The sequence below is a fragment of the Nicotiana sylvestris genome, chromosome 11, assembly GCF_000393655.2.
Source record: "Nicotiana sylvestris chromosome 11, ASM39365v2, whole genome shotgun sequence".
Taxonomy (NCBI): Eukaryota; Viridiplantae; Streptophyta; class Magnoliopsida; order Solanales; family Solanaceae; genus Nicotiana; species Nicotiana sylvestris.
The window spans coordinates 148,278,983-148,351,071 of NC_091067.1; the positions used below are offsets into that span (position 1 = coordinate 148,278,983).

At 38.7% G+C, this 72,089-nt stretch overlaps 2 protein-coding genes and 1 pseudogene across 10 annotated transcripts; 2 read left to right on the forward strand and 1 right to left on the reverse strand.

Annotated features, from left to right (window-relative positions):
* Positions 1-30,783: 30,783 nt before the first annotated feature.
* Positions 30,784-42,375, reverse strand: LOC104242287 (inner membrane protein PPF-1, chloroplastic). Of its 9 annotated transcripts, none has more exons than XR_714956.2 (13): positions 41,845-42,375; positions 40,931-41,041; positions 40,613-40,687; positions 40,089-40,149; positions 38,339-38,412; positions 38,150-38,254; positions 37,828-37,935; positions 37,631-37,734; positions 36,975-37,124; positions 36,779-36,905; positions 35,283-35,394; positions 31,712-31,877; positions 30,784-31,109 (listed from the first exon to the last, which is right to left on the reverse strand). XR_714956.2 is itself a non-coding variant. In XM_009797321.2 (12 exons), exons 1-11 carry the CDS (start codon positions 42,160-42,162, stop codon positions 35,287-35,289), a joined length of 1,341 nt encoding a protein of 446 aa, XP_009795623.1. In that variant the 5' UTR covers positions 42,163-42,375; the 3' UTR covers positions 30,784-31,114; positions 35,283-35,286. The 9 variants fall into 9 exon arrangements, 7 of the variants coding, with proteins under 7 accessions (XP_009795623.1, XP_009795624.1, XP_070018427.1 ...); XR_714955.2 differs by having other exon boundaries at positions 30,784-31,114; XM_009797321.2 differs by lacking the exon at positions 31,712-31,877 and having other exon boundaries at positions 30,784-31,114.
* A 3,298-nt stretch (positions 42,376-45,673) lies between these two features.
* LOC104242290 (heat shock cognate 70 kDa protein-like) lies at positions 45,674-52,330 on the forward strand (annotated as a pseudogene).
* A 1,444-nt stretch (positions 52,331-53,774) lies between these two features.
* LOC138881823 (uncharacterized) lies at positions 53,775-55,130 on the forward strand. The gene is made up of 2 exons (XM_070162105.1): positions 53,775-54,632; positions 54,753-55,130. Exons 1-2 carry the CDS (start codon positions 53,775-53,777, stop codon positions 55,128-55,130), a joined length of 1,236 nt encoding a protein of 411 aa, XP_070018206.1.
* Positions 55,131-72,089: the final 16,959 nt, after the last annotated feature.

A 72,089-nucleotide genomic window follows, 5' to 3' on the forward strand; every position in this document is an offset into this window, starting at 1 on the left:
TAGTGACACTACCTAGGTGGCTAATTGACGGGTAGATGTTACTAAGGTTCGATTGACATAATTGGGGCTTATGCTATAACCGTTGCACAATTTTACCCACTCTCACACCTCTCGGTAGAGAAAATGACTTTGCCCAATTGACTCTCTCGAGACCAAATGGGTAGGCAAATTAGACCAAGCAACTAGGGTTCAAGTAGGGTAATAACTCTCGAGGTTTAACCTATTAATTGGGATTATCATTTCTCATGAGTCCATCCCAATTCCTTGTTGGGTCAATTTTGGGATTGTAGACTCTCTTTCTCAAGATGAGTTAAACCCACAAAGCTTGAATCAGTGTTTGCAACCGCCAATTCTAGATTAAAACATAAAATCAACCCAAATAGAAAACACCCATAGTCAATCTAACACTAGATGGTAACACCCATCAATTACCCACACTAGGGTTGAGCCACAACCCTAGCTAATGGGTTTAGCTACTCATGCTAGATAAAGACATTGAAGAAATAGATGAAGAACTAAGCATATTAATTAACTTCTAAAATTAAATTGCAAGAATTTATCGTAAATGTAAAGCAAAAGTGCCAAAAATGGCTATAAAATACGTTCTCACGAGCGCAGCTCTCTACTGAGGTCAGTGCGGGCCACATTAAATGGACCGCGGCTGCACTGGGCTTACTTCTGCTTCTCTGAACTTGGACTCCGCAGACCACGGCCGCGGAGGGAGCTGGCGCGGTCCGCGCAACCACGACCGCGGACCGCATGGCACTGGCTTTGCAAACTTCATCTCTCTGAATCTCATGATCGCGGACCGCACAAAAGAGTAGTGCGGCCGCGGAGCCTTCACCGTGGACCGCGAGATGTGTACCGCGGCCGCGCTTCTTCTAGCCTGATTCACCAACTCTCTGAACCACCTAGTGCGGCCGCATTCCACTTTGCGCGGTCCGCACAAGGCTTTCTTTTCTTAAATTTCTTGGTCTTTGATACTTGAGCAGGTTTCACTCTTTTTTTAGCCGATCTTTGATATTTCGTCACTTTGTCGATCAAACCTGCGATCAAGCACAACTTGTAAGTCTTTTAGGACTATTTTGTAACAATATATGATCAAAGCATAGGCAAGTAGGGGCATAAAACATGTTAAAATCCTAACTTATCATGTCATAAGGTGGGTTTTGAACCATAAAGAATCTGGCCAAGTAATAGAATATGTTAGCTAGCCTATTTAACCCCAATAATATTTTGTTCATAAATTTGACATCACAACGATCTCAAAGATTAGAAAAATAGTTAAATGTGCTAGTTGCTTTAGGCGCGTTATAGTAAATCATCATAACTACGGTTCCCGTGACGTAGTTGTGATACGTAATCCCCAAATCTGGGTGCACATTTAATGTGACCCGACCACAACTTCGAATCATTAATAAAATAAACATGTTGTAGATCACGGGTACGATTCCCGTGATGCGGTTTACAATGTGTACCAAAATGACAAATGTACGACAATCGTAACTTGTTCCATAATAATTCCATAAATAATTAAAAGCGGTCAAAAAGCTAAAAATGCACAATAGGTGTAAATTATGTAATTAATCAGATAATCAGGCAAATATTAATAGTTGAGCGACCGTGTTAAAACCATGGAATTCGGGAATGCCTAACACCTTCTCCTGGGTTAACAGATTCCTTACCCAGTGTTCTGTGTTCGCGGTCCAAAAAATAGATTCAAACTTCCTCGATTTGGGATTTAAAATAAATTGGTGACTTGGGATATCATATAATTATCCCAAGTGGTGACTCTGAATAAAATAAATAATCCTATTTCGATATTGTCACTTTAATTGGAAAAACTCCATTATATTCCCCTTCGGGTGTAAAAAAGAGGTGTGACAATACCTCATGTCACCTTCGATGACATGGAATCTAGTGTCTTGTATGGTCCCGACTACATTTGCTGGCAAGATAATCTCTCCATTTGTTGTTTCACTTACCATGTTGAAGCTATTTAGGACCCCGGGATGCAGGTACAATCTGATCTTGTAGGTCGAGTTGTTCCACGACCCTCGATCTGATTATGTTTGCTGAGCTACCTGGATTCACTAAAACACGTTTAACTTGAATTTTATTTAAAAGGATAGAGATTACCAGGGTGTCGTTGTGAGGCTGAGATATGCCTTCTACTTCCTCGACATAGAATGATAAGACGTCCTCTGGCACATAGCTCCGAGCCCATTTTTCTCTGGTAATTAATACTTTGGCGTGCTTGAATACAGGCCGTTGAGGGACATCGACTCTTCCAATAATCATATGGTTACATGTTGTGTTCTTCTTGCTTAATTTTCCTTGCATCTCTCTCCCTGAAGTGATTCTTAGCCCGATCACTTAGGAATTCTTGAAGGTGGCCCTCGTTGAACAACCGAGCCACTTCTTCCCATAGCTGCCTGCAGTCTTCTATTCTTTGACCATGCGTGCCATGATACTTACACATTAAGTTCGGGTTTCTTTGAGAAGGATCGTCTGTATAGGCCTGGGCCACTTGGTGTCTTTGATTCTCCCAATAGCTGAGACTATCCCCGATGCATCTATGTTGAAGTTGTACTTTTATAATCGAGGAGCCTCGGCGGGGTCGGTATGTTTATCGAACCCGCTCTTCCTCATAACTCTCCAAGAACATTGGCCTCGAATGTTCCTCTGATCGTTCTGAGGAGCGTTACGACTTAGACCATTATTTTTACGATCAATGTATGGCTGATACCGTTCTTTGTTGAATCTCGATTCCTGGTCTACGTCCCTCAAGGGATTGGCTGCGAATCTGTTAGGATGAAATGAACCCGAGGGGGCTCCCAACTGGTCGTCCTCGACCTTGATCATTGACTAGTAACGATTGTGCACATCTAACCATGTCACAACTAGATATTCGATCAAGTTTTGTTTTAACTATCGAGATGCAATCGAGCTCCTTTCATTCAAACCCTGCATAAAGGCATGTACTGCCTAGTCATCATAGACCGACGGTAATTCCATTCTTTTCATTTGAAATCTGGACACGAATTCCCTTAGCATCTCGTCGTTCCTTTATTTTATTTTGAAGACGTCCGATTTTCTCGTGGCCACCTTTATGGCCCCGGTGTGTGCTTTCACGAAGGCATCTGCTAACATAGCAAACGAGTCAATAGAGTTGAGAGCTAAGTTGTGATACCAAATCATAGATCCTTTCGACAACATTTCTCCAATTTTTTTAACAAGACTGATTCAATCTCATCGTCATTCTAATCATTTTCTTTGATTCCGCAAGTGTATGAAGTAATATGCTCGTTGGGGTCGGTTGTTCCGTTATATTTAGGTATATCGGGCATGCAAAATTTTTTGGGAATGGACATCGGAACCGTGTTATGAGGGAATAGTTTTTGTATGAACTTTTTGGCGTCTAAACCTTTCAAAATTGGAGGTGCTCCCGGTATTTGATCAACACGGGAGTTTTGAGTTTCCACCTTTTTTTCATTGCCTTCGATTTTCTTTTCTCCAGACTCAATCCTCTTATTGAGCTCTTCGAGTATTCTCATAATTGTGGGGTCAGCACCCGAGTCACTTTCATCTAGCCTTTCTAACGCCGGTTCAGTACGTCAAGAGTTTACTAGTTTGGCTGTATTTGGAGTCTTTTTCAAACTCTGAAGTTGAGCGATGTCCACTTGCTGAGCTTGCAACATCTCAAATATCACTTGGAGGCTAATCCCATATCTCTCATTCTTTGCGTTCCTTGGCCACCGGACTGGGCTTCCCTACGTATATTTCCTTCGGGGTCCGTGCCTAGATCTGCATCTAAAGCTATGTGCGAACTAACATCAACTGGTTCCACGTTTGGCACTTCCCCTAGGTTTATCGGTGGTGCACCGACCCCTGCATTGTTGTTTTCTCAAAGAACTTTATTGTCACGAACATGTGCGTTTTGTGTGCTAGACATGTTTCAACCTGAGAATCAAAAAATCTTGACAAGAAAAAGTGTAAAAACAACGTGTGTAATGAGAATCAGTAAGGAAATAATCACTATTATCATTATCCCCATAGTGGACACCAAATTGTTTACCTCGAAAATACGAGTAACAATTAAATTTGATTTGTGGTTTTAAAAATATGTGATTTAGTTCAATACCAATTAGTAATCAAGAAATATGAAGTAGAAATGAAAAAGACAAGTGAATCAAACCAATGTTACCCAAAAGCGATGACCTAGTGACCTCGAGGTGGGCTTAGAACAATAAAAACAATTAAGCAAGAAAACTAAAATAAGAACAGTAGAGCTAAAGGATAATTATGATGAACAATAGGTAAAAAGTAGAGAGTATATTCTTTGCTCAATAATTAGATAATGTTACAAATGATTGGGGTCCCCTTTATATAATAAGGGAATCCTAAATAAGGTAATTTCTATTTACAATAAGGAATATTCTTGGTACAGCTGTCTAACTGCCTAGTACGGAATCGTAGAATCCTATTCCGGGATTTGCGCCATGATCTCGGGGACGTGGCAGGAATCTAGCTCATTCTGTTACAAATCCATAACGGTACTATTTCGGGGTCGAGCATACTTGGCACCGGCATTCCTCATACTCCTATCTCCGGGCATTGCACTCTATCTTCGAGCTCGAGTCTGGCCCATCGGTCTCGAACTCGACCTCGCCCGAAATCGGGCCTAGGACAGACCCTCGAGCCTATAAATCGGAGGCGTATGATTTTGACCGTATACACATAGCATTAGTGGATTCACTCAAAAGTTTATATATATTTGCATTTTATTATGAGTATTCATTTCTTTTCCTTAGGTTTTCATATGGTTTGTATCTACTAATTCAGATTCGCATTGCATAAGATCCGTTAAATAAAAGTGGTTTGGTTTTTGGTTTATGATTGTGGATAGTATATGCCTATCTTCAATATAAATTTTGTTATGTAACAAAAGTAATCATGCAACTAAAATTGTTATATGATGATTGTTTAATCTAAGGAATTCTTTTTAGCTACTCTCATCGAAATACTCCTTATACACATATTTTGTCCATACACTATCTTATTAAATATTACAAAGATTTTTGCCTAATTTATGTAGGTGTTACTATTGCGGCGTATAAGAATTAATTAAATACAAATTCAAATTATGAGGTGATTATTTGTCTTGTATGATCAACTAACTATTATTCTATGTTAATAAAACCACGCGACCTATGTATTCAAGCATACATATAAAAGTATTGACTCTAAATCTAGAATCCAAGACTAAATTAAAGCATGAATTTTGTTTTCTTTATTTATTTAGATGACAAAAGCTAGCAAACGATGAAGGTGCAGTGTTTAACAAAAAAATGTGTATTGATCAAAGCCTATTTTTAGAAGAACTCGGGTTACTGATAACCAACAAATTTTGCACTTTATCAATTATAGAAAAAGACAAAAATAAGTAAAGAAATAATTGATTGCAAAGTCAAGATAGCAGAAAAGTAAAGTAAATATATTCCAATATTGTCTCAGATGATCCTTACAAATGAAATTTTCTTCCCTTTTATAGGGGTTTACAAATATAACGTTTCCTCCCTTTTATGGCCGAATCATTATGAAATTAATGATACTAATGAACCGTTATAATTGACAATCTTAACTGTTTGTGGAGATTCTGTAACCGCTCCAATTCTTTTTCCTCGTTAATTAGAGGTTCGTGAATCTTCCCCTTCTTACTGTCTTGATTCATTCCGCCCATATTTACTAAATGATTTAGACTCGAGCAACTGCATCCCTTCATCTCGTGAGTGATTTACCCGTGCCTCTTGTATCTCGTGCATCTTCTAATGCAGCATTCCAATTGTCACCTTCTTAGTGATCCATGTATCATGCCTTGCCAGCCACACATAATTTTATGTGTCATATTTATTTTCTACTAATACAGATAGCCACTCCCCCACTTGCCGAATATTCTACAATTGAAGATTTGGGAAGTGGTATGTATTTATGGCGGGAATTTTTGCTGCCTTTTCCCATGTATCATTATGTCTTCTTCAGAACCAATGCATCGTATGTCACTTTCATTTAATGCATGTGACACGTGGCCTCCGCTGATTGGGTATGCGACTCTTCAGCAATTTTAGGGCTTTCTTGTGGCTGCGTCAGTCACGAAGTGACTACTTCATTATGATGTTTCCATCATAACTTACTTTACATGACAGTTGCTCCTTCTTATAAATACCCATGTGACTTTAGTTTCACGAAAACCTTCAATCTACAATATCCTTCTTCTCTAATTGTTCGTATTCTTCAGTACACATTACTTTCTTGCATCCATGTCTTCACCAAATCCCAATCCTCGCAGAACAATCATTGTAGATGAACTTCCTCCTTCAAGTACTCCTGCTAGGAGTAGAAAAGGCGGTAGGTTACGCAGCTTAGGGTCTTTATCTGTCCGTGGTTCTACTTCTCAACCCAACATTGTTACCCCTTCTTTATCTAGGACTAGGGCTTCTTCAACCCATAGATCTTCTGCCAAAACTAGGGAATCAGGTGATCCCCTTCGAGAACCAATAGTTAATGAAATTATCCAAGTAAAATTTTCTTTCTCCACTGATCGTGAATCAATTAGAAACCAAGTTACTTCTATGACTTCCCATTATCGTGCCGATGTCTATCCTTCTTAGATTACTGATGGTTTAATTTCTCTTGTGCGAAGAGAATGCTACTGGAAACCTGATTTTCCAATTTTAATTCCTGGTCCAAACCAAAGGATAATTTTTTACCTGGATGGTTACTCTTTCATTTACACATATCCTTTCACTTTAGGTTTCAGACCCCCTATTGACCTAGTTATCATAGAATTTTGTCGCTTCTTCAATGTTTGCTTAGGACAGAATGGTCCTATTGTATGAAGAGATATTGCATGTTTACGATACCTATCTAATTTTGCCTTTTTACCCTTCACCTCTCAACGCTTGCTTCATCTGTATTCCCCTAAGTTATTCCGCTCAGGGGTTTTCACCCTCGCTGCCAAGAGCAAAAGGGTTTTGGTTAGCCCTGAAGATAATAAGGACCATGGCTGGTATGCCCATTTCATTGTTGCTCCCACAAGTGGTTTAATGGGTGAAGAGAACATGCATTTTCCAGAGAAGTGAAATTTTGCACGTAAGTTTTTTTTATATCTTTCTTCTTTTATGAGGGAGGAAAAAACCGACGATCTCATGGATTTTTTCTCTTTTCAGCAACCATGGAAGTTTTTGATGAAATACCAAACTTTCGTGCTTGGGTAGAGAAGATGTTATCGGTTGCTCCCATTGAAAGAAGATCTTGGAAATACCTTTCTCATAGGTTTGGCTGGAAAGTCAAAACTCATGGTATCTTTTCCTTTAATTTTCTTCCTTTTTTCGTATTTACTTGGGGATTTTTAACTTTTTCCTTTGTTAGGATTTCCTATTCGAGGTGTCAGTGCCGCGTCTATTTCTTTATCTAGGCTTTATTTGTCTCTTGCTCAAGAAATGATTTTGAATTCCTCATGGAAGAAAAAAGTTAAGAGAGCTCATGGCTCTGAAGGTGAAGAGGAACGGGAAGAAGGTTCCTTAGTGCGCAGGCGTCGGTCTAGGAGTCCTGTTATTTCAGATGATGAAGTCACCCCTCCTCCCAGTGTAGTTCTTGTGAATGAACCTGAAAGTAACGTTTTAACGAGCTATGATGAAGAGATGAATGGTGCACCTCGTGACTGTACTGATCAATTATTTTCCCGTGGGTTTGATAATGAATATTTTGACCTTGTTTCTGATGAAGCACATCTCACCTCCTTTCCAGTGTCTGCTCCTATTGTTTCTCAATTTTTGTTCCTGTCGTTGCTGCTATTGCTCCTCTCATTGTTGTTTTCACTTCCTCAATTGTCCCTACTGCTACCACTTTACGTGTTGAAGTTGGTTCTTCAAGTAGTAGTAGGATGATGAAAAAAGTTACCATTGAAGTCCCTGAGGATGGTAATCTTTTGAAAAAGTCTGACCAAGCCGATATATGGCTAAACCCTTTAATTGGTCCAGTTGAGAAGTCTAAGCTGGAAAGCCATAGTTCTTTAACATGGATGAATGATATTGTTCATTCATCTTTGAAGGTATAAGCCTTAGCTTTTTTTTACTTCCCTCGTGATTTTTATCTTTGTTTGATAATCACTTCTTTCCTTTCTTGTGAAGATCAATCTGATAGGCACGAAGCTTATGAAGAGAATTGTCAATACTGAGCAGCTAGTCAACGATTATCGTACGGAGGCAGATAACTGGAGGGAACAGTACGAGAGTCTTCAATTGGAAAAAGAAGTTTTGGATAAGGATAAGTGTGCTTTGGAACAATAAATACAAGTGATGGAATCCGAATTGGCAATTGAAAAAGCCTCTTCCAGTCAAGTGGGCAAGGACAAAGACATTCTTGAGTCTTCATTCCCGGAGCAGCTTTCTAAAGCTACTGAAGAAATTAGGGGTTTGGAAGATTTTCTTAATCAGAAGGAGATTTATGCCGGGGAGCTTGTTCAAGTGCTCACTCAGGCCCAAGAAAACCTCCGTGCAACTTCAAACAAGGTCCAATTCTTGGAGAGATTGTTCACCCCTTTGAAGGCTTCTTATGATGCTTCTTTGGCTGAAAGAGAAGAGTTGAAGGCTGAAATTGAGCAATGGAAAAAAAGATTACGAGGCCCTTGAAGATAAAGCAACTCTTGATGTAAGTTGGGCTTATTTGAATATGCTCCTTGAGACTTTGATGGAGGCTAGCCCGGAAGGCTTTAACTTGACTGTTGAGATTGCAAAAGCTAAGGAAACTATTGAAAAAATTCAGCAACGTTAGAACTTTTCCTCAACTAAGGTCGGTGTTCCCGAAAGTGACGAACTTACTCCTGGTGAAATTGATGTTCAAGCCTCTTCTGCTCAAGTTATATCTTCTCCCATTGCTATTGATGCCTCATTGGATTATGCCTCTCTTGCTGCTGATAGTACTGCTTTAAATCCTGACCCATAGTGTTCTGTGAACTTTTTGTTGGGAAGTTTATTTCTTTTTTTTCTTTTTAGAATAGTTGGCAAATTTTTACCCCTGATCTGTTTTGGGGTTTATTATCAAAGTTCCTTGGTTTTAACTAAGTTCATACTTAGTTTTGGCCAAGTTTAATATATATATATTTCATTTGAGTTTCTGTTCTACTCTTTAATTTGCATTTAAAAATGCTTTAGTATTTCGCGATTCTTGAATAGACACGAAATTTTATCAAAGAGGCTCTTTTATGAACGACACTAATGAAGAAGACGTCTCAACTCCATATTGGTATAAACATATGAAAGAAATAGGAAAATACATATTTCAAAAAAATCTCGTGAATAATCTGAGGATGTTTTGTATTTTGAACTTTCAAATTATATCACACTTTACATGTATTCAAGCAACTTTTTGTATAACATCTACAATTCTTTCATAACTGTTTTCTTTATAATAGATTTCACAAATTTCTAGGGTATATTTTGCAACCCATAACTAAACATTGCCTTTAATCTTAGTGCTCGTAGGATCTTATAATTTATGTCCGCGAGTTTACACTTTATGAAAGCTTAATACAAAAGGTTTTTGATTCAGACTTATTTTCTTGGCTCTTGATTGGCTCTTGACTTTTGATTTTTGGGTTGATTTAGGCTTGAACTGACTTTTGGTCTTCTTTCTTCATTAACTTGCAGTCTTCTTTGCCTGCTACCTACAATCCCCCAAGTGTTAGGGCTTTCAAGTATGAAATCTCGAGCACTTGATCATTCTTTCCATTTGGTCCATTTCCTAAAAAGGAAAATACACATGGGACTCGGAGGTATAATTTTAGATTATAACTACTTAATCCTTTTTATTTCCATCAGAAAGGTTGTAACCCAGACCAAAGATAATCTTGCATCCCGTGTGTCTTTTAGGTCTAAAATCATCATTTGGTGTGTCCTAGCTTTGTGCCTATCATCTAAAATAGTTAGTATAATTAAAAAAATTAAACCTTGCATAAACGATACTTGATCGGGGGTTTTCCCTTTCAGAAGTAATACTTCTTCAAATGAACAACATTCCAATTTGATGGGAGTACTTTGCCGTCTATTGTTTCTAACTCATATGCGCCCTTTCCAACAATACCTCGAATCCTATAAGTTCCTTCCCAATTTGGACTTAATTTTCCTGCATTGGCCGGTTTTGATGATTGAAAAACTTTTTTGAGTACACAGTACCCAATTTTGAAGTACCTAAGATGAGCTTTCCGATTGTAATATCGCTCAATAATTTGCTTCTGCGTTGCCATCCTTATTAGAGCTGTTTCTCTCATTTCTTTAAACAAATCGAGATTTATTTGAATCTCTTCCTCATTTGATTCTTTTGTTGCTTGGGTGTATCTCGTACTTGGTTTACCTATTTCATTTGGGATTAAGTCTTCAGCACCATACACAAGTGAGAATGGAGTCTCTCCCGTACCTGTTTTTGCTGTTGTGCGATAAGCCCATAAGATTCCTGGTAACACTTCTGGCCACTTACTTTTTGACTCCTCTAATCTTTTCTTCAGGTTATTAATAATAATCTTGTTTGATGATTCACTTTGTCCATTGGCCACAGGATGATAAGGTGTTGAAGTTACCCTTTTAATCTGCCAACTCTAAAAGAATTCTGTGATTTTCGCGCCTATGAATTGTGGGCTATTATCACACACGATTTCTTTTGGTACTCCAAACTGGCATATGATGTTTCACCAAATGAAGTCCCTAAATTCTTTTTCCCTTACATGTTTGAAGGCACCAACTTCTACCCATTTGGTAAAATAATCGGTTAATACTAGTAAAAATCGTCCCTTTCCTGTGGCTTGTGGTAGTGGACCAACGATATCCATCCCCCATTTTATAAAAAGCCATGGTACAATAACTGGATGTAATAACTCCGCTGGGCGATGCATGTTGTTACCATATCGTTGGCATTTGTCACATTTGGCCACAAAGCTTTCCGCATCTTCTTCCATTTTTGGCCAATAATATCCTGCTCTAATTAGAGTTTTTACCAAGGATCTTCCTCCTGCGTGATTTTCACAGTGTCCCTCATGTACTTCTCTCATCACATACTCTATTTGAGAAGGTCCGATACACCTCGCTAAAGGTCCATCGAACATCTTTCGATATAGGTTGCCTCGATCCAAACAATAACGGGCAGCTTTCGTCGAAGTGCCTGAGCCTTTTTCTTATCTTCAGGTAGAATCTTGTACTGCAAAATATTAACAATATCGTTTCTCCAATCCCAAGTTAAATTATTGAAATTTACCTCATTTTTTCCTAATTGACTGTCGCATAAAACAAATGTATTACGGAAGCATTTTCTTCATTTGTTACTTCTACAGCGGATGCGAGATTAGCTAGCGCGTCTGCTTCAGCAGTTTCTTCCCTGGGTATTTGCACAATTTTCCAAGATTTAAATTGTCCGATTAAGTCTCGTGCCTTTTCCAAATATTGCTGCATCCTCACCTGTCTAGCTATATAAGTCCCCTACATTTGATTAACTAAAAGTTGCGAGTCGCTCTTGATTATAATCTGCACTATTCCGAGCTCTCGTGCCAATTCCAGACCTGTAATTACAACTTCATATTCTGCTTCATTGTTAGTAATGGGATGTCATTTTATTGTATGTCTTATAGTTTCTCCCGAAGGTGGGATTAGAACAATGCCTAAATCTGGTCCTTTTACATTCGAGGAACCATTAGTAAATAGGTTCCATGTACCTGGATTAGACCCGTTGAATACCTTCAGTTCCTTTTCTGCTTCTGGTACTATTCCTGGCTTGAAGTCTGCTACGAAATCTGCTAAAACCTGTGATTTTATCGCTATTCTAGGTTAATATGTAATATCATATTAACTTAGTTCTATAGCCCACTTGGCTAATCTACTTGATAGTTCTTGCTTATGCAATATATTTCTTAAGGGGTAAGCGATCACTACAAAGATAAGTCGACATTGAAAATAAGGCCTCAACTTTCTAGATGCCATGATTAGTGCTAAAGCAAGTTTTTCTAAATGAGGATATCGAGTTTCAGCATCCAACAAAGATTTGCTAACATAATAAATTGGAGATTATTTATCTTTGTCTTCTCGAACTAACACTGCACTTACCGCCATTTCTGATACAACGAGATAGATGAGTAGCCTTTCTCCATCCTTTGGTTTAGCCAACAATGGTGGTTTGACAAGTATGTTTTTAGATTTTTGAGTATTTTTTGACATTCCTCAGTCCACTTAAAATGGCTTTTCTTTTTCAACACTAAAAATAACTTAAAACTCTTCTCCGAAGATATAGAAATAAACCTTCCCAATGCTGCTATTCTACCTGTCAACCTCTACACCTATTTTTTGCTCGTGAGTATGCCCGGTATTTCTTCAATGGCTTTAATCTGTGTTGGGTTCACTTGAATTCCTTAGTTAGAAACAAGAAAACCTAAAAACTTACCTGAAGATACGCCGAATGTACACTTTTCGGGATTTAACTTCATATTGAATTTGCGGAGAATCTGAAATGTATGTGACAAATGTTAGATGTGATCCCCTACCTGTGCTGACTTGACTAGCATATCATCGATGTAAACTTCCATAGTTTTCCCAAGTGTTCTTGAAACATAGTTTGCGGAGGAAGTTTTTTCCTCATCTCAAGGATCTATTTTAATCTGATTATATCCTGAATAGGTATCTTAAAAAACTCAATAATTCATGTCCTGTAGTAGCATCAATTAGTTGATCTATGTGCGGTAAAGGAAAAGAATCTTTATGACAAGCTTTATTCAAGTTAGTATAGTCTACACAGACTTGCCATTTACCATTCTTTTTTGGCATAACTACTGTATTAGCTAACCAATTAGGATATTTTACCTCTCGGATAGACTCGATTTTTAAAAGCTTTTGTACCTCATCCTGAATCACCTGGTTTTTGAAGGATCCTTACTTCCTTTTCTTCAGTTTGACAGGAAGATATGTTGGATCTTTATTTAGCTTATGGGTCATCACCTCCGGTAGTATACCTATTATATCTGAATGCGAACAAGCAAAGAATTTTGTGTTAGCTTTTAAGAATTCAATTAACTTACCTTTCATCTCTGCGCTCAGGTTAGTTCCAATGTAAACTCTTTTGTCCGGCCAATGTAAAATCAACACCACCGCTTCGAATTCTTCAATTATTGTTTTGATGTTTTCGTTCTCTTCTGGATCTTGAATGATATCAGGCCTTGAGTCTACATCTGTTTGCCCATCTCTAATTGAGGTTTGTGCTGCTAAATCCTCAACTGAATTCTATAATTGCTATTTGTTGTCCGCCATCGTTCTTTATGCTTGAATCTGTCACTGAATTGATACTTCTAGAAGCCTGGTGATCACCTCGAATTTGTCTAATTCCCCATTGTTAAGGGAACTTAATAACCTGATGTAAAGTAGATAGAACGACATCTATCTCATGAGTCCAAGGTCTGCCGAGAATCATATTATAAGCCATGTCCGTATCTATCACTTGAAATTTCGTATCTTTGACTACTCCATCTGCAAATATGGTGAGCACTATATCCCCTTTTGTAACAACGCTTGAATTGTCAAATCGAGATAAGGTACGTGCTTTGGGTACCAATTTATTATCGTCTTGTATCTCGTTTACCACTCTTAAAAGAATGATATTTATAGAGCTAACTGGATTAATTAAAACTCGTTTCACATTAGTATCATGTACAAGTAAAGATATTACCAGTGCATCATCGTGTAGGATCATCACACCATATGCATCTGCATCATCAAACATTATGTTGTCTTCTTCCAAAACTTGGCGAATTCGCTTTCCATGGGTAACTGTGACTTTTGAAATCTTTTCACAGTCGTATACGTCACACCATTGACCTCCTCTCCTTCGCTTATCACATTAATCGTTCTTTTTGGTGACATGGGTTTTGGTGGCTCTTGTCTATTCTTCATATACGCTTGCTTACCCTTCTCACTAGACAAATTGGTTAAATAGCCTTGTTTTAACAAGTGCTCTACTTCACCTTGTGGCAATCTGCAATCTGTTGTTTTATGACCGTGATTATTATGAAACTCGCACCAGAAATCTGGGTTTCTACTGCTAGGGTTCGTTCTCATTTCTTTTGGCCACCGCACCTTATCTCACATACTTCTTAAAATAACTACTAGCTCAAAAGTGCTAACATTGAAACTGTAATCACCGATCTTTGCCTTCGTATTACTATCCCGCGAATCTCGCTCCTTTCCATACCTAGATGATGAACCTGTATCTCTGTCTCTCGATCTAGAAATGTACCTCGGGTTTTCTTGTTTAAAATGTGAATTCCGTCTTGTTGGTCATATGTAAGGTTCATACTTGCTCTTACGTGACCTTTTTTCCGTTTCTGGTCACCTCGAGCTTGCTCTTTCATCTCCTCATAACTAAGTGATAGTATCTTCTTCTTTTTGCAGCTTCGTGTTATACCTGTTATAAACATCATTCCAAGTTGTAGCAGGGAATTTTTGTAAGCTTTCTTTGAGTCTCCTCGTGGCTTCTGAGATTTTTTCATTTAGGTTACTTGCAAACGCCATGGACGCCCAATTATCAAGTATACGTGGTAACATCTTCCTTTCACGCTGAAAGCTATCCACGAATTCCCTGAGTAGCTCTGTATCTCCTTGTTTTATTTTGAAGATGTCTTCATCCTTTTTTCAACTTTTTGAGCTCCCGAGTGTGCTTTTATAAATAAATATGCAAGCTCAGCAAAAGAATCAATAGATTTTTCTGGTAAAAGAGAATACCATGTTAGTGTACCTTTTCTAAGTGTTTCACCAATTTTTTTTACCAGCACCGACTCAATTTCTTTCTTGGTCAAGTCATTGCCTTTCACGCTAGTTGTAAATATAGGTGTTTATCGGGCGGGCTGGACACAAAAATGGTCAGCTCGTTAGGGTTACGGGCGGGTTGTTAACGGGCTGGTGGCGGGCTGGGATTTTTCGGGTTCTATAGGGACCGTACGGGTTCGAGCTTAGCGGGTTCGGGCGGGTCGGGCTTTCATTTTTTTTTAACTATCTTATATTTTTCTTTTTCAATGTTATTGATAGTTAAGTACTTAAGTGTTTTCAAACTTTTAAGGGTTAAAATTAAAGATTAGAATTGAACTTTTAAGGGTTAGAATTAAAAGAACAAACTAAAAGTCTAAAACATAAAACATATTAACATAAATGCATAAGTCTATATAAAAAATATTGAATAAGAGTATAAGACATTATGCAATATAAAAAATTCACAATATTTAAGTAACTTTGATATTTTTATTGAATAATATATAGTACTTCTAATTAATTTGCAAGTTCTTTTTTGATTTTTTAAATATTTGAACTTGCAAATTAAAAGTTTACAACAATTGTTAAAAAAAAGAAGTAATAGTAAATCAAATGTTTTGCATCATCTTTGTAAGCTCTTCCATGTCAATGTGAGGTGCTTGGTTTCCGGTATTATAATCGGTACCATAAATCATTATATCTCCAATTTCTTGGTCTTCCTCTTCATCTACCTCGTCGCGCCCTTGATTTCGCCGTTCTGATCTAATCCAATCTCTGAAGCACACTAGAACTTCCAAAGCATTGCTGCCCAATGAATGACGGGTATCTCCTAGTTGCTGTCTTGCTTGGCTAAATGCACTCTCTGATGCGACTGTTGAAATAGGCACATTTAGAACGTCTCGAGCCATGGCCGAAAGAACAGGAAACTGATTTGCGTTGCTCCTCCACCAAATCAGAGGTAAAAAATCCTTTGTGAGGGGATCCAGTGATTTTTGCAAGTAGAATTGGAGTTCATCAATATTCCGGCTACTGGTTTGTTGATGTTATCCTAGTGTATACCAAATCAAATAATCTTGAACATTATCATCATGTTCTAAATTTGTTCCAGATGTTGAAGTATTACTTGAAGGAATATTTGCATCTACAACCGAAGAAGCATCAACAATGTTAGCATAATAATTATACAAAATTTGTAAATGTTTGTGCAGATCAGAAATACAAGTCTCAGTATCAGGATCCATATAAACATATAAAGCACTGATTAATTGGCGACACTTTATCATTTCGATAGTAGGGTTTAAAATAGCACCAATTAGGTAAATAGGGGGAATTGGGAAGAAATATTTTTTAAACTTATCTAGCATGGTTTCAACAACATTAGTATATCCCTCTTTCGCCTTCAACTTATGTAGTAAAAGAGAAATTTCAGCAATGTGAACTAAACCATTTACAATAGTAGGATAATAAGCTCCAGAAAACTCAAGTGTAGCCACATAAAATTTTTGTAAAAATTGTACAACATCATGAATGACATCCCAATTTTTAGATGTTAACAGACGGTTAAGATCGGTACAATGAGAATTAGCAACTTCAGTTATAGGCATTATATATTTATAACAACATCTTAGGATAAATAAGTATAATTCCACCTAGTAACTATTTCTTCAGGCATGAGTCTTGGTTTTAGTCCATAGTGTACACATTTTTCCTTAAATGCATTTAATCTAGCACTTCTATTATTTCCTTGAATTACACCAACAGCTCTTCTAACTAAAGTGATGTCATTGTGAAATAAGTCAAGGCCACTCTTCACAATCAAGTTATAAATATGACATGCACATCTAATATGAAATATTTCAGGAAGTGGTGGGCGTAGATGCAATTTTAGTAATGTAATAGCAGAAGTATTGTTAGAAGCATTATCAAATGACATACACAAAACTTTTTCAGAAAGATTATAAAATAAAGCAACTTCATGGATAGTAGCACTTATAAATGCACCGGTATGACTTTGATCTTCATCATATTTAAAAGCAATAATACGTTTTTGCATACAAAAATTATCATCTATCCAATGGCATGTAACAGTTAAATAATCATTTCCATTTATAGCACGACCAATATCAGAAGTAAGAGAAACTTTACAAGAAAGACTAGCGAACAAATAACGTATATATATCTGATATTGTCCATAAAGCCTAAAGATATCAGATCTACAAGTACTTCTAGGAATACCTTTAAACATAGGGTTATAAATTCTTTGAATATAAGTAACAAGATATGGTGAAGAAGCAAAACTAAAAGGTAAACAACCTAAAACAATCATTTTAGCTAATTCTTCTCGATCTTTTTTAATATCGTATTTACCCATTAACCCCCCAGTGACCGGGTTAAGTTTTGGTTGCCCAGCTTCATTGCCTATTCCCCAATCAATAGGATGAATTTCTTCCATGTGCCTACGAAGTTGACCCGTTCCCCCATTCTTACAGGGCTCGTGTTTATAAACTTCATTACATATTTTACATTTTACATAATCTTTCTCATTTTCAAGTCTATCAAAAAAATTCCAACACTTACTTCTTAATCTTCTATTCTTCTTAATAGGCAAAGGAGGCTTACTTACACTTCCACCTCTAATATTTTGACTAGCATTACCGGGTGTAGGTGGTGGTATTTCAAGATTATCGGGTGATTGAATATCATCTAAAATATCATCTAAATCATCATCAATACCAAAATTTTCTTGAAGTAGCTCATAATCTACATTTACGTTTTCGGGTGAACTTTCAGAAACATGTGTTGCACTACTAGAAGAACCACCTCTTACTCTTTTGAAATTTTTCTTACTACCACCTTTACTAGTGCAAGCTTTTTTGGCCGCTCTAAGTAAATCCATTATCTAATTTAAAATAAAAAATTAAAATAATAATTCTAAATAATAAAGAGAAAGGGATGGAACGAGTGTACCAGGATTCCGAATGCCGCACTAAATTTGATATAGAAACGAGAAAGTAGAAACTCAAACTTCAAATCTTCAATTGATATTTGATAACTTGATAATTAATGTCACACTTCACTTGAATAATTGAATTAGAAATTTATGATAATAATACTTTTGTAATGAAAGTATGAAACTTGTAAGTTGAAACTTGAAAGCTTGAAATAATGAACAATTGAGAATATTATCAAGAGAGAATTGAGAGATAATTGTGAGGAATAATGAAAAAGAAAGGGAGTATTTATAGTTTTTTAAAAGGATTCAATTGCAATTTACAAATTATAAAGGGGGAGGGGGGCTAAAATATAAATAAAATACCAAATTTTGGCTGTTTTTGACAGATTTGGCCGTTGGCCAACGGTCATTTTTGAAATTTAACCATTGGCAATGGTCAAATTTAATTTCAAAAAAAAAAAAAATTAGGCGGTTTAGCGGGCTAAGGCCCGTTAAGGGCTTAACGGGTTGTGGCGGGTTCGGGTACCCGTTTGGCGAAAACTTAACGTTACTAGCCCGCCCCCCGTCCAACCCGTCCAACCCGCACACTATGAACAGTAACGGGCTGGACCGGGCTGACCCGGGTTGAACCGGGTTGTTAGCGGGTCAGCCCGGCCCGATTAACACTTCTAGTTGTAAATGCAGTTACATGATCTCGTGGGTCGGTTGTCCCATCATACTTCGAAATATCGGGCATCTTAAACTTTTTCGGAATCGGCAAGGGAGCGGCACTTGGCTTCCAGGGCTGTTGAGAATACTTATCAATATCCTCTTTTAATTACAGGTGGCACACTAGGTATTTGCTCTATGCAATCATTCTGCAGCTGTTTCTATAAAGTTAATACTAAAATTTACAAATCAAAATTATTTGGGGTACCTGACCTTCCATCGCGAGATTCGCTGGGAGTTCCTCCACTGCTTGAATTAGCAAGTCCTGAGTGTGGGTTATCTATGGTTGCGGTATTGTTTGGAGGTGGAGTTGGTGGTATAGTTGGTAATTCACTAACAAAAGCTTGAAGAGCATTGTTGACGTGTTCCACAATTAGTTGTTTCAATGCATCTTCAGTAGTTTGATCGTTCCCTTGTTGATTATTCGCATGTGACGTTGATCTTTCAGGTGACCCGTCTCGAGAGTGTTGAGGAGAATTTTGAGGTGAAGTGATTGGAGTTTCATCCTCTTGTTGATGATGTTGGTTCAATTGATTTTGCTTGTTTTATTGGTTGTTGTCATTGGCAGTCGACATGATTGTTTGACAGAAAGATGAATTTGGAAAGTGAAAATATTATCAGATTTCCGGCAACGAAACCAATTTGTTTAACCAAAAAATGTGTATTTCAGTCAAAGTTTATTTTTAGAAGAACTCGGGTTATTGATAACCAAGAAATTTTGTACTTTCTCAATTATAGGAAAAGACAAAAATAAGTAAAGAAATAATTGATTGCAAAGTCAAGATAGTAGAAAAGTAAAGTGAATATATTCCAATATTATATCAGATGATCCTTACAAATGAAATTCTCTTCCTTTTATAGGGGTTTACAAATACAACGTTTTCTCCCTTTTATGGCTGAATTATTATGACATTAATGACACTAATGATCTATTATAATTGACAATCGTAATTGTTTGTGGAGATTCTATAACGGTTCCAATTCTTCTTCCTCATTAATTAGAGGTCCGTGAATATTCCCCTTCTTAGTGTCTTGGTTCGTTCGGCCTATATTTACTGAATGATTTAGACTCGAGCAACTGCATCCCTTCATCTCATGAGTGATTTGCCCGTACCTCTTGTATCTTGTGCATCTTCTAATGCAGTATTCCAGCTATCACCCTCTTAGGCCAGCTCCAGCCCTCCCGCATTTTCTCATAATGGGGGCAACTTTTGTCATAATGAAGCTCCAACCCTCCCCTATTTTTGCCCCCAAAATGGGGGATGAATAGTGCTCCCCAAAATGGGAGATGAATAGTGTTCCCCCAAATATGGGAGTACACTATTCATTTTTCCCATTACTATTCATGCATATTTTATTATTTAACTCTTTTAATTATCTCTTTATATATACCTAATTATGTTTATGTAATATCTTTATAATATTAATTTTACATCTTAACTTTGGTGTATAATTTTGATAAATTAATTTTTGTGCATTTATTATTTTTATGTAAAATTATAAGTTAATTTTATTATAAGTTATAATTGTACAAAAAATATATAATTATCTCAAAAAATGAATGGTGCAAATATAAAATTATTCGCCCACTCCTTCATAGAGCGATGACTAAGAGCCAGGAATTCAGAATTCTCTTAGTAGAGCCTGAAAGTAGCCCTTGGATCAATTCCTACCACGGACGGGTATACATTTCATCCATATCGCCGGCCTCACATGGATGGAGATGCTTGGCCTTTGGAGAAGCAAGTAATCCATTTTTATCTCTTTCCTCAGGTATTAAGGCTCCTGCCCTTCTTATTAGATGTTGCTAAAATTGAAAGGTGTGAATATAAAATATTATATGTTGCTAAAATTGAAAAGTGAAAATTGAAAATACATTAAAATTAGAAATACATGAAAATTAAAAACACATTAAATTAAAATACATAAAAATTAAAACTGCAGTAAATAGCATAATAACTTAGTAGGGAGATATGTCGTTCCCAGATACAACAAAATCATTATAGTATTGAGTGAATGGGGACGAGGATTGTTGTAGTTGTGATTGTGGATATAATGACTACATGTATTATACTGCACAACATGATATTCGAGAATGGACGTATCTTAATGCACCAATTCAAGATGATTTGGAAGGTCCACCTCCAATAGTAGAAATGACAGTAGATGAAAATCAACGATATCAAGAATTTTTAGCTCGACATAGAAGAATTAAGGATAAAGATGCTCATTTTGCATCTCATAATGCATTAATAGATCATTTATGGAAGAATACTAGAGGTTGAAGTTGAATATTTATGTAGTATTTCGAATGAATTTTATCGTTATGTAATATGTATTTAATTAATCTTGTATCGCAATGATTTCACTTTTATTTGAATTATTAGTTAATCTATAATAATTGCTTACAAATTATATTATTTAAAATTTTATGAAATTATTTTAATGGAAATTACAAATTAATGAAAATAAAAGATGGAATTTATTTAATGGAAATTAAAATATAAAATTGAAATGAAAGATAATAATATAATATAGAAGAGCGAGAAGAATATAAAAAATAATATTCTCTTTTGGGAGGGAAATGGGGGAATGGTTTGAGTAAGTTATCCCCAAAAATAGAAAAATCCCCATTTTGGAAACCAAAATAATGGTAAAGGTTAGGGATACCCTTAGCGATCCACGTATCATGTCTTGTCAGCCACACATAATTTCACGTGTCATATTTATTTTCTACATAAGGATAACTCGAATCAAATGAGGTGGATAAAGGTTACTTTCGTGGTCTACCTATATACACTTGACGTCGAGCATTACAAAGAAACAAATTCTGTGCATTTGCAACTTATTAACATTTTAGTAAAAGTATTAGTTATTCCACAAAGTATTGTATCAAATTCAATATTAAAATCTAATCTCACTGTAGATTGATATGAATTAGTACATACATATTGTTAACCCTAAGTTTCGTTCAGCTCAACTAAGGATTTATTGTCTTCTTTTCCTTATTAGAAAAAAAGAAATAAGTTTAGGGAAAAATTTCATTCACCTTGCAGATACGGGATTAGAAAAATTTCAAGTGAGATTATGTGAATCGAGACAATATGAAAATCACGGGATCACTGGAATTCGAATTTGTGATACTATGATTTCTTGATCAAATGTCGAAATTCGCAATTTTTCTTTATATTATGTTATGCTAAAACTTATGTAGATCGAACTTTATCCATTCAACTGTCATTTTATGACCTAATGCAAAAAAATTAACAGAGATAAACTACATGCGTTTCTAATGAAATTGATTCTTAACATGATCATCTCATGTAAATGTGAATAATCATCTGAAAATATTGGGTATGTGTTTTGTTTGACTTCAAATCATTAAACTACATTTATATTAAGAGTCTATTTGGAAAGCCACCAGGTAATTGGAATTGGTGTAATTACTAGGGTAATAATTACACAGTCTAATAATTACACAGTTGTATAATTATGATGAATTGTTATAGTGTAATTACAAGTTTACTGTTTGGTTGCACAAGTGCAATTACACAGTTAAATTAAATTTTAAATGAAATGATTATTAAAACATAAAACTTAATATAATAAATATATGCCTATAAATTTTTATAAGTATAAATGATATTATATTTAGTATTTAAGATGTATATTTTTTCGCGAATATACATTAATTAGTAATCATATATTTATAACTAATCTTGCAAAAATAATTTATATATATATATATATATATATATATATTCCAAATTAATAATATTTAGTTTAGATACTTATAATAATTAAAAACATATGTTTTGTAAGAACATCATGGAATTCTTGTTTGATAAAATAAATTAATATTTATAAATATAATGTCATAACATTATTCAAATGTTTGACATAACTAATCTATCAATTCTAACTAAAAAATAAACAAAATGCAATATGAACCAATACTACTAAAACAAGTAGATTGGAACCATGAATATAACACAATTTTAAATCCAAAAAAAAAATTGTTTAACATATGTCAAATTTCAACATAATAATACTAAGTTCCACTACAACTGAATTAGAAAACATAATAAGTTTATAACCACATTCAACAATAAAATTCCACTTTAATTGCATCACTCACTATATGTCAAGTTTGTTAATGGCTCATTATTTCTAATATTAGGAGGTGTAGTTTCAAGAAAATAGAATAATTAAATAAATAAAAAATAAAATATAAGTGTGACGACCTGACTAGTCGTCTCATGAGTTACCGCTCCGTTTTCTCCTATTTTAGCTTATTTACGCTTCGTTATCCGTGTTTTATGTGATCGGGTTGATTAGTTCGAGTTCGGAGAGGATTTGGTAAGAAATGAGACACTTAGTCTCTTTTAAGAAGGCTTAAGTTGGAAAAGTCAACCGGATGTTTGACTTATGTGTTAGAAGGCTCGGAAGTGAGTTCTAAGGGTTCGGTTAGTTTCAGGAGGTGATTTGTGACTTAGAAGCGCGATCGGAATGGGTTTTGGAGTTGTAGAGAAGATTTAGGCTTAAATTGGCGAAGTTGATATTTTGGCGGTTCCGGTTGATAGGCAAGATTTTGATATAGAGGTCGGAATGTAATTCCGAGAGTGACTGTAGCTTCGTTGTGTCATTTGGGATGTGGTGCAAAATTTTAAGTCATTCGGACGAGATTTGATAGACTTTTTGATCGAAAGCATAATTTAAGAGTTCTTGGAGTTCTTAGGCTTGAATCCTATGTTAAATTGGTGATTGAGGTTGTTGTGAGTGTTCCGAAGTTTTGAACAAGTTTGAACGATGTCATGAGATGTGTTGGTACAATTAGTTTGAAGTTCCGGGAGTTCCGGGTAGGTTCCGGGATGTTTTAGGCCGAAAATCATAGTTGTAGCAGGTCCGGAAGGGTTGCAGGGCTCGGAACTCACCCGCGCGGTCCGCACAAAAAGAAGTGCGGTCGCGGTATATGCTGTGCGGACCGCACAAAATGAAGTGCGGTTGCGGTAGGTGTTGTGCGGACCGCACAAAATGGTGTGCGGCCGCAATGAAGAACATTTCGCTGGTCCTACTTCGGAAGATCATATCTTTTGATCTACAAGGAATTTTGGGATGATTCAAAAATGAAAGTTGTAGCTCTTCGTGTCTAGTTTCCATAAAGATAAAGATATCGCAATTTGGATATCTATAGCGAAAGGTATGACCAAAATACTAAAGTCTATCATCACTGCAGAGGAAAGCTTGTGCGGCCGCGGTCGTTTTTGTGCGGACCGCGGTCGATTTTGTGCAGCCTGCGGAGTTGGAAATCTGAGGGGTACTCTATAAATACGAGATTTTGGGTTTTATTTGATATTTTGACCTACAGAGCTCGGATTTTGGCGATGTTTCGAAGATTTTTCAAGAAATTCATCGGGGTAAGTGATTCTAACTTAGATTTGGCTAGATTACATGAATCTATCATTGAATTCATCATTTAAATTCGTGATTTGGGATAGAATTTGGGATGAAAATTGTGAAATCTTTCAAAAATATAAAATGATGATTTGAAGGACCAAATGGTATCGGAATTGGATAATTTTCGTATGGATAGACTCCTGAGAGTATAAGAATTCTAGTTTTGTGAATTTTATCAAATTCCGAGATGTGGGCCTGGGGGTCAGGTTTGACCAATTTCTGGAATTTTGTGGTAATTCGATTGTTTTCTCTTGGGCTTTGTTCCCTTAGCATATTATGACGTATTCGTTCTGATTTTGGATAGATTCGACGCGCGTGGAGGCCAATTCGAGAGGCAAAGGCATCGCGAGCTAGAGAATTAGCCAGTTCGAGGTGAGTAATAGTTGTAAATGATGTCCTGAGGGTTTGAAACCCTGGATTGCACATCGTAGTGCTGTATTGAGGTGATACACGTGCATGGGTGATGAGCGTGGGGTCTTTTACTACTGGGGATTGTGACTTGGTCCGTCCCAATTGATGCTTTTACCGCGTATTTGACTGAAACTTATTTGTTATCGTTATGATTTGGGCTGATTGCCATATTTGGGATTCGTGCCATCTATTTGAACCCTCCGGGGATTTTTATCACTAATTCCTCACTATTTGACTTATTACTTGAACTCAGTCCTGTTGATATTTACTGTTTTACAAACTCAACCACTTTTATTTGTATTTGAACTTAAATGATATTTCTAAATGATATTTTGGGTTGAGAACTACTGTTTTACTAATGCCCCGAGGGGCTTGTGATGATTTTCGGACTGAGTGAGGCCGAGGGCCATATATGAGGATATGTTGAGTGATATGAGGTCGAGGGCCTGAGATACTTTATATTGCCACGAGATGGCTTGATATTGCGTTTGGGCCGTAAGGGGACCCTCCGGAGTCTGCACCCCCACAGTGAGCGCGGGTACCCATCATGATTTGAGAGTGAGCCCGAGGGGCTGATACTACTGAGATTGAGCCCGAGGGGCTGATACTGTACTGAGAGTGAGCCTAAGGGGATGATATTGTACCGAGAGTGAGTCCGAGGGGCTGATACTGTTCTGAGTGATTGTTACTGTGCCCGAGGGGCAGATTTCTACTTGTTATTCACCTGCTAAATTACCTGTTTTACTTGATTTAAAGGAACTTCATTTGATTTCTTCATGGATTTACTGCCTTAAGTGATTTTACTGCTTGATATAGAATTGTTTTGTGCCTTTACGTGTTTTCTTGCTTTCAGCCATTATTTATGATTATTACTCACTGAGTCGGAGTACTCACATTACTCCTTGCACCGTGTGTGCAGATTCAGGCGTCGCAGAGTCCGCTCCTGAGTGCTGATCCTCCCAGTTCAAGCAGTGTTTTCGGAGACTACGAGGTAGCTGTTGGCATCCGCAGCCCTCGTGCCTCCCTTATCTTACTATTTTCATGTCTTGAACTTTTGTAACGGATTTCGTATCTAGTAGACTAGTATCCGGAACTATTAGTTGCTCATGACTTGTGACACCCCGTTTCGGGCTGTGTCGGGATGGTTTCTACTGTTGTTATCGTAAATTCCGCAAATTATGGTTATTATATCATGTTTTAGAACTACTTATGATATTTAACTGTTTAAAAGAGGTGGTCTGTTTTGGTCTGGTTTGCCTTGTCTTCACGAGATGCGCCATCACGACCGGGTTCGGGGAATTGGGTCGTGACAATAAGCAATTTCATGGAATCACAAAAAGTAAAGATAGAGAATAAAAGATAAAAAATGTACAAAGAAAAATATATTTTAAAATTTCAAAAAAAAGTACAAATAAAATTAAAAAAATTAAAATATTGAAATAAAAAATTATAAAGAAAATAAATTAAAATAAAAACAAAAAGGAAAGAAACTAAAAGGCAACCTTGTAATTACACAGTGTAATTACCACCAATTCTCACCTCCCCCTTGAGAATTGAAGAGTGTAATTATACCCCTCCAATTACACTCAATTTCATGCTGATCAAGTAATTACTTTGCTAAACAAATATGCCAAATTATGTAATTACACCAGTTACATCCAAATTCAATTCCTAATTGGCTTTCCAAACATGAAATAAAGAATTTGTCATAATTGGTGTGTATATGTCAGGTAAAAGAAGGCTTCATATTTTATTACAATTATTGATTCAAGTTTCCTCTTTTGTTTAGTTTGAAAGGAGCAATGGATGGGTACATTGACATGAGTCAAATTCGTTGTATGAACAGAAATATGGGAAACAGAAAAAGCAGAAAGGACGTTAGGCCTGGTCTTTGAATATCTCAATAATTTATGGACTAAGGTTTCATTTATTCAGTCTGTCTATTTTTCGTGATCCACAACTTTAATTATGCATGGCACGAACCATCGTATTGGATGATTAACATTTACTGAAGTCTATTATTCCAACCATGGTTAAGACCTAATTTTAATTATTTAAGTCAAAATCATTAAATTTTAAAATGGGCATGCGTCCTCTATCCAAGTAAGAATTTAGGAAAAATGAATATAGTTAAGGATGTTTTCAAAATAAGTTTATTGTGTAAAAGATGTTTTAACTTCTGATGCATAAAACAGACGCAATTTTCAATCATTATCAGAGGGCTAAAACTTATCTAAATACATTTTCCATTTCACAGCTGGAAGATAAAAATAAAAAGATTCCCCTTTATACTTGTCCAATTTATAGTTTATTTTAATTTATCTTTGCACTTTGCTAATGCAAGTTGTAAAAAGACAAAATGCAAGTTGTAATTTTTCTCCGAGGAGTTTTATTAATGTCAAATATTCCACATATTGGAAAGCACACAGGTTTGTTCATGCGTTAGCTTGTATTGATATTTTCTCCCTTTTATCTCTTTTTCTCTTTTTGTTTTTCTTTCTTCCAAAAACTTCACCTACCATCACAGTCTTTGATGACACTGCTAGGCAGGGCAAAGCTAAGAGCGCTAAGGGGTTCATTTGAAATTCTTTTGTCAAAAAATTATATTGTATATATAAATTCAAAATTATTTTTATGTATATATAGTAAACGTTAGATTCCCTTGGTTTCTCTGTGTGCTTACTTCTTTATATTTTAGACAGAGGCATATCCAAAAAAATTATAAACGGTGTTGATATTTATAAAAGATGGAGAATAAATGACATTAATTATGATATTTCTAGACAAGGAATAGCCTTAGAGACCATTAATTTTGTTGAGTCTTAAATTAGAAGAAATCCTAAGTTCAATTCAACTTAACTACAATTTTTAACGATGGAAGCTCTCTCAAATATTTGCCAAAAATATATTTTTGATGAGGCTCCACAGCTGACAGTCTATGTAAATTGATGCCATTTCCGTCATCTTATTATTTCTTAACAGTATTAATACATATGTAAAATTTTCCGATGCCACTTTACAATCTCTCCCCTTTATCCTTTTTCATTCAAAAACTAGCGATACTATATTCAATAACCTCTTTTTTTATTCTTAAAAAGTTTACCAGCGCGTAAAAAAGCTAGGGAGATTAAAGCTGCTTTTATTTAAAGATGATAGAGAAGGGGATGACAAGGTCGTGCATTAGTTCTAAACTGGAAAACACAACGAAAATAGAATGAAGTGTCAAAATGAAAAGAAAATGAGCAAAGAGAAGGCACCAAAAAAGATTTTAAAAAAAAAGGGATTTACTGGGCCAACATTTTGCAAGGAATATTACTAAGTTTCCGCATATCCCAATAAATGGACCCCTCCCATGTCGCGTTAGGTAAAGTAAGGATAAATTTTACTGCTAAATGATATTATAACTTTTTCTGCCCGTAAATCAATCTTATGTTTTCTAACTAACAAAGGCAACAGATGTACGGACAGAAAGTTGGCTAGCTGCCGGCATATCTTTTACGTCACCGGCCACATAGTCCGCAGCGTCTTTCACTGCATCGCATTTGCCGGGGCTGAATCCCCTTTCTTGAGCGATCGCCTTCGCTCGTTGGCAGAACGCCTTGATGCGTGCGTCTAGTTTGTTGGGGTGACACTCCGCTTCTTTATACTCTTTGGAGGCGAGAAACTCCCCTTCCCTTCTCCTTTCTTACTCTTCCGAGGATGGTTCAGGGGGAGCCGGTTCCGCCTCCGGCTGAGGAGGGAAATTTCAATCGATACGCGGTAGCTTCGACGAGCTGGGACGTGGAAGTGAAAACCCTAAACTTTAAACCCTACCCTTCTTTGCTACTCACTATCTAAGGAGCAAATCCGAAGTCGGTTCTCAAGGCCCAGAAGCTCGGGGATTGATACATCTCATTCTCTTCCCATCCCATTAAAATTTTCGATCTCCTCCTCCTTCCACCGAATTTGTGCAAAGCCCAAATTTTCGATCTCCTCCTCCTTCCACCGGAAAATTTCAATTTTGATAAACTCCAAGGCTGTGATTTTTGATGTTTCTAGTGACAAGGACTCTAAAGTAGGAACACATGGGGCTAATGTCATATCAGAGGATGTGAAAAATAAACAAGATATAGAAGGCACTTTTAGACTCCATAGACCATTTTTCGGAACATCAAATAAGCGAAAATAGAGCAGACTTTCATCATGATCAAGCTTGATGGTGTCTAACATGGCCTGGTTGGTGAGATTATCGGAAGATTTGAGATGAAAGGATTCTCTTTGTAAGGCTTGAAGTTTATCACCGTGGATCGTGCCTTTACTGAAAAGATTCTGTTACTTTTTTTTAAGAGCATTTCAATGTATCTCGCTGTATTTCTATGTATTTTATTGTATTCACTATCTTTTATTCTATTGTAATTCAATGTATCTCGTTGTATTTCATTGTATTCACTGTTTTTTTTTTCATTGTATTTCAATGCATCCCCCTGTATTCTATCTATTTCATTGTATTCATTGTCTCGCTATATGCCATGAATGTATTCATATGTTTTTTTAATTAATATAATTTATGTATTCAAATGTATTATATAGTTTCTCTGAAGATTGCTATGTTTTTGGGATATTTTGCGGTTGAGAATTTTTTTTTTATAACTGAAAAATACAAATTTGTGTGTTATAATCCCGTTTGTTGAGTTATATTAGGAGTCTATTATGTTAATTGATTCACTTTCCGTTTTAAAAATAGTGTAATCCCCTATTTCACGCCGTGAATACAGTCGAATACAATAATCTGTCCAGCTGTAATCCCATGTTTCACTCTATGAATACAGTCGAATACAATAACTGATTAGCTGAACTTCCCTGATTCACGCCTATTTTTGCTACTGTATTCATGAATACAGTAGTTTAAATACATCAAATACATCTTATAATCACATAAAAGATATCTATATTCCGTAATATAGCAAATGGTATCTATAGATGGCTAATTATTACTAAAAGATAGTGCTTTATGAAAATTTCTCTATAAAGAATTCATGGTAGAAACGAATCCCTTTTAATGGTCTCTATTATGTATGGATCTGAATAGTAGGATCAGTGCATACCAAACACCAAATGGTTAATCATTTAACGGAAAAAGTCCAAATATATCTCTATAATCTATACTATGACAAAAGATTTAAATATATCCCTTGTTATACTTTGAGTCCACATATACTCCTGTCGTTATACTATTGGTTCAAATATACTCTTCTTCCATTAAATTTGTCTAAAATATAAATTCAATCCTACTTGACACTGACATTTGATGAGGTGAAGGTCACGTGACATGCCACCTCAGCGCCTCTAACTCATTTTACCCCTCCCTTCTATTTTTTTGTCCACCATTAAAATTTTCTTCCCATCCACCATCATTGCCCCTAATCCATCTTATAAAATGGGTTAGAAGCGCTGAGGTGGCATATCACATGACATCCACCTCATCAAATGTAAGTATCACGTATGATTGAATGTCCACCTTGGACAAACTTAACGGAATAAGAGTATATTTGAAACAATAGTATTACGACAAGAATATATTTGGACCTAAAATATAACGAAGAGTATATTCAAACCCTATCTCATAGTACACGGGTATACTTGGCCCTGATCATTTAATTGATGTGACTCTTTTATAGAATGGTCTAAAATTGTCATCACACTAGACCACCAATAATAGTATTCTAACTTTTCAGATATTTCTTATATTAACACAAATATAATTCATAAATTAAATTATCACCTTACATTTAATTTACTAACATAATTCAAAAATCAAATTATCATCTTATACTTATAGAACCAGTCAAACACTGTGTACATGAATAAGTAGAGTACATACTTAACAGTCCCTCCATTTCAATTTGTTTTGAACCTATTTGATTGAGCTCAGAGTTTAAGAAAAAAGAGAAAACTTTTGAACATTGGTCCAAACAATCCATAGATACTAGTGTGACTACAAATCAACTCATTAAGGGTAAAATGGGAAGCTTAAAGTTTCTTTTCAAATTTAGATAGGAGTCCTTCGTTTTGAAACTAACTAAAAAAGAAATAGGTTCATTCTTTTTAAAATGGAGCGAATAAGAGAGATTAACTTAAATAGTTGTGCGTCCAAAAAAATAGAGAAACGTATATTTTTAGCTACTCCCAAAAATAATAGCCGAAAAGTATAACTTTTTTTGTGATACATGTGTATCTATACAAAAAAATATACATATTTTATATACTTTTCAACTAGCAAATGCGATTAATTTTTAACCGACCGATCAGTTTTGTATTTCGCCCTAAGAAATAACTAGCAAATGTATATGCTATTCAATATTGGCAAGGGGATATAAATATTTTTGGACCGAGAGGCCCAATGTGTTAAACCCCACTTTGCTTAAGCAACCCAACTTGGTGTTATTTCTATTACCGGGGCAAGTGATAGTCATTCTCAAGGATACTATTTACAGATTAACCAGTAGTTATTTTGTCCTGAAATTTTAAACTAAAAATCTTAACTTCAAGATAACTCAGGATATTTTTGTCCTGAAAAACTGAAATTCAGGACGCACTGACTAATACCTAAATAACATCCTTTCAGAGTGGCTACTTGGTGTCATTTCTACCACCTTCATTGCCTTTGGGCTTGCAACGTTTCAAAACTTGGACCCGGGAGCAATTGAAACTTTGGTTGACAATGTGCCATGGTGACTAACCCAACATTGACAATCATCCACGAACCCCTGATCTAAGCTTTGGGGAAAGGAAAAAAACGTTAAAATAGTACGGTATAATCATTCAAAAATAGCCGGCGTTTACCAAGTCAATGAAAAATAGCCACTATTTTGCTGCAACAGAGACCGATACAGCATAATATACTGGAGTTCGGTACACTTGTGTATGACCAGTATACTTTGCTGGATCCAGTATAATATACTAGAGACTAGAGCACCAGTGCTCCAGACTCTAGTATATTATGCCGGACCGGTATATTATACTGGAACTCCAGTATATTAGGCTAGAATGCTGGAATATTTTTTCGGATTTTGAACAGTGTTTTCGTTCAAATTTATCTTTACATGAAAAGTGACTAAATTTCGATTACTTTTGAAACTGTGGCTATTTTTGAATTTCTCCCGAAAAAACCTGAATCAAGCCTGTCGCTTGACGCAAAAGTTTGAATTAGCACATCAAATTTCATCAATAAATATGTAGTCTTTGCAGATGAAATTGTAACAAAAAGCGAGCACTTGGGAAAGTTCACTCCTAAATCCTAACGCCACAAATATAATCAATTCGTCTGTACTTCCTCAGAAAAAAATTCTTATCTAGAAGTAGCACTTACGAAAAGTCTTCTCAGCGTCTCACGCATCCTAAGGGGGAATCCCTTAGGGTCTCATTTGGGTCAGCATTTCAAAGGTTGCTATAATTTGAAATAAGCTTCCTAAACTCCAGCTTCCGTTTTCAAAATCAATCTTCACTTTTCAGTATTCCAAATCCAATTCTGTTTGCTGCTAATCCAGAGACAACAGAAGGTATAAATACAAGTCGACGAAACATTAACTGCTCTCTTCTTTCCTAGTCTCGAGTCTTTGGTGACCAACATCTGAAATTGATTTTGTATTTCTCAAGCATGCACTATAAGAATAATAACATTGAACTCAAGGATTACGAAACCAACTAAATTTTTTGTTTTCCTCAATTAAATTCATTCTTCCGTGTCATACTTAGCAACTAAGTACAATTAAGCTTCCTAATCCTGCCTTAGATTAAATTATAGATGAAATATCTTTCTTAACTTCACATACTCATGTTCTTTCTAAGCTTTGGCATATGGCAGAGGGTTGCTAGTGGGAAAGAGGGTGGAGGGGAAAGTCTATGGTCTTCCATACGACCAAAACTTCCAGGAAGAGCCGTCCTAAATACATATTTCCTTTTCGCGTTCACTTACAGAGTTAAGTAGAAAATGAAGCAGTTTTTTTTGGAGGGGCAGCCGAAAACAAAGTACTCATCAAAAGGGTAGAAAGAAAGCAGCTTGACAAATGACCGAAGGGTACGCAATGCATGAGATAACTCCTCCAGCACCAGCAACAGGAGCTTAAATTGAAGATGCAATAGTTACAAATGAGTACCGTCCAAATAAAAACAAAAAGGCAATTCGCGTTTCTGGTGGGAAGGTGTGGGGGAAGGCAGACAAGCCAAACAACATGGTTGAGCACTCAAAAGGAAGAATAATGCGATGACTTGTATTTCATCATGGACACAATGATAACTGAGCAAAAAGTCAATTCACAATGAAGAGAGCCAGATTCCTGATCTTATCACTTGTTGCATAAAATGGCATAGGATACCCCAGCAACTTTATCTAACCTTCCTTGTTTTCAAGATTAGTAATGATTACCAATTATATGCTACTAAAAATCTCCCCCTATATTGGAAATGATTTCCCACTTATAAGTTCACCTTCTACTGCACCCACACCTTCAACTTTCCAATGCTGAAGATGAAGAGAACTGAGCTCCTTCTCTATCTTCTTCTCATATGGACAACATGGGCAGCGTGTCAACATGATTATAACTTCATCCCCATGGCTCAAGCTATAAAAGCATGTAAGTTACTACTCTTCACTACTAATGAGACTAATGAATGAATGTGATGCACTATTTTCTTCTTTCATGATATAATAGCTGAAGCAAATCGTGTTTTATCTATTTTCTTGAGCTCCAGGATTTCCTACACAAAGCAGTTACATGATTTTAGTATACAAGTATATCAATGGATCTAAACTCTAGCTTCTCTATTGCAGTTAAGTCTAGCAAAAGCTCACAGTTCTATACCTTGAGATCAACAAGAGGACACATTCTTGCTAATTTGGTATGTCTCCTAATATGAAGTTACAGTGTTTTATACATGTAGTCTCTAATCAAACTATTCTGAAGCAGGGCAAATATGAGAAGATTTATAAACCACCATCTGGGCCAAACCCAACTGGAAATCATCGCTCACCATCAAGGGCCAAACCCAACAGGAAATCATCGTCCACCATCAAGCCATGAACAGAAGAATGAGCTAGCCGTATGAGACCACAATTTTAGAATTGGAGGTTAGACATATGTAGTACTTAGACGATTTCATCTTTAGGCTATTGAATTTGTACAAAATGTGGGATCTCCTTTGAGATAGGAATTACATTCTCCTTTATTTACGAAACGGTCCAGAAGAGTGGTGTTTAACAGTAGAAGAGTGGTGTTTATCTAATCTAAACATCTTACTAATTCACTTCTAATATGCTCGACTGCAAATAATATTATCAATTTACAACTATCAAAATCTAGTTTAATAATAACTTAAGAAGTAAAAATCCGATAGGCCATTTCACATCTCAACAAGATCAAGACAGTTTTGAGTAAGCTGGTAGTGAAATCGAAGCTCATTTATTGAAGAACTCAAACTCAAGCTTAAGCTCCTAGGAAAGCAAACTAATCTTGTAGGTCACAAAAGAACAACTCGCGTGCTAGCATCAGTAATGCAGAGGTAAGGATGAACATAATGGTAATGACTAATGAGGCAAATAGAGGAAATCTTGGGCCAGCTGCTTAAAATTCTGTGGTGCCACCACCTCACTGCAAATTTTGATTCATCCTCTCATCAGGACACACTAAGGCAAGCTCAAGTCGAGGTTAATATTTGTACCCAACAAAGCCCACATGCTACACATTAAGGAATATGGTAAAATTCAGTTTTTCTTATCTAGGCTCGGGGTTACACTTGAAAGGGCCTGAATAAGTCCGAAATATTTTGCCAACTCATTAGGCTTTCTTAACTTAGCAAATAGTCCTTAAATAGCTGACCGGCATGAAAATGGCCACTATACACAGGCTAAGATACAGATTTATCAAATATACAAGATAAATTGCTAACTAAAGTATGTCGTCTCTCTTCAGCTATAGTTTATGCATGTAGTCTCTAATCAAACTGTTGTGAAGCAGGCAAACACAAGTCCATAAACCATCATTGGGCCAAACCCAACTAGCAATCATCCTGCACCATCAAGGCCATGACCAGAAGAACAAGCTAGCCGTACGAGAACATAAAATTTGTTTAGAGTTGGAGGTTAGAATATGTGTAATAAGTAGTTAGAAGATATAATATTTAGGCCATTGTGTTTGTAAAACTTTAGGATATCTTTGATTGGAATTTCATTATCCTTCACCTACTATGTGATCGGAAGAGTAATGCTCATCTAGTCTAAAGTGCTTGCTGCTCAATTTCTAATGTGCTCACTGCTAATAATATTATCATTTCATAACTATCAAATTTAATTCACTCCATAAATTTTGAAAAAAGTTATTTAATTCTACAGGGCATTTTCAAATGTCAAAAAAATGAAAGAATTTTTTATAATCTGGTACTCAAACCGAAGCTCATTTATGAAGACAAACTCAAACCCAAGCTACTACGAAAGCAGACTAATCTTGTAAGCAAAGAAAAGAACTTCCATATGCAGGCATCATTGATGCAGAGGCCAGGGTGAAGATTATGGTAACTACTGATGAACAGAGGAAACCTTTGGCCCACTGCTTAAGATTTCTATGGTCTTATCACCATACTGCAGACTTTGAAAAACCTCTCATCTAACACACTTATTGTCGGCTGAAGCCATGGTTATTGTTTGCAGGAGAATTGATACAAGAAAGCCCATATGCTCTATGCATGAAAGGAATATCCCAGATTTAGCTTTTGCTAGCTAAGCTGGTGCTCACGTGAATTCACCTTTTGCGTACTTATCATGTTCTCATATTTTGGCAAATAGCCCTTAAATAGATGACCGGCATGAAAATGGCCACTATACAACTGACTAAGATACAGATTTGTCAAATATACAAGTTAAACTGACAGCTAAAGAATTGGTTTACCACTTTACACTGCACGCTTCCTTTTTGATCTTTTACTCTTCCTTGGCCCTGAGTAATTTGGAACTTCTTTACTACTGCTAGAAGCATAAGCCTCTTCTAGAACTTCTTCGTCCTGCAGTCAATAATTATCAAGTCTGTAAGTTCAAACTCAGAACAATGTCTTCCAACAGAAAATTAATAGTTTGCCGAGCAGACATCAAATAAAACAATTCATTTTCGGGTACAAAAAAGTTATTCTTTTCACTCTTCTTTGAGCCAATCAAGATTTTGAATTTTTTCAGAGCAACTTAAGTGTCCATGAGCCTAGAATTGTGCATGCTTATATCTGAGTGAAGTCCATAAAACTTATAGCTTGATCGCATAACCAATCACTATAATTTTTGCTCAAGATTATTGATAAAGAAATGCATTTCTGAGTACTCTCCTTGCATAATACATAGAAAAGAAATTATTTAGAACACCAGAGGCATAGAGTTGTCAGATTGTTCTTTCATCAACCGCCTCCCCTCCAGCAAACATATTACCAAATATAGTTCAGAAATTTATACAGAAACACTGAAAATTGGCAAGTATAATGGAATACTTTATTAGACCAAAAATCTAGAGCAGATGTGTCTTCATGCACTTCAATTTACTGAAAAGCAGAACTACTGGTTTTAATGATTAGAGGAGTCGAGGTACGTGCAAGATGGACGGGACACCACGATTATAAAAAAAAATGAATAATTAGAGGAGTCAAGACACCCCTAAATAAAAACAAACTCCAATCAAATAGAGAAAAATCTATTTTCAGACAGCAACAAGACACAAACAAATCTATGTTTTTTTTATAACCGTGGTGTCTGGGATTTCTAGCGCACCCCACGAAAGCCTAAACCCTAAAAACAATTCTATGTTATCATCACAATGCAACTTTTATCTAACAGTGTTTGAATAAGGGTTTGTAGTGACATTTTCTACCAATATATGTCATTTTCGAGCTCAAACAATGTAGTCTAGCCCGCTGAAACAACAAAAGAAGATCCACTAGAGACGTGATAAGAAAAACAAAGTATGATCCTTTCCAACTCTCACAATGTGAATCTCCCTCTTTCTTTTGTTCTTTTTTATTGTGTAGTATTTCATCTATCTCACACACAACTGTTCTTTGGTTTGGCTGGCATAATGGGGTTCATGAGTAGCGTAGCTGTGCATCTAGATACCATGATTACCGGCGATGACAAGCGCAGGCAAAGGACTACAAATTCACGTCCTTATTACATGGAAGACCAGCTTGCATGATAAATGAAGAAGAAAGGATTGTACTTCCAGATAGAAAACTTTTATAATGCAATAAATCATCGTGCCTTATTAGGCCTGAGGCCTTCCATGTCTTTTATTGTGCTTGGACACGCCACTTCCTACTCATCAGCTGACTAACAACTAAAATGATACAACATGTCTCAGATGAACTTGACAGTCGAGATCAAATGCAAAAAAAATACTTTGATGTTCACCTTGGGCTTGGTCTCATCATCTGCTTCGTCCTCAGAATCAGATGTAGAGGCTGATAGTTCAACCTTATCTGTAGGGAGTGCCTTGGTTGACTTTTTCTTCTTTTCATCTTCTTTTAGCTGCCTGAATCTGCCTCCATAAACTTTGTCGTTAGCTAGACAGGCGTTTTACAAGTTAACTTTTAAGTATTATACACACCTCTCTCCAGCTTGCTCAGACTGAGAAGTAGTTCTCTTTGCACGTCCAGCGCTGATGATGCCACTAGCATCTCCACTCACTGCAGGCTTTGCACCACCCAACTTGCGCAACCATACTTGCTGTGCTGTGGTCAGCACATTATTTGTGAACCTTGAAATTCAACATAGAAGGTGCAAGTTAAGAACCATCTTGTTTAATTGATGAAAGTATCCAAAATATAGATCTAGTTTTGAGTTAAGAAAGATAAGAAGAGGAAGCATGATAACTTGCCAGTTGACAAGAGAGATCTTAAAGGAAAAGGAAACAGAAGAGATATTGAGAAATTGTTTTGACATGTCTTTTAACTGGAAAGTTTGAAAGAGCCCAGACAGTCTGAGGATACATATTGGTGCATAAAGGCTGCAACTAAATTTCTTTATCCTCTCCCCTTATTCACAGTGATTACGATCACTGGAAACAAGTGAATGGCAGGTTTCACTTTATTTATGTGCAGATTTATGTAGTTTTTTAATCAAGATGTGCAGATTTACGTAGTTGTAGTTTATAAAAATGATAATTCAAACCGGGCTGTTTATTGGATCCTATATTTGTTTAAGACCAAATACCATAATTCTATATCAGAGATAATAATACGTAATTACTTTAACTAAGCTCACCAGTAAATTGTTAATCCTGAAGGAACAGACAAAGAGAAATAGCCAATCATGAGTGGAAGGAACTTGAAAACCAGAAGCGTGTTCTTTTGAGTTGGATCATCTGTCTACGAAGAGATTTCAAGGATTTTAAGATAACATGACAGAAGAAATATTAAGAACAGAAGGAAATAAGCTGAAACATAAACTCAAGTTCGTACTTGGGGAGGTTTCATTATCTCCATTGAAACATATTGGGAAACAATTAGCAGGACAGGCAAAACAAGGTAAGCCACTGTGTCATGCCAACCCAAAGGCGGATGCCCATCCTGAAAAAGTCAACAGATTTTTATTTACGCAGTCATACTAAAATGTACTTAGTACTACTAGCAGATTTATCTTTTGGGCACATGCGTTCAAACAAAAACAGTTGGGTGAGATGAAAAGAGTGCAATTGCTCCACCCTTTTCGTGATTAGGAAGACTACTCAGAATTAATTTTAACCATGATATAAAGAATGTGTAATTAGGTTATGACACTGACCACAAACGGGAACAGCCAAGAAACTCCAGATCCACTCTGTCGAGCAGCTATAGTAGTCGGTCCTCCCAATGAAGGAATCCAAAAGAAACCTTCAGTCAGCAATCCCTTTTCAGGAAGAAGAAAAAGTAAATAAACTCATTATTTAAATCAAGGAGTAAGAACATACGATAATATTAACTTCTTCTATACCTCATTTGCCACATTAGAGAGAGCTTGATAGAGACCAATCCAAACTGGTATAGTAGCCAAAGTTGGGAAACATCCTGTTATCGTGTAGCCACAAAATAAATAAATAATAAATAGATAAACCACAACAGAAGTACAAGAACTTCCAATATTCTTTACCTGGAAGCTAAACTTAACATGGCACGAAATATACATCCAAAACATACAAAAGCTCAAAGCGCTCATTATTACTTTATGGCATGGTCACTTATTAACTGGCATTGAAATCTGCAGTAAGTGCATGTGCTACAATTTGCATATGTCAAACTAATTGTAGTTTTATATTGTAGTGGGTTAAACTTATGAATCCATTAACCTTATGGAGGTTTATTTATGCTACAACCTCTCTTTTAATGATGCAATTAACCTTCAAGTCAATGCATATTTGTCAGCATACCTTACCTCTACTGACACTCTGTCGCATGACACAACTAAAAAGCTTAGTAATTGAGTGTATCTTTCAACTTATCATGTATCTTAGAATTATGGTATTCACATAAAACTTCTTTTTAATAGGTATCACATACGATTTAAACCCTCGGGCATAAAGTTGAAACCTCTGATGCCATTTATAACCATTTCAGCGCAGCTATTGGCCAGACAGCTCATAGGATAATGCACCTGAAAACTTACCCGGGTTGTTAAGTAGTTGGGAGCCCTTTCTTGTTTTACAACTCATGGTCTTAAAGGAATATCGCTAGGATACACAGGAAAGAGGAGGTTGACTATAGCTTAAAGCTAATTTTATAGTTTGAAGTTAACATGAGATGAATACATTATTGGAAGTAAATATCAAGCAAACTATTAAAAAGCAAATTTAAGGTCATAGAGCTGTCTTCTCTGGAATTTTGGAACTGTTTGGCGTTTGTGATCATCTATGCTTCTCCAACCATTGCATTAAGTAAGTCAAATTTTGAACTTAGCTCGAATCAATTCACTATCTCAAAATTCTTCGTTCACTGAAAGAAACATTATTAGTTAATAGAGTAACTGCTGCATTGGCCAGGGAGAAAAACTGGAGGAAGACAGGAAGATGTTGATTCACCATTCCAGCAAGTATTTTTGGGTACTTTGGCTAGAGAGAATCAAATATGTTTTTAGGACAATGTTGTGTCTGTAAGTAGTCTCAAATACTAACATTTGTACTTTTGACTTTTTTGGTGTATCATGCTAAATATATATGATGAAGACGTTCCTCAGTTCCCTACATGTATAAGTGGCAACTGAATTTTTGTACACTATATATGTTGTGCCCTTCAATGGAACAAAATATCATACATATCCACACACAAAAGAAAAGGAAGTTGATCTAGTTAGTGCTACAGATGAGGAACAAACTTAATGACAACCTTCAGATGCCATAGACATCAAAGATTGAAAAGGAATAGACTGAAATCCAGTTCGAACAAATTTTGGAAGGAAAAATGTCACTGGACAACCTAGTTCAGGATGTACTAGAACTAAAAATTAAAACCAAGACCATCGAGGAAGAGAATATGAAGCAGATATGTAATTCTTTAACTGATTAAATGGCTATTAATTCACTTCCACAAGATATGATTTACGATTCACTACTAGCTAGGAGAGAAAAGTCACGGTGAGTTCCTTTCAACATATATGCCCAATGCTTTAAACCAACTATGAAGATAAACAGAAACAGCAAATGGAAGCATTATTAGAAGAAAGAGAGCTGACTGCTAGAGTGAAGAATTACCAGCAAGAGGATTGACCCCGGCCTGCTTATATAAACGCGAAGTCTCAAGTTGGATTCTTTCCTGAATTAAAAAAAAAACATATTATAGATGTACGTTCTGTTTGCTGGAATCAATATGAAAAGAGGCACAACATTAATCATAATTCTATAGCTATAGCTTCACAACATTAGAAATACCCTTCCTTTATTGAACGGGTTTTTCATCACCACAAGCAATTTCTTTCTTTTGATAAGTAAAGCAATGCTATAGCCATAAAAACTGTCCAAAAATAAAAAGAACAAAAAAACTCTAAACTTACCAAATTAAGCTGAAATCTAACCAAGAATTTGTAAATAATAAAAAAAAAACTATAACAAATAAGTTGTAATGGTTACAGTGTCAATTTGCTCATACTCCACTCTTTTTCACAGTACTAAGTACCAAAGAATCTTTAATACATAGCTCAAGTAATAGAAGGTCATACAGTTCTGAAGAGCAGTTTAGATGAAACAGAAAATGTCAATCGACAAGAATTTGAACTCACCTGATTTCCAGCATATCTTTGCTGAATAGCTTTGATCTTTGGTTGGAGATTTTGCATTGCTAGTGTTGATTCAACCTTTCAAATGATATAATATCATACATCAGCAACAACTCAATTGCAGTGCAGATTCAAAGATTAATGAACAACAAAGGAACAGGGGACTCCTCTTGAATTCGAGAAAAGGATCGATTCTCTAAATTCAAGTTCTCATCCCCGTTGCACTATTCATAATACTAGATCAATGTAACTAAGTGGCAAGGCCTGGAATACCAGACCAACTTTAAAACATTTTCAGGTCTAGCTGCAGCACAGGCTCACCTGTTGCTTTGTCAAAGGAAAAGTGACGGCTTTAACCAGGACAGTAAGCAATATGATTGCAAATCCATAAGAATAAGGCACATGAACAGCTGACAGTCCATCCTTCATTACCTGAAAAGAGCAAAGTGAATGATGTGAATATAGAGTTCGTGGAATCATAGTACCAGTATCGCAAGAAGATGATCTCTCTAAAACTAAAACGTAAATACAGTCTATCTAAAACTGAAACAAAATAAGCTGCAGTACTTGTACTTCACCATGTAGTGAAGACAACCAGCCTGTTGTCCTATATAACATTTCTTCAGCTTCCTATAATTTCCTTGCTTTTTTGGGAGGAAGGGAGAGGGCAGAAGCTAAAATCTGGTTGGTTAGGGGAAAATCTGCTTATCGACTTGTGTCAACAGGAAAAATGACAAGAGCTAATAGAGTCTTTGAATAGATAGAGAAATTCCAAAATTAAGTGTAGTTCCCTTCCAGTGTTATTAAAGGCTAAAAGCAAAAATAAGTTAAAAAGAAAGCAGCGCTGATGTTTTGCTACGACTTTAACTGCAAAGGACACAGGTGGAATACTCCACATGCGTGCAATTTGGCCTGAACACCACCGTCATAAAAAAAAATAAAAAAAATAAGAGTAATAACTATAAACACAAACAATAATTATGCGGATAAAGTAATTGATAAAATTATAAGTAAGTTAAAACTAGGGAAAATGATGCCAATCTAACACTAATAAGACCTAAACTTTGAAAACTATATAAACATGAAATAGATACATAAGGCAGCAAGTGAAATCGTTATTATGAATATGCTGAACGCATTATAGAGTCCAGAAAAGGAAAATCAAAATAAAAATCGTAACAATGATGAGGATTAGCTCGAAACTATGTTAAGTAAAACCGAAAACGAAATTTAACCTTCAAAACAACTTCCATAGCGTCAGAAATGAAAGCGAACCAACCACCGGCTTTCTGAGGAGTAGCAGCAGTGGCATCGGAGGCAACACCAGGATCAGCAGCCACAGCGGCATCAGCTAAAGTATAGAGAAGTCCTTCGGCTCGGCTCATAACAGCGTTGAAATCAAACGAAGAGTGAAGAGATTGAATCGGAGGAAGCTCATGGAAGCTGAATTTCACTCTAGTTGAAATAAGCCTTCGCCGGTGGAAGACATGGCGAGAGAACGACGGCAAAGGAGTTCCGATGAACGACGGAGATGAAATTAGGGTTTTCGCCATGGACAAATGCTCCCGAGGTGAAAGGAGAAAGTGGAGCTCAATTCAGCTTCGCATGAAGAGAGGGAAGTTGTGGAGGATGAGGGACAGCTATTAGAGAGTGGAGGAGGGAGAACCAAAGAGAAAATATCCCTATCCTTTATTTTCCTTTTTGGGAATAAAAATATTGGAATTTGATCAACTGATGTTTGGCGCTTCGGTTATTTTGTTTGGTATGTCGTTTTTTTAGGTTTTTCGTTTGGTATTTGTATTAGCATTTAATTGACGAAAAATAGACAAAACTATCCTCAAACTATTCGATTTAATATAAATATGCCCACCATTATCTTTTTGGCTCACTTATACCTCTATGTCTAATAATCAATGCCAAATAAAATAAGATTTACTTAAATTACACGTGATAACTTTTTATTGGTCCAATTTTAAACCATAACCCCAATTAAATAAACTCACCCTTAACCCATCTTTTTACTCAACCCAAAAATCCGACCAGCCTTAAAAAATGGTCAAACTCTTGATTCTCAAAATTAACTTTTTCATCTTTTCAATTCTACCACCATCATAGCTGCCACGACCACCCCCTTTCCTCCGTAACAACCACGATGCCACCACATTTTTAGTCTAGGGGCAGTTTTGGTCATTTTCCATATTTTTATCATCTTTTTCATTTTACATTTATCATTGGAGTTGTCATTTTTCAAAAATATTCATCAAAAGACCTTAACTTTCACATTCAAATGTCGCTTACAATGGTAAATCTTTTTTTCTTTCTCATCACCTAAGATAATCAAAGAACCCATTATGAATTCATGAGCTTTAAATTTCAAAATATTCCAGTTTTTTCTTCACAATTTTTGTAAGATTTGCAAAATCTTAATAAGTTGTTGGACCCAAATGGTAATTTGTAGTAGAAAAAATTAGTCTAGGTACTCCTCCTTGAACAAAATCCTAATTTTACAACCAAAAAATGACATCAAATCGAAAATATTTAAAGATTTTCTAATCAGACCCTTTCGATTAGCATAAATTCTCTTTGTTATTGTTCGAAAATTGAGGAATGGAGCAAGCATGAGAATCATGGTTGTGGTGACAGCGTGGTTGTTATGGAGGAAAGAGGTCGGTGACAACTATGGTGATGGTAGAGTTGAAAAGATTGAGAAGTTAATTTTTTTAACAATCAAGAGTTTGGCTATTTTTTTAGGTAGGTCGAATTTTTGGGTTGGGTAAAAAAGAGTGTTAAGGGTGGGTTTATTTAATTGAGGTCATAGTTTAAAATTGGACCAATAAAAAATTTTCACGTGTAATCTAAATAAATTTTTTTATTTGGCATTGACCGTTAGTTATAAGGGCATAAGTGAACCAGAAAGATAACGGTAGAGACATTTTTGGCTCAATAGGTGGACGGAGGGCATATTTGTACCAAATCGAATAGTCTGAGGATAGTTTTGGCCTTTTTCTATTTAATTAATTTGGATTTGTGCGGTAATATTTGAATTTTGAGAATCAAATAAAGTTATCTTTGATCATAAATTTTTTAAAATATATAAATTTATTTTAAAGAATTTATGTTTGAGTTCATAATCAAAATAAACTCATATTGAGTATTATAATTAGTAACTGCCATATAAATCGAGACAGTCTGAGTATTATAATTTTTTTTCATTTTTATGACTCAAATCTGATACCTCTACTTAGGGTGAAGACGATCACAATTTTTAATGGTATATATGCGTTGTTGTGGTTGGTCCACAATTACGGTTATTTCTTATTGACTAAATACTTATGAAATTTAAAAAAAAAAAATACTTTTAGCACATATTAGAACTAATTTTGGGAGTGAAAATGTTGGAATTTGATTAAAGGATGTTTGGTAGTTCGTTAATTTTTTTATTTTTATTTTTGATTGGTATGGTCGTCGTTGTGGTTGGTCCACGATTACAATTTAATTATCATCCAATCAAGAGTTTGATGGTCTTCAATTGGGTGGCGATGGGTCCGGGGCGGCTGAATTAGTGAACGAGAAGGTGACTCTAATATGGAATTGAGGCAGAAAGCAATTATTCTTAATTTTCTTTTGCATTGAAAAAGTATAGCAACAGGTTTTAAATGGTTGAAAAATTTATGACACGTCGAAGAAAAAAAATATGACGATGCCTCTTCACCTCCATGCATATTAATATTAAACAGAACCTTTAATTTTAATAATTATCCATGCACCAAGTAGCGTAGAAAAATATTCAAAAACACTACTATGTCATTTACAATCTGTCGTAAATATAATTAGTCGAAACTTAGGATACTTCAACACAAAATAATATTACTATTTTTGTAGTGATAATAATAATAATAATAATAATATGCACCGGGGGAGTATATATATATATATATAGTGGGGAATTGGCAAGGTGATATGGTACCGTCTTTTTTTTTTGTAACTAACTTATTTTATTAATCACTGATATTAGGCTATATAAATGATATTTACACCTTAATATTATCATGCTTTATTGTTGTTTTATAGGCGAATTGATAACAAAATGCTCTAAATGGTGTTCTTTTGTTTCGCAGTGAATAATCTAAGTGAGGAAGCACTACAGAATGTTGTGGAGTCACCAATGTGAAGAAAACGCCCAATCAAGAAGTACCCGATCATAAAGAAACAAAAATGGACTGAGTGAAATCCACCGCGACCGCGGCAGATCAATTATGCGAGGCAGAATGTTCATCGTTCACCGCGGTCGAGCCGCGGTCTTGCCGCGACTGCGGTGAACTGTTCAAGTGCCAGAAAATTGGGCACCAAAGTGTAATCGGGGAAAACTTGTTCCAAACTCTTATAAACTTTAGAAGTTCGCCTAAGAGAGAAGGAAACTTGTTTTTAGACTACTTTGGAGGCAAGAACAAGTGTGAGAAGATCAACCAATACATTCAATTTTAAGAATTATAAATGTTGAACAAATCAAGTTTAAATCGCCTTTGTTTGTGAGCATCAGGATGTCTTGTTTGTCCGATCTTTTTTTGGTTAGGTGGAGATTTGTATGTTAGTGTATCAATGTGTGTGAGATTGAGAGAACATCTAGTTCTATGAGCTTAATTTGTCTAAGAGAGCAATAATTGAGTATTAGAATGAGCTCGTAATCTATCTTAAAAAGTTAAATTTGAGTTACAATTTCTTAAGGATTGGAATGAATATATTGAGTTCATTTAATTCACTGAAACTAGTTTGGAATTGGACTTTTGGAGTTATTGAGTACTGGAGTGTACTCCTAACCTGTCTTAAAATATAAATTATTGAGTATTTGAAGAAAACAAAACTAATAGTATTAAGTAGAATTTTCTATAGTAAATTCTTGTGGTCCACCCTTGTTAGTTTGAGATTCAAGTGTAGCTATTTTTGTTGCATATAAATGATTTCTCTAGATTGGTGTGAACTTCTCTATTAATTGGATTTATGATATGTGATTCATAAGGAGCTTATTTCTGATGAGATCTTGGAAATTTTGTGATTACAGATGCTAAGCGATTGATTGAGAGGAGATTCAGCGATCCTTCTGTGCAGAGCGATATGAAATTATGGCCTTTTAAGGTAATAGCTGGGCCTGGTGACAAGCCAATGATTGTTGTAACCTACAAGGGTGAAGAGAAGCAGTTTTCAGATGAGGAAATCTCTTCTATGGTACTCACCAAGATGAAGGAGATCGTTGAGGCTTACCTTGGAACTACAATTAAGAATGCAGTTGTCACAGTCCCTGCTTACTTCAACGACTCGCAGCGACAAACAACTAAGGATGCTGGTGTCATTCTGGCCTTAATGTGATGCGTATAATCAACGAGCCTACGGCAGCTGCAATTTCCTATGGACTTGACAAGAAGGCTAGCAGTGCTGGTGAGAAGAATGTGCTTATATTTGACCTAGGTGGTGGTACTTTTGATGTTTCTCTTCTTACAATAGAAGAGGGTATCTTTGAGGTTAAAGCCACTGCTGGTGATACACATTTGGGAGGTGAGGATTTTGATAATAGAATGGTGAACCATTTCGTTCAGGAGTTCAAGAGGAAGCATAAGAAGGATATTAATGGAAACCCGAGAGCATTGAGGAGGTTAAAGCCACTGCTTGTGAGAGGGCAAAGAGGACACTCTCATCGACTGCACAGACCACAATTGAGATTGATTCTTTGTATGAAGGTATTGATTTTTACTCGACTATTACTAGAGCTAGATTTGAGGAGCTGAACATGGATTTGTTCAGCAAGTGTATGGAACCAGTGGAGAAGTGTTTGAGAGATGCCAAGATGGATAAAAGCAGTGTTCATGATGTGGTTCTTGTTGGTGGATCAACTAGGATCCCTAAAGTTCAGCAATTACTTCAAAATTTCTTCAATGGCAAGGAGCTTTGTAAAAGCATCAACCCGGACGAAGCAGTTGCCTATGGTGCAGCTGTTCAAGCTGCAATTTTGAGCGGTGAAGGCAACGAAAAAGTTCAAGACTTGTTGTTGTTGGATGTCACTCCTCTGTCTCTTGGTCTAGAAACTGCTGGAGGTGTAATGACCGTGTTGATTCCAAGGAACACAACAATCCCTACCAAGAAAGAGCAAGTGTTCTCTACATACTCGGGCAACCAACCCGGTGTCTTGATCCAGGTGTTCGAGGGAGAACGAGCGAGGACCAAGGACAACAACCTGTTAGGCAAGTTTGAACTCAGTGGTATTCCTCCTGCTCCAAGGGGTGTTCCTCAAATCAATGTCTGCTTTGACATTGATGCCAATGGCATTCTCAATGTCTCCGTCGAGGATAAAACTACTGGTCAGAAGAACAAGATAATTTGTTGAATTTGGCAAAGTCCCATATCGGTGGGTTAGCCATTTGGTTGGGAAATTTTCCCTATAAAAGAAGGCTTAATGTTTAGGATTTAAACACACCTCTCATTTGCCTTCTCATCTGTTTAAGGCATTTGTATCTTCTCTCTTTAGTATTATTTCACTTTTATTTTTTGAGTGGAATAAAATATTGGTTGTGTCCGAGGAGTAGGCAAAATTAGCCGAACCTCGTAAATTCTGGTGTTCCTTTTATTGTTGATTTATTGTCTTATTTATTATTTGGTGGCTGTCATAATTTTTGGTATAGTAGTTGTGACTTATTCACACTATATACATTTGGCTTCCGCAATAATTGGTATCAGAGCCAAGGTACTGTCTTAGTATGCTCTGTGGTTGCAGCATAGTCTGATCTTCCACATCAGAAAAGATTTATCTTGGTAACTGTGTCAAGATTCTGTCTTAGTATGCTCTGTGGTTGCAGCTTAGTCTGATCTTCCACACCAGAAAGGAAATAATCTTGATTTGTGTCGTCAGCTATTAAATAATATTTGTGTCAAAGATGGGAGACAATAAACAAGAAGAATCTACATCAAGTGTCAACAATACGTCATCATTGGCATCTTCGCTTATGACAAGAATTGTGTCAAATGCGAAATTTGCAACAAGGGCTAGATCTTGCTATTGAAGAAAAGAGACCAGATGCTATTGGAGAAGAAGATTGGAGAATTATCAATCGTGTTGCTTGCGGTACCATTCGATCCTACCTTGCTAGAGAGCAGAAATATCCATACACAAAGGAAACTTCTGCAAGTAGATTATGGAAAGCACTGGAGGATAAATTTTTGAAGAAAAACAGTCAAAATAAATTGTACATGAAGAAGAGACTGTTTCACTTCACCTATGTTCCTGGTACCACGATGAATGAACATATCACCAGTTTCAATAAGTTGGTCACAGATTTGCAAAATATGGATACAACTTATGATGATGGTGACTTGGCCTTGATGTTGTTGGCGTCACTTCCTGATGAGTACGAGCACCTTGAAACTACTCTACTCCATGGAAATGACGAAGTTTCTCTCAGAGAAGTTTGTTCGACATTGTACAGCTATGAACAAAGAAAGCGAGAAAAACAGAAGGGCGGAGAAGGAGAAGCACTATTTGTGAGGGGTCGTCCTCAAAGTCAAATGAGGACAAAGAAGGGAAGATCCAAGTCAAGATCCAGACCCAGCAAAGATGAATGTGCCTTTTGTCGAGAAAAAGGGCACTGGAAGAAAGACTGTCCGAAGTTGAAGAATAAGGCCAAACATAACAATGGAAAGGCCATTATGGATTCAAATGTAGCTGATTGTGATGATTCAGACTTCTCATTAGTTACAACAGAGTCATCAACATCATCAGACATATGGTTGATGGACTCGGCTTGTAGCTATCATATGTGTCCCAACAGGGACTGGTTCGTGGAATTTCAAGAAGGAGAATATGGAGTCGTCCACACAGCGGATAACAGCCCTCTTACCTCATATGGCATTGGTTCAATACGATTAAGGAACCATGATGGAATGATCAGAACATTAACAGATGTTCGATATGTACCGGATTTGAAGAAGAATCTCATCTCTGTGGGAGCCCTAGAATCAAAAGGGTTCAAAATCATTGCAGAAAATGGAGTGATGAGAGTATGCTCCGGTGCACTAGTGGTAATGAAGGCTAATCGGAAGAATAATAATATGTACCGCTATCGTGGCAGTACAGTTATTGGGACAGCGACAGTGACATCCAGTGACGACAAAGAGGCAGAAGCAACCAAGCTATGGCACATGCGCTTGGGACATGCTGGAGGAAAATCCTTGAAAACTCTATCAGATCAAGGATTGTTAAAAGGAGTCAAGGCTTGCAACTTGGAGTTTTGTGAGCATTGTGTTAAAGGGAAACAGACAAGGGTTAAATTTGGTATAGCGATCCATAATACTAAAGGCATTTTGGATTATGTACACTCTGATGTTTGGGGTCCTTCCAAAACACCTTCATTGGGTGGGAAGCACTATTTTGTAACCTTTGTTGATGATTTTTCTCGAAGAGTGTGGGTGTATACAATGAAAAACAAAGATGAAGTGCTGGGAATTTTTCTCAAATGGAAGACGATGGTGGAGAATCAAACAGGCAGGAGGATCAAGTGTATTCGCACAGACAATGGAGGTGAATACAAAAATGATCATTTCAATAAGGTCTGTGAAAATGATGGCATCATCCGACACTTCACTGTTAGACATACACCACAACAGAATGGAGTGGCAGAACGTATGAACCGGACCTTGCTGGAGAAGGTACGGTGTATGTTGTCCAATGCTGGCTTGGGCAAAGAATTTTGGGCTGAGGCAATTACATATGCATGTCACCTCATTAATCGTCTACCATCTGCTGCTATTGATGGCAAGACACCATTTGAAAAATGGTATGGAAAACCTGCTGTAGATTATAACTCTTTGCACGTGTTTGGCTCAACTGCATATTATCATGTGACGGAGTCAAAATTAGATCCAAGGGCAAAGAAGGCTATTTTTATGGGAATTACTTCTGGAGTCAAAGGATATCGCTTATGGTGTCCTATGACAAAGAAAGTAATATTCAGCAGGGATGTTACCTTTGATGAATCTATGGTAAATAAGGTAACAGAAGATACCAAACAAAATAAAGGTGCTTCTAAGCAGGTGGAGTTTGAGGGAAAATTTATTTTTCCTACACAAGAAGCAGAGGATGAAACAAATGAAGATTACCCTCTGGAAGGAGAGCCAGTAGAGGAGATTCCAACTCAGGAACCTCAACAACAACTTGAATCAATAGCAACCAGCAGGCCAAAAAGAACAATAACGAAACATGTTCGTCTCATAGAGACGGTTGCTTGTGCAACCTCAATTGTAGCTGATGATGTTCCTACCACTTATAAAGACGTTGTCCAAAGTTCAGAAGAAGATAAGTGGAGGATTGCCATGAATGATGAAATACAGTCCCTTCATCAGAATCATACATGGAGATTGGCCAATCTCCCGAAGGGAAAGAAAGCAATTGGGTGCAAATGGGTATTTGCAAAGAAGGAAGGATTTCCTAACCAAGTAGATGTTCGCTACAAAGCAAGATTGGTGGCCAAAGGATATGCTCAAAAGGAGGGAATTGATTACAATGAAGTGTTTTCTCCAGTTGTAAAACATTCCTCCATTAGAATTATGTTGGCTTTGGTAGCACAATTGGATTTGGAACTAGTTCAGATGGATGTAAAAACTGCGTTTTTACATGGAAACTTGGAGGAGGAAATCTACATGACTCAGCCAGAAGGATTCAAAGTTGCTAGAAAAGAAAATATGGTGTGCAAACTTGAAAAATCATTGTACAGATTGAAACAATCTTCTAGACAATGGTACAAGCGATTTGACGAGTTTATGTTGCGGCAAGGGTACAAGAGAAGCAAATACGATCATTGTGTGTATTTGCGCAAGCTTAAAGATGGTTCCTTTGTATATCTTCTCCTATACGTTGATGATATGTTGATAGCTTCCAAGAATTCGGAAGAAATTGATAAGTTGAAGATTCAACTGAAGAAGGAGTTCGAGATGAAGGATCTAGGTGACGCAAAGAAAATTCTTGGCATGGAGATAATAAGAGATAGACGTTCAAAGAAACTCTGTTTATCTCAAAAGGAATATTTGAAGAGAGTACTTCAATGTTTTGGCATAGATGACAAGACTAAGCCAGTTAGTACTCCACTTGCTCCCCATTTTAAGCTGAGTACTACTATGTCGCCAAAGGATGAAGTTGAACGAGAGTATATGTCAAAGGTACCATACGCAAATGCTGTTGGTAGCTTGATGCATGCAATGGTTTGTACGAGACCTGACATTTCACAAGCTGTTGGAGTTATTAGCAGATATATGCACAATCTAGGGAAGGAGCATTGGCAAGCTGTGAAGTGGATTCTATGGTATATTCATAATACTGTAGATGTCGGGTTAGTTTTTGAACAGGAAGATAATCAGTCTGTAATTGGATATTGTGACTCAGATTTTGCGGGTGATCTGGACAAACGAAGATCAACTACTGGTTATGTGTTTACTTTTGCAAAGGCACCAGTTAGTTGGAAGTCTACTTTGCAGTCAACAGTTGCTTTGTCTACAACAGAGGCAGAGTACATGGCTATTACAGAGGCTGTGAAGGAGGCAATTTGGCTTCAAGGATTGCTAAAGGAGCTTGGTGTTGAACAAAAAGGTATCACAATTTTTTGTGATAGTCAAAGTGCTATTCAATTAGCGAAGAACCAAGTTTATCATGCAAGGACGAAGCACATTGATGTTCGGTATCATTTTGTACGAGAAATCATAGAAGAAGGTGGAGTCACGATGAAGAAAATTCATACTACAGAGAATCCTGCTGATATGCTGACAAAAGTGGTGACTGCGGTCAAGTTTCAACATTGTTTGGATTTGATCAACATTGTTGAACACTGAAGATTGAAGATGAAGACACAACCAAAATTTGTTATTGAGAGAAGATTGAAGATGTGGAATTTTGCCAAGGTGGAGATTTGTTGAATTTGGCAAAGTCCCACATCGGTGGGTTAGCCATTTGGTTGGGAAATTTTCCCTATAAAAGAAGGCTTAATGTTTAGGATTTAAACACACCTCTCATTTGCCTTCTCATCTGTTTAAGGCATTTGTATCTTCTCTCTTTAGTATTATTTCACTTGTATTTTTGGAGTGGAATAAAATATTGGTTGTGTCCGAGGAGTAGGCAAAATTAGCCGAACCTCGTAAATTCTGGTGTTCCTTTTATTGTTGCTTTATTGTCTTATTTATTATTTGGTGGCTGTCATAATTTTTGGTATAGTAGTTGTGACTTATTCACACTATATACATTTGGCTTCCGCAACAACCATCACCAATGACAAGGGTCGGCTTTCCAAGGAAGAGATTGAGAGAATGGTGCAAGAAGCTGAAAAGTACAAGTCCGAAGATGAAGAACTCAAGAAAAAAGTGGAAACTAAGAATGCATTGGAGAATTACGCTTACAACATGAGGAATACAATCAAAGATGATAAGATTAGCTCCCAACTTCCGGCTGCTGATAAGAAGATAATTGAGGATGCAATTGACGAAGCTATCAAGTGGTTAGACAGCAACCAACTTGCAGAGGTGGATGAATTCGAAGATAAGATGAAGGAGCTGGAAGGTATCTGCAATCCAATCATTGCTAAGATGTATCAAGGCGGCGCTGGTGGAGCTACTATGGATGAAGACGGTCCTTCTGTTTGTGGCGGAGTTGGTTGTGGAAGTGGTGCTGGACCAAAGATCGAAGAAGTGGATTAAGAGTTTTTGTGTCTGTTTGTTGTTAAAGATGTTCTGTCAAGTTTTTGGTAGGAGTTTTGGTAGTTAAGCTTTCTTTAAATATTGGTTGTTCACCTTTTTGTTGTTAAAACATGCCTCTTTGTATGGAAATTGAACAGAGCTTATGTCATTATTATCGTAGAAATGCTCTTTATTAATTTTTTCTTATTATAAAAATCATTTTCTGGTTGTTCTCGATATGCAATTAAGCTAGACTACGTTTTTGTTTTTTCCTGTGTGGTTGCAAGAGTTTCCACGAGTGCAATTAAGCTAGACTACGTTTTTGTTTTTTTCTGTGTGGTTGCAAGAGTTTCCACGAGAACCCAAAAGTTTATTTTTGGGAGGAAGATGAACTAATTTTCAAAGTGTGATTACTTAATATAGATTCAATCTCACTATTGATTGTCTTTTTTCAATATTGTGCTTCTAAAGAAGGTGTTGCTTCTTTGAATGTTTGAGGCTTATTTTTCGAGAAGAATGTGATGACCCGTCATGTCATCATGCCACATAGGCGCCATTTGACATATATTAATGCCATGTGGAAGCTTACGTAAGAAGAAGGCTAGCATTTGTGAGAAGATTCTAGAGAGGTATGGATATTTCCTTAGGAAGAACCTAGATCCTTATGGATTTGCTAAGAAAGTCCTTGGAATTTTCTAGGCATGTAGAGAATTCTAGAAAAAGCCCTTATCTTGTAAATATCAAGGACTTATATAATAATTAATATTTACACATTAGCCCCTAGGAGACTAGTATATAAAGAGGGCCACTCATTTGTAATGTACCAAGCAAAAAATTCAAGTTTTCTTTAATACAAAGCTTCCTTTAACAATTCTCTTGTGTTCTTTCTTCTATTCTCTTAGCGATCTTGAGTGTAGTAAGACTGACTTGACATAGCAAGAATGTGAGCAAGTTGTGCAAGATTGTGAGCGAGTTGTCAAGTGTCGCACGTGTACTTAGTTAACAACTAAGGACATGACAACGTGGTATCAGAGCGAAGGTTTCAACTAAGGGAATGGCGAACGACGCTGCCAACACCCAAGCTAACGTCATCCAGGATGCTGCTGGCAAGAGCGGCCGTAGCAAAAAGAGGAATTCCACCAACAAGAGCTAGGAGGTGCCACCTGAGGTTGTGTTAAACGAAGGGCTTACATCTCAAGAACCATCTACTACTGAGGCGAGCGAGGATGAAGTGGAGGTCCTTCTAGAGGACGTCTCGCTCGGTAAAGAGTGGGTGATGAAGATGAACGCGGGGATGGACGCCGTGGAGATCTTTGGCCAACGCTTGGGGAAGGTGGAAGTCACCCTTAACGTTCTTGAGGGGCACACTCTTGAAGAGATTGAGAGTATCCGAAATGACTTGGAGGGACGTACACAGACTGGGATGGAACTAAGGCAAACCATCACTGCCTTAGAGTGAAGACTCATGGAGGCTTTGAGTACTATCGATGCTATGAAGGCAAAGATAGAGTCACTCGAGGAGCATGTCAATGCTGGCGTGACTGAGGTAGCCGTCAATGTTGTGGTGATGAGGGAGGCCAAGATTGAGGCTCCCAAACCCTCGATGTTCAAAGGTGTTCGTGATGCACAAGAAGTGAAAAACTTCCTTTGGTACTTAGAGAACTACTTCAGGCACGGCAAAGTGAGGGATGATGAGGCCAAGATCAATACTGCGGTATTGTACCTCTCAGAGACTGCCATGCTATGGTGGAGAAGGAAGATGACCGACATGGATAAAGGTCTATGTACTATTAGCACATGGGATCAGTTCAAAGCGGAGTTCAAGCGACAGTTCTTTCCAAACAATGTCTTGTACGAGGCAAGGCACAAGCTTAGAGAATTGAAGCAAACAAGGAGCATACGTAACTATGTCAAGGAGTTCACTACCCTTATGCTTCAAATCCCCAACCTGACCAATGATGACTTGTTATTCCACTTCATGGACGTGTTGCAAAATTGGGCTAAGCAGGAGTTGCAACGCCGACAAGTCACTGATATAGACCAAGCCATAGTGGAGGCCGAATCATTGATGGATTTAAGGAATAACAAGCACGACAAAGGCAATGGCAATGAGTCAAAGGTTAACAATGTCAAAGGTGGGGGAGACCGTGGCAATGGCAAGGAGATACAACAACAATACTCCAAGACTCAAGATTTCAAAAAGTCGAGTGGCCGTCAAGGCTACACCGAGAAGAGGGCGCATGTCGAGAAGGAGGGATGCTATATGTGCGGAGGGTCACATGGCTTCAGGAATTGTCCGGACCTCAAGAGCCTCAGTGCCATGGTACGTGTGCGGAAGGAGCAGCCACAAAGAGAGAGTCTGGGAACCTCATAGTTGGGTATGATCGGATTATGTGGTGCTGTCAAAAAATAAGCTATCCAACCTACCGAGAATGGCAATCAGTACGTGGATCTCACCATCAACAACAAGCCCGCTCGTGCAATGATAGATACTGGAGCAACTCATAATTTCGTGTCTGAGGCTGCCGCAAAGAAACTAGAATTGAAGCTTGCTCCAACCAACTCTCGCGTCAAGACCGTGAATGCCAAGATACAAAATGCTCGTGGAGTAGCTAATGGAGTTGGTGTCAAATTGGGAACTTGGAAAGGTATGACAAACTTTACCGTAACCGCTATGGATATCTTTGACATCATACTGGGACAAGAGTTCTTTAGACATTGTTATACTTTAATCGACCCCTACCTCCAACGTCTCTTGGTCATGGAGCGAGAAGGAGCTTGCATGGTACCTACAATGACTATGCCACATGGACAGATCTAAGCACAACTCTCAGCTATGCAATTTGTCAAGGGGATCAAGAAGGGGGAGCCGACATTCGTGGCAACCATTGCAAGTCTAGAGGAAGACAGGAATTTTCAAGAGACAGTGCCGCCTTGCATAGAGAAGTTGCTTGAGGAGAACAAAGATGTCATGCCCGAGGAGTTACATAAGTACTTGCCGCCTAGGCGAGAGGTGGATCACAAGATTGAGTTGGAGCCAGGGGCTAAGCCACCCGCATTTGCCCCATATCGTATGGCACTGCCCGAGTTGGAGGAGGTCAAAAAACAATTGAAAGAGTTGCTGGATGCTGGTCACATTCACCCATCAAAGGCACCTTTCGGTGCACCAGTATTGTTCCAGAAGAAGAAGGATGGATCGTTGCGTTTGTGCATAGACTACCGAGCACTTAATAAGGTTACAGTGAAGAATAAGTACCCGATCCCGCTCATTGCTGATTTGTTCAATAGACTTGGGCAAGCCAAGTACTTTACCAAGGTGGATCTTCGAAAGGGCTACTACCAGGTTCGCATTGCGGAAGGGGATGAGCCAAAGATAGCATGTGTGACGAGATATAGAGCCTTTGAGTGGTTGGTGATGCCCTTCGGCTTAACCAATGCACCGGCCGCATTTTGCACCCTTGTGAACAATATTTTTCATCTCTACCTTGATCAGTTCGTGGTAGTCTACTTAGATGACATAGTCATCTATAGCAACACCTTGGAGGAACACATGGAGCACTTAAGGAAGGTTTTCCAAGTCTTGCCAAAGAACGAGCTATATATTAAGAGAGAGAAGTGCGAGTTTGCACAATCAAAGGTGCACTTCTTGGGCCATGTCATTAGCAATGGCGAGCTACGCATGGACGAGGCTAAGGTACATGCTATCTAGGAGTGGGAGGCACCCATAAAGGTAACTGAGTTGAGATCCTTCCTTGGCCTTGTTAACTACTATCGTTGGTTCATCAGTGGATACTAAGCAAAGGCCGCACCATTGGCTGAGTTGCTAAAGAAGAACAAGCCATGGGTTTGGACGGAGCATTGTCAAAAGGCGTTTGAATGCCTTAAGGCAGCTGTAATAGAGGAGCCAGTCTTGGCATTACCTGACTTTGCCAAGACATTTGAGGTGCACACAGATGCCTCAGACTTCGCCATTGGGGGCGTCCTCATGCAGGATAAACATCCCATAGCATTTGAGAGCCGCAAGTTAAATGATATGAAGCGGCGTTACATGGTGCAAGAGAAGGAAATGACTGACATTGTGCATTGCCTTCATACATAGAGACATTATTGGTCCGGGTAGAGGTTCGTGGTCAAGACTGATAATGTGGCTACTAGCTACTTTCAGACACAGAAGAAGATCACACCAAAGCAGGCTAGGTGGTAGGATTTCTTAGCCGAGTTTGATTATGCGCTGAAGTATAAGCCGGGAAAAGGTAATGTTGTAGTCGATGCCTTGAGCCGAAAATACAAGCTTATTGCAATAACTTTAGCGAGATGGGATATTCGGGAGGCTATAAAAGAAGGCATGCAACATGATCCAGCAGCCAGACAGCTTATCGAGTTAGCTAACAAAGGCAAGACGAGACGATTTTGGATAGAAGATAGCCTACTACTTACCACAGGTCGGTGGGTCTACATTCCAATTATTTTAAGCTCGAATTCTTAACCCTGAACCAGTGGTTCTGGGTTACAGATCCCCAGCAGAGTCGCCAGAGCTGTCACACCTCCTTTTTACGCGCCCGCGGGGGCGCAGGGGAGTTTTTTCCAATTAAAGGACAATCGAAACGGGATTGGTTTAATTATTCAGAGTCGCCACTTGGGAGATTTAGGGTGTCCCAAGTCACCAATTTTAATCCCGAATCGAGGAAAAGAATGACTCTATATTATGGTCTGCGTACCAGAAATCCGGATAAGGAATTCTGTTAACCCGGGAGAAGGTGTTAGGCATTCCCGAGTTCCGTGGTTCTAGCACGGTCGCTCAACTGTTATATTCGGCTTGATTATCTGATTTTATACAAGTGTGAACTTATGTGCAAAATTTAACTTTTAACCGCTTTTATCATTTACTGTTTTTATCAAGAATTGCAACGTTGTGAAAATGTATCTCGAACCGCGTTACAATCAATGTACCCGTGGTCGTCGACACACTTTGACTCCGTTGAGATTTGGATTTGGGTCACATCAATGTGCACCCGAGTTTAAGGAAATTAAATTATTAAAGGCGCGCCTAAAGCGACTAGCGTATTTATTTTGGGTAGGACCGTGGAATTTTACTAAACGGTCCATCCCGAAGCCTAAACAATTTTTAAAGCAATATTTATTGAGGGCCCCGCAATTTGTATTTTTATTTGGCGAGGCTCACCTCGTTCTTTATTTCTAATGAATTTGCAACGTCATGGACATGCATCTCGAACCACGTCACAGTCAATGTACCCGTGATTAGAGAGGCATTTCGAATCCGTCGAGATTTGGATTTGGGTCACATAAATGTGCACCCGAGTTTAAGAAGGTAAAGTTTATTAAAGCGTATCCTAAAGAGACTAACGTGTTGTCATTTTAGGAAGGTTGTGAGATTTGCTAAACAACCCGTCCGGGAAACTAAATGCTTCAATGATTTACATTTAACAAGGGCCCCGCATCTGCGTGTTTTGTTTATTTTCATCGAGGCTCATCTCGTTCTTATTTTAAAAGGATATCCTATAGCAACTACGTTTCTTGTCGTGTTCGTCTCTATCAATTGAAAACGGTAGACAGTCCTAATTAATTACATGATTGCGAGTTTACTTATAACAGGATTTAAAATGCTTTTACAGAATAATAAAATGTGACTGCGATTATGGATAACTAGCCGAAAATTATGGGCCCAAACCTAGCTCATGCGAGATGGCCAGACTTAGGCCCCCTTTTTCGATATGGGCCTAACTGATTTGTTTCGATTTGGGCTCGGCCTTCATGAGATTGAGGCCTAGGACTGATTCTTTGTTCTGTGAAATGAGTTTATCAATTTATATGGGACAATCTGGCAAAAGGAGAAAGAATTTTAACTAAAGTGGATAGTTTTCCTATTTGGCTTACATTAGAGAATATATTACACCCTCAGACTAAGTCTAAAGGTACAACTTATTACACTGGGAATGTTTTTTTTCACCTAACAGCACACATACATGACTAGCATGCATTAACCTGCATTGATACACTAAGCATGTAGGCTACTTCTATTATCCAAACAAAAATGTAACTACTATATACTACATGACATTTAACACAACAGTCCACGTGTATATAAACAATCTGCAGGTCCTCTCTTTTGCATTTATGTTCAAACTCTCAGTTACATTAGTGGTATCGATTGTGTACCTGGTAAGGAGGACAAAGAAGAAAGGAATGATCAGCTAAGCAATATGCAGTGAATACAGCAACAGCAGATAACACCAACAACACAGCAACAACAACCAGCCACAATGATGAAGCTCACAAGTGGTCGAGCAACAAACAAGCAGTCCCAGAAACAGAATGATGAACCAACAGAAAACCAGAGTATTCAATATAACAGCACCAGCAGTTCAACAATCACAAACAGCTCGGCAAATAACCAACAACAATTAGCAAAGACAGCTTGGCTAACTTGAACTCCTAAGCAGTTTTCAGACAGTGTTTTGTTACAATATTCTGAAATTTTCTTTTTGTTTTTTTTTTCTTTCTCTCCAGACTCAAAAATGTCCAGCCTAAGACCCTTAAACTTCAGCCCCTGTTTTAGTTATCAAATGGCCTATTTATAGGCCAAATGCACCATTACAGCTGAGCTGCCCTGCCTGCCAATTGGCAGAATGCCCATACTCTTTAAGCCCATGCTCAGCATGCTTGGTGTCAGCTCCCTTTATTCCCCACGCCTGGTTTTGTTTAATCCAGAATTATGGGCTCATTTGTTTATTCATTTTGAGCCCCCATACCCTTGTGTCTTGTTCCCCCATTGGTATTAGTTTAATCCTAAGTTAGTACCCTTTTTGTCAGCTCACTTAAACTAATTACTTCTGTTCTTTTTAAACACCCCAGAATACCCCCGTTAACCTTGATTATTACTGCCCCTGCCTATTGCAGCATTAGGGCATTTTTGCACTGATGAAAACTCGAACTCAGGACTGCCTAGACTGAACCCTTTTAGTCATTTTTATAATGCCAACAGACCATTTCAAACATTACTAGGTCATCCAGCCAGTGTCCGAGTTTAATTAGTTATGTGAAACTCCTAGCTCCTTCGATCCATTAGTTATAGAAAACTAATCGACGACATTTATCGAGTCGACTATACTAATTATAGCAGGTAATAATCAGTCGCTCATATAAACAACACGTTCGGGGACCTAAAGGGTATCAGACAACTTTTATTAAATTACTGGGCCTATATGAATTAGTTCCTTTGACGATTAATCTAACTGACGATCATGTTTATCACAGAGTGTATTCAGAACAAACAGAAGACAATCGACCAAATAAAGGGTCTTTAACAGAGATGAAAGAAATCTGGAAGAAGTAACAAAATAACAAACAAACACAAAGAGATATGCTGACAACTTATTTGGAAATAAAACAAAAGAACGGAAAACTTACCAAAATGTTTAAACCAAACAGACCCAAATCAAACTCGACTTCGAACCTTTGAGGCCGAACAAACCTTAATCAGGGTGTTCTCACATGAGAACACCTTGGTTAAGGTCTATTAGACCTCAAACCTATGTCAAAACTGGCCGGGTTCCCCAGGTGCATGTGCTTCAGAAGTCTGGATTTCCAGATCTGGATTTTTGGGAGTTGTGGGTGGATTCGGACCAAACCAAGCTTGGTTTGGTCACGAGGAAGGTCAGGAGAGTGTCTAGCATGAAGATGGGGTGGTTTGGCATAGGTCCAGGTTCGACTCAAATCTTCAAACGAAGATTCGAGACGAACGGAAGTGATTCGAGGCTTGTGGTTAGTGGATTCGTGTTCAGGATGGTCGGGTGCATCGGGGGTGTTATTTTGGTGGTCATCGGAACTGTGGTTGCCAGGCTTATGGTGGGAAACCTAGGCTGCTAGGGTTTGAGAGGAAAGGGAGCCTGGGGAAGATGGTGAATAGTGGCCGAGGGGGGGGTGTGGCTTGGGGCGTGGGGTAAGGGGGTTAGGTTTATATATGTATTGAGGGTTTAGATCCTGGCCATTGGATCAATTGAGATCAAGGGCCAGGATCTAACCATTGAGGAGGGACGACGTCGTTCGGGAGATGATAGTGGGTTATGACCGGGTAGGGGATTGGATCGGGTCATGTTGACGGGTTTAGAGGAAGGCCTGGATCCGTTGGATCAATGGGAATGAACGGCCCAGATTAACTTGCCTGAAACGACGTCGTTTCGACTTAGCAGGGGCTGTATTGGACCGTTTGATTGCCATGAATCAACGGCTCAGATTGAGGCGCTGATACGACGTCGTTTGGGACGTGTCCGGGCAGCCTGTGTTTGGACTGGATCTGTGTCCTGGTCTTGGGCCTATTTTGTTTCATTTCTTGGCCCAAACCGATTTTCCCTACTCTTTTGCTTTTGTTTTCTTTCTTATTATTTTTTCTTTTCTTTTAAACAAAATAAAAATAACAAATAATAAGGTAACGGAATTAAACAACAATGCAACATTTTAACACAATTATCACAAAAATATTTACGTAGGTTAGCTAAGAGCCTAGGGCGAACGGTGCACATATATATTTTTTGAATTTTCTTTTACTGACCGAATTATGGTTTAACCATCCTAATACATATATTTTGTATTTTGTTTGTTAATGATTAAATGCAAAAAAAAAAAAAAATGGACAGATCCACAAGTGACTAACAACACATGAAAACTCGAACAATTGTACAACGAAGCCATTTGTCACTATTTTTATTTTCTTTTGGAGCGAATGTCCGTAAAGCAAAAATCACGTGCTTACAGCTGCCCCTCTTTGCACGGAGACACGAAGGGTTTTCGCGCAAAGATAAAGCGAGCGATTTTTGCCCGTCCGAATACTCCGTGTGAAGCATTTTTGAAAAAGATTTGACCGAACCTTTGCTTCGGAGGTTTCCTACATATCCTGGGCTGAACAGGAATCAGGTCAATGTAGTTCGGGAAATTTTGGTAGCTGGGACTACCATGTGACTGTATTGCTTGCTGTTGTTGTGCGCTGTTGCATGCTGCTGTAGGATGCTACTGCTCAACCGATCTCCCTATTACATTGCTCTAAAAGGAAAAACAAGAAGTTAAGCTAGAGTATGAGGTCTCATCTATCTCCCACTTGTTCTTGTTGTCTTGCTTTCTTGTCGGCTAATGCTTTCCTCTGACGCCTGTATTTTGTGAACTTGGAGATGATGCTGATCCTTCGCTGACGTTTGAATGCCAGTTTTCGTCACTTTGCTTGACCCGCTGGGGATACGACTTTCTTCTTTAAATCTTTCAATGGTTTCCTCAGTGGTATGGCTTTTCATCAGAATTGTTATGTTGGGCATGCCATAGCGTTCCCAAACTGCTCTTTTGAGACGCGTTCCTTCTTCCCTTTGAATGTGCGCTTGCTTTTGCAGTTGTCTGCTTCTTGGTGCTGAGGATTTTATTGTTTCCCGTTTGGGGATCTCTGTCGTAACCTTCCGTCTTCAGGTGGGGTGACTGATTCCAAAATCTAGAGCTGAATGTATTCCCGCATTATACTGGTGGGCGACCTAGAACTTAAATGTATTCCCGCGTTATACTGGTGGGCGACCTAGAAAAAGTATTCCCGCATTATACTGGTGGGCGACCTAGAACTTAAATGTATTCCCGCATTATACTGGTGGGCGACCTAGAACTTAAAAGTATTCCCGCATTATACTGGTGGGCGACCTAGAACTTAAATGTATTCCCGCATTATACTGGTGGGCGACCTAGAACTTAAAAGTATTCCCGCATTATACTGGTGGGCGACCTAGAACTTAAAAGTATTCCCGCATTATACTGGTGGGCGACCTAGAACTTAAATGTATTCCCGCATTATACTGGTGGGCGACCTAGAACTTAAAAGTATTCCCGCATTATACTGGTGGGCGACCTAGAACTTAAATGTATTCCCGCATTATACTGGTGGGCGACCTAGAACTTAAAAGTATTCCCGCATTATACTGGTGGGCGACCTAGAACTTAAATGTATTCCCGCATTATACTGGTGGGCGACCTAGAACTTAAAAGTATTCCCGCATTATACTGGTGGGCGACCTAGAACTTAAATGTATTCCCGCATTATACTGGTGGGCGACCTAGAACTTAAAAGTATTCCCGCATTATACTGGTGGGCGACCTAGAACTTAAAAGTATTCCCGCATTATACTGGTGGGCGACCTAGAACTTAAATGTATTCCCGCATTATACTGGTGGGCGACCTAGAACTTAAATGTATTCCCGCATTATACTGGTGGGCGACCTAGAACTTAAAAGTATTCCCGCATTATACTGGTGGGCGACCTAGAACTTAAATGTATTCCCGCATTATACTGGTGGGCGACCTAGAACTTAAATGTATTCCCGCATTATACTGGTGGGCGACCTAGAACTTAAAAGTATTCCCGCATTATACTGGTGGGCGACCTAGAACTTAAATGTATTCCCGCATTATACTGGTGGGCGACCTAGAACTTAAAAGTATTCCCGCATTATACTGGTGGGCGACCTAGAACTTAAATGTATTCCCGCATTATACTGGTGGGCGACCTAGAACTTAAATGTATTCCCGCATTATACTGGTGGGCGACCTAGAACTTAAAAGTATTCCCGCATTATACTGGTGGGCGACCTAGAACTTAAATGTATTCCCGCATTATACTGGTGGGCGACCTAGAACTTAAAAGTATTCCCGCATTATACTGGTGGGCGACCTAGAACTTAAATGTATTCCCGCATTATACTGGTGGGCGACCTAGAACTTAAAAGTATTCCCGCATTATACTGGTGGGCGACCTAGAACTTAAAAGTATTCCCGCATTATACTGGTGGGCGACCTAGAACTTAAATGTATTCCCGCATTATACTGGTGGGCGACCTAGAACTTAAAAGTATTCCCGCATTATACTGGTGGGCGACCTAGAACTTAAATGTATTCCCGCATTATACTGGTGGGCGACCTAGAACTTAAAAGTATTCCCGCATTATACTGGTGGGCGACCTAGAACTTAAATGTATTCCCGCATTATACTGGTGGGCGACCTAGAACTTAAAAGTATTCCCGCATTATACTGGTGGGCGACCTAGAACTTAAATGTATTCCCGCATTATACTGGTGGGCGACCTAGAACTTAAAAGTATTCCCGCATTATACTGGTGGGCGACCTAGAACTTAAAAGTATTCCCGCATTATACTGGTGGGCGACCTAGAACTTAAATGTATTCCCGCATTATACTGGTGGGCGACCTAGAACTTAAAAGTATTCCCGCATTATACTGGTGGGCGACCTAGAACTTAAATGTATTCCCGCATTATACTGGTGGGCGACCTAGAACTTAAAAGTATTCCCGCATTATACTGGTGGGCGACCTAGAACTTAAATGTATTCCCGCATTATACTGGTGGGCGACCTAGAACTTAAATGTATTCCAATTGTTTCCCCGTTCTTCCGAGAAAATTTTCGACAATCGGCAGAAAATTTTCTGCCCCGGTTTTTGGTAACTTCCATGGCATTGCATCTTGTTGCCGTCATCAATTCTTTGCTCTCCTGCAAAAGACAAAAGGTTTTAGTCAGTTTTAATCGTGGGGGTAGAGGGTGCCTTTCTGGCGAGCCATTTTTCTCTCTCCCCTTTTCTTGCTCTTTGTCCCCATAATGGGTTGGCAGGCAAAGTTGCCTGTTGGGGATCTCTAGCCTGCTGGGGATATGGTTTTCAATTTATCCCCTTTTCTGCTTTCTTTTAAAACACATGATGTGGGAGTCTGCTTCTAACTCCCGAAACCACTCCCTTTGGAGCTTACTTCTTCCAACATTTCCGAGCACAGTCCCTGCATCGCCTGGGGCCGGCCTTTTAAGACTGTTTGTATTACCCTGCATTGGGTGAATTTCCCTTCGGTTTCTGGTAGTAAGCTTTGAAAAATCCTTTAAAGAACACTTTTTTAGGAAAAGAAAATAAAGATATGGAAAAGAGAAAATCTTTCTGAACCAATCTTTTGTGGGAGGAGACAATCAAAAGAACTTATCTGGATGACACAACTGGTCCCCGTGATCATGACATGCACCATAGATTCCCGACCCAGTCTATTTGTATCAATTGATTTGTCCGACGGGCTGACTTGCTGGGGATGATAAATGGATGTTCATCTTGTTGCGAATGTGGTAGGTTTCGCTGCTCTATCTTGTCGCCTCATAGTGCCCTTCGAGGGGTTTTCACTAATGAGACTCTCTCTTTTCTCTCATCTCCCGGCGCCTTATGGTGCCTGTGAAGGTTTTCACCAATAAGACTCTCTCATTTCATTTCCCTCATCTTACATCGCCTCTCGGTGCCTGTGAAGGTTTTCACCGATGAGACTCTCTCATTTTATTTCTTTTCGAGGAATCGGGGTGTTGTAGATATGATCCTCTCTTCTGGAGATTCTTTTGACTATCAACTCATTCCCAGTCTTACGATCCTTTTCTTTGCTGGGGATCGGTGTATCATTCTCGGCCTTATTTGCCGGATTTGGCATCTCTCGAACATTGATCGGGAGGTCTTTTGGATGTCGATGTTGGTTTTGGTGTGGGATTGAAGGAAGGCTAAAAAAAAAAAAAAAAAAAAAAAAAAAAAAAAATGAAAACAACTTGGAGGGTGATGTGCTACAACTTTTGGAATCAAACCTTTGTTGGAACTTAAAACATAACTTCTGCCCCAGTTTTCTTGCTTGGGGAATTTATTTATTTTTTACTTTTATGTTGTGCTACGTGCATTACGCACGCTGTGTCTATTATGCATACTATGTACATTATGCATCCTATATTTATTATGATGCATACTATGACCGAGCCGTGAGGCGCCTACGTATCCTCTTTGAGGAATCAGGTCAAACGTAGTTCCCACGGTTTTGTATTTCTTTATGATTTCATCTTCTTTTTCTTCTTCTTTTTCTTTTTTTTTTTTTTTTTTTTCATGTCCTTTCCATTAGTGATTCCAAAAGAGGGGTATGAAAGGATTACTTAAGGCTCAAAGGGGGAAGCAAGGGTTAAACAGTGTTTGGATAGAAGAAAGAATTGCCTCCGTCATCTCATTATCCATCAAATGCCAAATACAAACAAATAAACCAAAAATTGCCATAATTAAAGAAATTACGCATAATATCTCTTGACTGCATCTGAATTGATAGCCATGTCGACACATCTACCTTCGATATCTGTCAAACACAGAGCGCCGTTGGACAATACTCTGGTCACGATATAAGGCCCTTGCCAATTTGGGGCGAATTTGCCTTTTGCTTCGACCTGATGTGGGAGGATCTTCTTTAACACCTGCTGCCCTACCTCAAACTTCCTGGGGCGCACCTTCTTGTTATATGCTCTTGCCATTCTCTTCTGATACAGTTGACCATGGCACACTGCTGCCAATCTTTTCTCATCTATCAGGCTCAACTGTTCCAATCGAGCTTTTACCCATTCATCATCATCAATCCCGGCTTCAGCGACAATTCGGAGGGATGGAATTTCGACCTCCGTTGGTATCACGGCCTCAGTTCCATACACCAACAAATAAGGAGTTGTGCCTATGGAGGTCCGGACGGTAGTGCGGTACCCCAACAAAGCAAAGGGTAATTTCTCGTGCCATTGTCTGGACCCTTCCACCATTTTTCGTAGTATCTTCTTGATATTCTTATTGGCTGCTTCGACTGCTCCATTCGCCTTGGGACGATATGGGGTGGAATTGCGGTGTGTAATCTTGAATTGTTGGCACACCTCTCTCATCAGGCTGCTATTAAGATTCGCGCCGTTATCCGTAATGATCACTTTTGGGATCCCAAATCTGCAGATGATATGGGAGTGAACAAAGTCCACCACCGCCTTCTTGGTTACCGATTTGAAGGTTTTAGCCTCCACCCATTTGGTGAAGTAATCAATGGTCACTAGAATGAACCTATGACCGTTGGACGCTGCTGGCTCGATGGGCCCAATGACATCCATGCCCCATGCTACAAACGGCCAGGGTGCTGACATCGTATGTAACTCTGTTGGCGGAGAATGAATCAAATCTCCATGTATCTGGCACTTATGGCATTTCCTTACGAAAGTGATACAGTCGTGTTCCATGGTTAGCCAATAACACCCTGTTCGAAGGATCTTTCTTGCCAATACATATCCGCTCATGTGTGGCCCACAAACTCCGGCATGTACTTCCGCCATAACCGTCGTTGCCTGCCCGGCATCTATGCATCTCAACAACCCCAAATCCGGGGTTCTTTTGTACAATACTCCTCCACTGAGGAAGAAACCATTCGACAAACGCCGAAGGGCTCTTTTTTGGTCTCCAGAGGCATGTTCTGGATATATCCCCATTTTGAGATATTCCTTGATATCATGAAACCAGGGTTCGCCATCTGCTTCTTCTTCTATGGTATTGCAGTAGGCGTGCTGATCACGGACTTGGATATGCAGAGGATCAACATACATTTTGTCAGGGTGGTGCAGCATTGATGCTAAGGTGGCTAAAGCATCTGCAACCTCATTGTGAACTCTCGGGATGTGTTTGAACTTCACCGATCGAAATTGCTTGCTCAGATCATGCAAGCATTGTCGGTATGGTATGAGCTTCAGATCTCGTGTTTCCCATTCACCCTGAATTTGATGTACCAAGAGGTCCGAGTCTCCCAAGACCAAGACGTCTTGGACATCCATGTCAGCAGCCAAGCGCAGACCCAGAATGCAAGCCTCATATTCGGCCATATTGTTAGTGCAATAGAAGCGCAGTTGGGCCGTAACAGGATAATGCCGTCCTGTTTCAGAGATGAGTACTGCCCCTATTCCCACCCCTTTTGCATTTGCCGCTCCATCAAAGAAAAGCTTCCAACCCGGTTCCTCGGGTAATTCCAACTCATTTGTATGCATCACCTCTTCGTCAGGAAAATACGTTCTTAAAGGCTCGTATTTTTCGTCAACGGGATTCTCTGCCAAATGGTCTGCTAGTGCCTGGGCTTTCATGGCCGTCCTTGTTACGTAGATGATATCAAACTCTGTGAGCAGAATTTGCCACTTTGCCAACCTTCCCGTGGGCATAGGTTTCTGAAAGATATACTTCAATGGGTCCAAGCGGGATATGAGATAAGTAGTATATGAGGACAGGTAGTGCTTCAACTTCTGAGCTACCCAAGTCAGGGCGCAGCATGTTTTCTCGAGTTGAGTGTACTTGACCTCATGCACTGTGAATTTCTTGCTAAGATAGTAGATGGCCTGCTCCTTCCTTCCTGTGTCATCATGTTGCCCCAGTACACAACCAAATGAATTTTCCAAGACTGTCAGGTAAAGGATTAGGGGTTTCCCGGGCTTAGGCGGGACCAACACGGGTGGATTAGACAGATACCCTTTGATTTGGTCGAAAGCCTCTTGACACTCTGTCGTCCAACCTTCTGCAGCATCCTTTCTCAGTAGCCGAAATATGGGCTCACAAGTTGCTGTGAGTTGAGCGATGAACCTGCTGATGTAATTGAGTCTACCCAGCAAACTCATTACCTCTGTTTTGTTCCTTGGCGGTGGCAAATCTCGGATGGATTCAATTTTGGATGGGTCTAACTCAATCCCCCGTCGACTGACGATGAATCCTAGCAACTTTCCTGATGGAACCCCGAATGCGCATTTGGCCGGGTTAAGCTTGATATCATACCTCCGGAGTCTTTGGAAAAATCTCCTTAGGTCTGCCACATGGTCCTCCTGACGCCAAGATTTGATGATCACATCATCGACGTACACCTCTATTTCTTTGTGTATCATGTCATGAAACACAGCAGTCATTGCTCGCATGTACGTTGCCCCAGCGTTCTTTAAACCGAACGGCATTACCCGATAGCAGTAGGTTCCCCATGGCGTAATAAATGCTGTCTTCTCAGCATCCTCCTCATCCATTAGGATCTGATGATAACCCGCATAGCAATCCACAAAGGATCCGATCTCGCGCCCAGCGCAATTATCGATCAGGATATGAATGTTGGGTAACGGGAAATTGTCCTTGGGACTTGCTTTGTTGAGGTTGCGGTAGTCGACGCACACCCTGATTTTTCCATCCTTCTTTGGGACTGGTACCACATTGGCCAACCATTCGGGATACCGAGTGACCCGAATGACCTTCGATTGTAATTGCTTGATCACTTCTTCTTTGATCTTTACACTCATTTCTGTTTTAAATTTCCTTAGTTTTTGCTTGACCGGAGGGCATGCCGGGTCAGTGGGCAATTTGTGAACCACTAAATTGGTGCTCAATCCAGGCATATCATCATATGACCATGCAAAAACATCTTTGAATTCCCTGAGAGTTTCGATCAATTCTGCTTTGACATTTGGCTCAATGTGGATGCTAATTTTGGTCTCTTGGATGATATCAGCGTCTCCTAGGTTCACAGCCTCAGTGTCATTTAGGTTAGGCTTGGGTTTCTCTTCAAATTGGCACAGTTCTCGATTTATTTCTTCGAAGGCTTCTCCTTCGTCACATTCGGATTCATTATCACAAACGACCTCTTGCATTGTTGAGTCAGATTCAGATTGATTTATTAGACTAGGTCGAAGATCCGCTGTGCATGCCATGTCATTAGGACCAGTAAAAAGAGAACTGTTCAGAAAGAAAAAGAACAAAACCAGAAATTAAAATGGGACAAAAGAAAAGAACTTTATTAAATTTGCAGGATAAAAAGGGTTCACACTTTTACAAAACGAAAGTAAAATTGGGATTACACCCTTGAATAATCCGATCAAACAAACAAACAAACAAAACATTAATCAAAGCCTACTACCAAGACTCCCCTCGGACAGGAAGAGGAGTAACCGTCCAATTGTTGGTCTTGGCCTCAGGCCCCACAAATTGTATCTCTGCCCTGCTGGAACCCTCTCCAGCTTCCACCACACTGACATCCGCGAATAGTCTCTCAAAACTCTGATTCAGGTCTTCATTTATGCCGATCAAAGGTCCTTGAATCTTTGGGATCGCTGACCCCTTGGCACTAGCTTTAACAAAAGACCTCGAGAGTCGTGGTACTGGTTTAGGCAGAAACCAGACCCTCTTCTTCATTTTTCGCGCTTGCTTCCTGTCTGCTGGGGTTGGTTTGAACCCCAACCCGAAAGTTTCCAGATTCTTAGGAAGGGAGACAGGTTGGACTATCCCTTGAAGTTCAACTCCCAGGCCTTTTCCCGGCACAAACCCATTACCCAGCATCTCCGATACCATCATGACTGTCGCGGCAGCTACCCTAGGGTGCGGGATGATTTCTCCTTCAGAGATTTTGTTGGCCGACCCTGTATCGAGAATCTGGTAGACCCAAGGACCCTTGTCATCAGTGGTCTCTATGAAAGGCACAATGGTTCCGCCCATGGTGCATGTTGTATCCTCACCGTGCAACACGACCTCTTGTCTTTCCCACTCGAACTTCACTGCCTGATGTAGGGTGGAAGGCACCGCTTTAGCTGCATGAATCCAAGGTCGTCCTAACAGCAAATTGTAAGATACCGTGGCGTCCAATACCTGGAATTCCATGGTAAACAGGACCGGGCCAATGGTTAGTTCAAGTACAACATCCCCCACAGTGGCTGTTCCGTTTCCGTCAAACCCTCGGACACAGATGCTATTCTCCCGGATTCTTCCATGGTCAATCTTTAACTGGTCCAGGGTGGATAATGGACAAATATTGGCGCTTGAGCCGTTATCCACTAATACTCGGGTTACCACCGAGTCTTCACATTTGACAGCTAGGTATAGAGCTTTGTTGTGCTCTGTACCTTCCACCGGCAGGTCATCATCTGAGAATGTCACTCTGTTCACCTCGAAAATCTTGCTGGCAATGGTTTCCAGGTGGTTTACAGAAATCTCACTGGGTACATGGGCCTCGTTCAATATTTTTAACAGGGCTCGGCGATGTTCCTCGGAATGGAGGAGTAATGACAATAGTGAGATCTGGGCAGGTGTTTTTCTCAGCTGCTCAACCACAGAATAGTCTTGCACTTTCATCTTCCTCAGGAAGTCTTCGGCCTCTTCTTCTGACACTGGCTTCTTGGTTGCCACTGGGTTGGTTTTCCTTAACTCCATCGGAGCAAAACATCGACCTGATCGAGTCAGCCCTTGCGCTTCACAACTGACTTCTTCCACCTGTTTTCCTTGGTACGTTACCACTGCTTTTTCATATTTCCAGGGGACAGCCCTGCTGTCAAGCATTGGCAGTTGGACCACCGGCTTTATGGTTACCCGTTCTCTACATACCCCTATCAACACGACCGCCGGTGTGGGCAGGATCCCTGGTATTACCAACTTGCTTGGCTCGGGTTTGCTTGCTATGACGGACGGGTTCTTCCCCCATAATACTACCGGCTTGACACCTTCTCCCTGCGACTGTGCATTTGTTCCTCCCCTGGTTAAGACTTCTTTTGGGGCAGCTTGGATCATCATCACTGTTTGTGAGGGTTTTCTTAATTCACCTCCCTCACATACCAACTCAATCATGTGAGCTTCGTGGTGCGCTGGCAGTGGATTTTGGTTGATGTTAGGAGTCTCCGGTGTCTGGACCTCGATCTTATTGGTGTCAATAAGATCCTGTATGGCATGCCTTAACTTCCAACACTTCTCGGTATCGTGCCCGAGCATCCCTGAACAGTATTCACAACTGATTGAACGATCCAAATTCTGAGGCGGGGGATTTGGTTCCCGAGTATGGACGGGACTAACCAAACCCAATTGCCGCAGCTTGTGGAACACAGCGGTGTAGGTTTCTCCCAGTTCGGTGAAGGTTCTTTGCTTCCGCAACCTGTCATTTCTGGCATCTGGATTTCCCCGGAAACCTGCCCCTGAAGGATTTCTATATGCCCTTGGTGGAGGGTAAGTGTTTTGTGGTGGTGCATATATGTTCTGGGGAGCCGGTGCGCGCCATTGTGGGCGAACCGGAGGCTGAGTGTATACCTGGGCTTGGTGTACGGAACAATGTGGTTCTCGAGGTGGATAGAAATTTTGTGGTGGGTTGTATGGATAGTTTGACCTGTGAGGCCTGGGTTGGTTGTAGTGTGGCCTGCCAGCCCTGGACCAACTGCCTGCCTCGATCGTGGCAACCTCTTCTTTCTTTCTTCTTAGCGCACCTCCCGTGCCGCTTTGAATAGCCTGGGTCGTGGCCTTAAGTGCCGAATAGTTTAAGATCTTGTCCGACCTCAAACCTTCTTCTATCATGACCCCTATTTTGACTACCTCGTTGAAAGATTTTCCAACCGTTGTCACCAAGTGACCAAAGTAGGTTGGATCCAATGTCTGCAAAAAGTAGTCTACCATTTCTCCCTCTCTCATGGGAGGATCGACCCTAGCTGCTTGTTCTCTCCAACGGAACCCGAACTCGCGAAAACTTTCCCCGGGTTTCTTCCCAGTCCTCAATAACGTGAGACGGTCAGGGACTATCTCTAGATTGTACTGGAAATGACCTGCAAAAGCCTGTGCCAGATCATCCCACGTGTACCACCTGCTGAAATCCTGCCTGGTATACCATTCCAGCGCAGATCCGCTCAGACTTTGGCCGAAGTAAGCTATCAAAAGCTCATCCTTGCCTCCTGCCCCTCTCATTTTGCTACAGAACCCCCGCAAATGTGCCATGGGATCACCGTGCCCTTCATATAAATCAAACTTGGGCATCTTGAACCCAGCCGGGAGTTGGACATCTGGGAAAGGGCACAGATCTTTGTATGCCACGCTGACTTGATTGCCCAGCCCGTGCAAGTTTCTGAAGGATTGCTCCAGGCTTTTGAACTTTCTTAACACTTCATCCTGT

Excerpts from the sequence above, each read along its gene's own strand:
- LOC138881823 (XM_070162105.1), top strand. The coding sequence starts at position 53,775 with ATGGAGGCTTTGAGTACTATCGATGCTATGAAGGCAAAGATAGAGTCA. Across the intron at positions 54,633-54,752 it reads TCAAGAGCCTCAGTGCCATG|TACGTGGATCTCACCATCAA; the intron begins GTACGTGTGCGG and ends AATGGCAATCAG.
- LOC104242287 (XM_009797321.2), bottom strand. The coding sequence starts at position 42,162 with ATGGCGAAAACCCTAATTTCATCTCCGTCGTTCATCGGAACTCCTTTG. Across the intron at positions 37,936-38,149 it reads CTTGGCTGTTCCCGTTTGTG|GATGGGCATCCGCCTTTGGG; the intron begins GTCAGTGTCATA and ends TGACTTTTTCAG. Across the intron at positions 35,395-36,778 it reads ATGATGAGACCAAGCCCAAG|GACGAAGAAGTTCTAGAAGA; the intron begins GTGAACATCAAA and ends TATTGACTGCAG.